The sequence below is a fragment of the Dermacentor silvarum genome, chromosome 6 (assembly GCF_013339745.2).
Source record: "Dermacentor silvarum isolate Dsil-2018 chromosome 6, BIME_Dsil_1.4, whole genome shotgun sequence".
NCBI classification, from domain to species: Eukaryota; Metazoa; Arthropoda; class Arachnida; order Ixodida; family Ixodidae; genus Dermacentor; species Dermacentor silvarum.
Window position 1 is genome coordinate 129842086 of NC_051159.1, and position 72089 is coordinate 129914174.

At 45.5% G+C, this 72089-nt stretch overlaps 1 protein-coding gene across 1 annotated transcript; it reads left to right on the forward strand.

Annotated features, from left to right (window-relative positions):
- The first annotated feature begins 21882 nt into the window (after positions 1-21882).
- On the forward strand, positions 21883-59933 carry LOC119455991 (uncharacterized). The gene is made up of 8 exons (XM_049669118.1): positions 21883-22094; positions 37117-37325; positions 51417-51563; positions 53091-53309; positions 53789-53990; positions 55207-55340; positions 56224-56509; positions 57689-59933. The coding sequence occupies exons 1-8, from the start codon at positions 22010-22012 to the stop codon at positions 57778-57780; spliced, it is 1374 nt and encodes a 457-aa protein (XP_049525075.1). The 5' UTR covers positions 21883-22009; the 3' UTR covers positions 57781-59933.
- The last annotated feature ends 12156 nt before the right edge of the window (positions 59934-72089 follow it).

Here is a 72089-nt window from a genome sequence, read left to right on the forward strand (position 1 = left end):
ATTTAAATACCTGAGCAATAGCAAATAACTTCTTCAGGTAGACGCAGTGAGGGGTCCACGAGAGCTTATACGGTCGATGATGACACCCAGAAAGCGATGCGTCTTAACATAGGACACAGCTTGACCATTGATTGAAACTGGATACAGTGACATTTGTTTGCGCGTAAAGCCAACCAATGCGCATTTTTCTGTAGACACACTGAGGCCTTGTTCTCGTAGATAAGACGCCGTCATGGTTGCCGCCCACTGAAGCCTGGCCCGCACCTGAGGCCGAGTTACTGCAGAGGCCCATATGCAAATGTCGTCGGCGTATATAGAGACATGAACTGTCCGCGGTAAATACTCCACAAGTCCTACCAAGACGAGGTTGAACAATATAGGGCTCAGCACTCCACCCTGCGGCACACCACGGCAGATGTAATGTTACGAAGTAGGGCCGTCTTCAGTCTGTAAGAAAAAGCACCTCTCGGTCAAATAGTTCCGAATCCATTGATACATCCGGCCACCAACTCCCACAGCCTCAAGTGAGTTCAGTATGGCCTCATGGGCGACGTTGTCGTATGCTCCTTTGACATCGAGAAAAAGTGCAACTGGTAGGCGCTTGAGGAGTTTCTGCTCTTGGACCCAGGTAACGAGGTCAATAACATTGTCGATGGACGAGCGACCTCGACGAAAGCCAGCTATAGCATCCGGATAGATGTTGAATCGCTCGAGGTACCATTCCAAGCGAGCAAGAATCATTCTTTCCATCACTTTGCCGACGCAGCTCGAAAGCGCAATCGGACGATATGATGATAAATCAAGCGGAGACTTTCCAGGTTTCAGAATGGGGATCAAGCGGCTCGATTTCCATTGTTTAAGAACAACACCGTTTCGCCAAGACTCATTGTAGTAGTTGAGCAGCTCACTACGTGCGTCATGTCCGAGGTGGCATAGGGCAGCGTACGTGATGCCATCTGGTCCTGGTGATGAAGAACGCCTGCAGGTCGCTAACGCAGCGTCGAGCTCTTCAGGTGAAAATGGCACGTTCATTTCTGGTACACGTGCCTCAGGGACGCCATTCAGAGCCGCGTCAGTAGGGATGATCACGGATCCAGCAACCCGCACACAGAACTCTTCAGCCACTTCAAACTGCGAGCGGTGTTGGTAGAGGGCCAGAGCAGCAAAGGGCTTCCTTTGATGCGGGCATGAGCGAAGACCCCTAACCGTTCTCCATATGTGTGAGAGCGGTCTTCGGGGATCAAGCGTCTGACAGAAAGATTTCCATCGCTTGTCCTCCAGTTTATCCATACGACGCTGAACTTTCTTTTGTATGCGTCGTGAAGCCCTCAGGTCTAGAACGGATTTCATGCACCGATACCTTCTTTCCGCCTGTCGGCGTTCCGCACGCAGACTCTCCAGTTCTGTGTCGAAGTGTGTTCGCCTTGCTGACCTTGTGAGCGAGCACATGAATGCTTTCATTGAGACCGCGATTTCGTCTTCTATATTGTGTGAAAGGCCTTCCCGACATGCGTCATCCATATGCTCCTTAAACCTTGACCACTCAACTGTACGCAAGACTGTAGAGGAGCATTGCCCAACTCCACTAATCTTGATGTATGTTGGAATATGGTCGCTTCCATGTGTCTCTATGTCAGTAAACCATTGGACGCTCGAGGCGAAGCGTCGTGACACCAAAGTCAAGTCTAAACAGCTACGGTCTAAACAGGTCGTGTCTCGCAGAAATGTAGGGCTGCCATCATTCACACAGCACATATTATGGTCGGCAGTATAAGGAGGCAAGACTCCTGCCTCTGGAATCAATTTTAGTGCTTCCCCATAGCTGGTGATGCGCGTTAAAGTCACCTGTGATAACCCAGGGGCCATTGGTCATCTGCAATATTCTCTTGAGCCTTTTGCCATCAAAGTGACCCGCTGGGTATATGTAGGCTCCAATAAGTGTAAATGACACAGTCTTCTTTTTTACATGCAGGCAGACATATTGGTTGCCGTCATGTGGCTCTACCACGTGAGCGACATACGTAAGATCCGTGCGGATGTAGACGACTACTTTGCTGCATGCTCCGCATGTGGACGAGGCGAAAGGTTCGTAACCAGGCAGTCTGAGTGGAATCGATGTATTGGTTCGCATATGACCAGTATGGGGAAGCTATTTGTAAAAACAAATTGGCGAAAGTCTTCTATGCGGGTCCTGAGACCTCTGGCATTCCACTGGAAGATCGACGCACCTTTAACTTCAGTGCGGAAGGCGACTATTGGTCGAGCCAATTGTGATTAGACGATGCTAGCAAGCACTGGATTTAGTGCATCCAGTATTTGCAGAGCACTTCGAGCTGCAGGTGTTTGTAGCTTGTTCAGGATCATGCGGATTGTATTAATTAGCGACTGCAGCATTACAGTCACTTGCCTGTACTGGTCGGACAAATCACTGACAGTAGACGCCGAGGGTTGTCCTTCAGAAGTTTGCCGCGATCCTGTTGGTGCTTGCTGTCGTTTTGGTAGGGCCGGCCAAGATTCGGCAGATGTCGTCTTCTCAGTGGCCTTGTACTTCGTGGTCCTTTCTGCATTGTATGGTCTGGGCAGCAGAGGAGGAGGTGATGTCATAGGAAGTGGCAAGCGCGTCGTAGAGGCAACAGCCTTTCTTGAAGAACGTCGGCGACGGGAACGTCGCCTCCTGATCTTAGCGGCGGCTTCTCGATGAGTTGAATGATCTCTCACCATTTCTTTCAAGATGGTCATTTCCTTTTTAATATGTGGGCAATTCTTCGATTAAGCCTCATGTGACCCGCCGCAGTTCGAACACTTCATTACAGTGACGCCACATTTATCTGCATCGTGGGGCTCCGCGCAGCGGGGGCATGTTACCTGGTTTTCACACGCTGCTCACGTGCCCCAGTTTCATGCATTTGCGGCATTGAAGAGGCTTCGGTATGAAAGGCCGCACAGCATGTCTAAAGTGTCCCACCTTAACATGCGAGGGTAGATGGTTACCCTTGAATGCAACCTTCACCCAGCGTGAACTGCCTATCCGAATAACATCAACAATGACCTCGTCATTAGCTGGCTTGACAAGAATTGACAAATCGTGGTTAAGGATGGCCACGCCGACGTCGTAGATAACGCCAATGACTATATCAGATCCCAGAGGGATGTAGGAGCGCACCTGAATGCCATCAAGGTCGGTTACGCTGCGCATAATCGTCAAAGCACCCGCGTGTTGGACATCGACCGCTAGTAGATTTTTTCGGGTGTTCACCACTTCATGTGGTCTACCACTTCAACGACTTTTCGTGTACCACTTCAACGACTTTTCTACCACTTTTCGTGTGGTCTACCACTTCAACAGAAACTGAGCGGCGAATGCACAGCGCACACAAAGGTCCGAGCCGTGTGGCTAGGCGATGGCAAGGCGATGGCCCGGCGGCATCGGGTTGAGGTCAAACACCCCTTTCCAAGCGTTGAGGTCCCATAATGGCCGAGCACCAGGCCGGGAGCGCGCTTGTACCTATTTTACCGGTAGGTACCCGGCGGCACCACTTGCCTCCCACAGCCGCGGCGAATGCTCGTCTACAAGGCCGTCTGTGGTTGGACAAGAGGCGCCCATAGACAAGAGCTGAAATCTCTATTGGGCCCTCTTTCGAGATGTGGACCCCCACGACAGCCGAGCACCAGGCCAGGGGACATCTCTACCCATTAGAAAAAGATCACAGCATATCCACGGGGTGAATGATGATGAGTGGGAGAAGCTCCGGAGGGAATCATAGGATCTCCCGCTTAAGGGGACGCTAGCACAAACGCGTTAGAAACGTGCAGTACTCTCTAGTAAGGGGGAGCGTCCACAGCGTCTTACGCAGCCATTTACACATGCCGGAACGTGCACCGCGTTTGCCGACGCCATCACATGACTGCTGAGAGAGTATACCCCCCGTATTCATAAACGCTCCTCGACTTGAACTTGACTTGCCACCGCCTTGGGCAGCGCGTTCGAAACGCGTTGAAGGTAAGGCGGTGAGGCCACAGCGTCTTACACCAGCTTCTTACACGGGCGGTAACGCGCTAGCACAAACGCGTTAGAAACGCGCTAGAAACGCGGCCTTTCGTTAATGTTGGGTATTTATTGCCATCGTGGTGCGTGTGTCTATGTGCGCTTCGTGGCGTAGTGGTTAGCGCCGCGCGTTCGGAAGCGAGGGGTCCCTGGTTCGATTCCGCGCTACGGACACAACTTTCGGAATTTTTTTTTCATAAAACGCCGGAAGCGTTCTCCGGAAGCCGGAAGCTGGCTTCCGGAACCGGAAGCGGAAGTCGGCTTCCGGTTATACTATACGTATATATGTATATATGGGTATACATACATAAACGGACACACAACGCCATCTATTGAGCAATTCATAAAACTAGACGTGGCTACCTACTACGACGGGGACGAACGGGTGCCGCTATAAGGAGCTTCGCCCCTAAAACCGGTGGGTTCCCGGCGGCACCGGGATTTGAAGCCGGTACCTCCCGCATACGAGGCGGATGCTCTACCGCTAGGCCATCGCTCCGTGATATCGATCCGTGATAGCGCGCATCCCCCGCGCTCTTTCACTCGCGCATACGGCTCGCGGCGACGGTTTTATCTAGGGTGCCTCGATGCCCAGCGCCGCTTTCAGGGTGGGGACACCCACACTTTTCGGCGCCATCTTGGTTCTTTCCAATATGGAGGCGCTGGGCGCTGGAAGTTGTTGGCAGAGTAGAAGCTGCCCACCCCCCCTCCCTCCCGCGCTGCCTTCCCGCTTTCCGCTTTTCGTGTGGGAGATTGAGTGGCCAGTTCCCCTTGCGCCCGGTCGCAAGATACGCATTTGGTGCCGCAGCACTAAATGCGACAAAACCTTTGCGCGTGACGGAAGTGGCGTTTGCTTTCCTCCGTGCGTTCGCTATCCGTCATAGCGCGCATCCCCCGCGCTCTTTCACTCGCGCATACGGCGCGCGGAGACGGTTTTATCTAGGGTGCCTCGATGCCCAGCGCCGCTTTCAGGGTGGGGACACCCACACTTTTCGGCGACATCTTGGTTCTTTCCAATACGGAGGCGCTGGGCGTGTGGCGGCTACAGATTAACCATTGGACAGAAAGAAAGGGCGGCGGGCCTGCTAAGGGCGATACCGACGTGATTTAAATGCAGAATTTATGCTTTACCATCTGATAAACAGTTTGCTTGCATAAAGTGCTACTTTCAAAAGAAGTCCGACACTTCTCGCGTGTATCACAACCTGAAGGTAGCACGATTCGTTTGCGAGGTTACCCCCTTTTTTATTTACTCATTTCACTGGTAAACGACCCACAAATATTACTGGAATTGTACACTTGATGAAATGTCAAGTTTGAAGCTCTTGTAATAGTAATCTTGCTTCTTAGGGTTTTCCCGTCATATTTATGAAACTGGGAGAAAAATTAGGAGACGTCGCGTGAGTAGGCCTGTAGCAGTTCAGGTGCCTGCTGAAGAAGAAAAATGCATTGAGAACAGTTTTCAACACAACCACAATTTATTTACAAAAGTAAGCACTAATTATTCCACTTTATAAGCTCTCAGCGAGGTTATCTGGTTAAAATGTGGTTGTCCTACTGCACGCTCGTACCTGCTACAGTCTTGCAAGCATAACACTCAGCTGCCTTTTCAGGAGTTTTAAGCCATCGCAAATAGATGCGGAGATGTGTGGACACAAATCGCTCAAGAAGTTTTCCAATCACATCTTTGTGCTGATAACATGGGTTTTCTGGCAGGGTTACATTCTTTCCAATAATTTCCTTCAGTGCTTTCAATGGTGTTTCTCAGACGGCTCAGTTCTTGAGCTTCAGCAAAAGACTTGAGAACACTCTCACATTAAAAAACAATGTCCAGAATTTGTCTGCTTGCATAAATTAAAATATGCCGCCTTGGACATATTCATTTAGTTGAGCAAGGTGGTGTTCCTGTCCAGGTTCTTCAGCCGCTAGCATGTACATGCACACAGAGCAGTGTTCCCCAGTGCGGATAATCGGCTTTAAGAAAAAGCCTGCCAAGTGGGCGAGCACATCTTCCGCAAGAGAAAAAACTTCCACTAAGTCGATAATGAAGTCACTTCTCTCATCACTCTCTTCCGACAGAGTGATGCTTTGTGCTTGTTTAATTTTTGCTGAGAAAAAATCGACCAGGTAGGTACTGGCATCGATCGCGTATCCAGGAAACGAGTTTACAAGTGCCCCAATACTTCTAGCTACAAAAAAAGGTCAATTCACAAACGTCTAGAATAAACCTACGCCGTTGCAACAAGTCAAACACGGCCATCACAGCATACTGCAGCCTTATGATCACTAGAAAAGGCACGCCAACTTATACAAGCAACTTCTCTGTGAAAATGAAAAGGATTACAAAGGGACATTATCCTTAACAAAATCATGATCCTCACTCGCATATCTTCGTTGTGTCCGTCGGTACCCATCTGTCACGTTTTACTTGCGCTGCCCTTTTCTTTCTTGTTCAACGTCGCGGGGGTAATAAAATACCCGCGGCTCTTTTGCGGTCGATCCAGTGCACAGAGCGACAAAGCAGCCCGTCATGTTTCGTTAACAAGCACGAACATCACAAGGGACTACACACAACACGAGCTCGCACCACAACGCCACAAAGAAAGCAAATGGAGCGGGCGTCCGTTCAGCTCGACAGCCGGCGCGAAAGAACCAACATGGCGCCGAAAAGCCAGAGCGGCGGCGCGGGGCGGTTCAAAGGCTGTCCCCACCCTGTAAAGCGGCGCCGGGATCGAGGCGCCCTAGTTTTATCGCCCTTGGACTTTATACGGAACCTCACAGCGACGACGACGCCGACGGCAGAAATCTGCTTGAAGTGTCCATATAATTGCTATCGCAATAAAATAAAATAAAGATACCGCGTCACTCACCTTTCTATGGTTGCTCTGGCGCGCAGCGCAGTGCTTTTGCGACAAAAAGAACAGGAATTAAAAGAAAAAAGAAAGAGACAGAAAAGGACAGAGCATACAACAAGTGATGAGAGAATAGAGTCAGTACGAAATGCGAAAACGGGCTCCGTATACTCGCAAAAAGCTGTTATGCTAGAACTGTTTTTTTTTAAAGAGAAAATTCGAGCCAATCATGGTGCTAGAAATATCGTTAGCGAAGGAAGCCGGCCAATGACAAATGACAAAGAACACTTATGCGACAAGTTTTGTGAATTCGATCCCGGATGCATAGAGCATCAAGCGAGATCCTGTCGCAAACGTAGATAAACTTTTGTAGCAGAAAGTGTGGAATTTGCGCGTCGTTCAATACGCCTGGCGACTTCGTTCACGCGGTAGACACTAGTGAAATGCTTGCCAAACGCTGCGCAATTGTCATACTATCGTAGCATCTCGGCTAAGGCTCGCTTTCTTCATTCGCGGAAAGATTGCGATGAACCGCGTACTTTTAACAGCGGAGCCGTGCCCGGCGTGGATCCGAAAATGCCCAGCGAAGTGGAGAGGAGGAATGCTAGGCGAGACGAAAAGGGAAGCAGCAGATATGCAACGTGTGGCGAGGGAGAGTGGAGAGGAGAACGATAGAGCGGAGCAAGTGCGTGGGCGTGGCGTAGAGGAGAGAGGAGGACAAAGCGAGACCGAGTGGGGGAACAGCTGTGCAAGTGGATGAAGCATCGCCGAGAGAGCGAGAGAATAAACTTTATGCAAAAGAGCATGCGAGCTCAAAAGCTGCAGAAGATAGCGCCAACCTTTCCTTTCTCAAACGAACCACTTAGTAGTAGGTAGCTCCTTCGCTCTGCAGTGGGTGGTCTCCTCAGTCCAGGAGTCCAGCGGCCTTAGCTACACTTCTCGCTTGGTTGACCAGGTTGAGCTGGTCCGTCGAGTCGGAGCTGGACAGCGCTGCCTCCCATTGCCATGTGGTGGGGTGTGTTATGGGTGTGCGCTGAGGTGTGTTTGCGCAAGCCCATACCATGTGGTAAAGCTTTGCGCATTGATCGCAGTGTGTACATTTACCACGCCATACAGCGCAGGGTGTATGGCGTGGTAAAGATTAGAAGATCCAGACTATAGAGCGATGACTGCCGAAGCTAAGAGGCAGAAGAGGATTGACGATCTCGAGACGCGGGCTAGGTGAGTTGCTGCGGAACGGCAATATGACGGTACCCATCGCGAAGAGAGATGAGAAGCGGCTCGACTGCGAAGGGCTTCCATCCTGGCTTGCGCGTCATGGAGAACTTCAAAGTGCGAAAGCTGAAGGAACAGCGAGCGTCATACCCACTACGCTATACACCCACGCTTGCAGATTTCCGCTGTTTCATCAGCTTTCACATGGTGGCAGCAATAGCTCGGTAGGTGGCGGGTCCTTAATTAGACCCACACCGATGGTGCCCCAGGTTGGTTCACCGCTCGGAAAGCAAGCGTCAGTGCTGGAACAGCCCAATGCAGGAAAAGCACAAGCGTCGAACTGCCTTAAAATTTTATTTGATGAAAAATGCTTAAGGAAGAAATACGCGCTTGCACGTATGCTTTCTCTATTTAAATCAGAATTGTGGAGCCTTTGGGTCGTGCTATATAGAAAAGTTATCAAAAAACAACTTACGCATTTCCGATAAAGACGTTTTTTTTCCTTTTTAGAAAACTTTTTTCTCGGCTTGGAGGAGCAAAGCAAGGCTGGGCGCTCTGTTTGCGAGCAGAAAGTGATGTTTCTAAATGCGGCTAGTGCATTTCGATAGGAGCGAACTGCCAAAACCCTTGCGTGCTCAAGTTCTTTCGTTGCGAGAACCCTAGGGCGGTTGGTAGAGAACTCCAGTGTCTGTGCTACTAAACGCGACATTAGGAATTTTTAGAATAGGGGCCTCAGAGAAATCTGTCGCCATCGTGCATGCGTCAGACGCAGAAGGCGTTCGGAGTTTGCGTAGGGCATGCTATTTCTCACATATAGCGCGCCGCCTCAAACTTGCCCCCAAAACTTCTGGCCCCTGACTGCTTCTCAAGCTTCCCGGCAACTGCAGCTTACGCAACCGTAATCTTCACCGGAAAACGCTGGCGGCGATTGCTATGCACGAAGGCGAGCTTTCTGGTTCTTCTTTTTTCTTTCCCGCGTTCGGGCGGCGCCGCCGCTGCCGTGGAGGCGAGCGCCATCCGGTGGTGCTGCAAGGAACCGTGTGGCGGACGTGGCGTGCGCCGCTCTGTGACTGGTAGAAATGCGCCGCGCTCTGATTGGTAGGCAGGGGACGTATTGCGAAACGTTCCACTTCGGCGATAGTTTGCCTTTCGCCTTCAGGCGCGCGCTGAATTGGCTGGTTGAGCAAAATTGAATGACGTCGGGCTTAACCAGCCAATCAGCTCATCCAATTTTGCTAAAACATCCAATCAGCTAGCGCGCGCCTGAAGGCGAAATTGTCGCCTAGGCGAACTATCGCCGAAGTGGAACGTTTCAGAATACGTCCCAGTTTTCACTCGCGTAAACGCATGGTCGACGCCTGGGACGCCGTGCTTTCTACGTAACGGGGCCCTTAAAATTGTCGCTTTAAAGCTTATGAGCTGCGGTGGTAAACATGAGCCAGCAACGCAGCCTGCGTGGGAGTCCTGAAACGGCTGTATGACTTGGGCGTCTGTGATGAATCATCATTGAGAACAGCCAGCAAACACCCTTACAACGACGTGTGTGAGAACTCGCTTATGTCTGTATGAGTTGCTCAGATTGGTATACATCCGCGAAGGTTTTATTGCGATAGCAATATAGGTGGACTTTACCAACTTTGGAAGATATCAAGTTCCTCGATCTGAGAAAAGATATGCGCTGATCCCTGAGCCAGTGCAGTCTAACACAGCGTCTCAAAGCGCTAGCTGTCACAAGAGAAGAATGCGAGAAACTTGCACGTAATGCACGCGGCAGACGTTTCAAAGAGGTAATTTGGCATGAAGGAAGCATGCGTGCGATAGCGGCCTAATGATTTGAGCGTTGAGCTGCTAGCTGTGCTAGAAGACAAGAGGTTCGATCTTACCATCGGTCAGGCATTTAATTATAGTGATATAGGCGGACTTCACCCATTTTGGAGGTATCTAACCTAAAACTCGACATTGTGTTGAGCGTGTCACAGTGTGCACGAAATCTTACATTTTTAAAAGGAGATACGAGGTTTAGAAAAGTCACTCTGGTAAATTAAAATGTGCAAGGTGGTCTGTGACGCACGTGCGCGCAGCTGTCGTGACGTCACAATGATAACATTCTAGAAGTATGCTATCGCATTCTTAGAGAGTTAGTGGTTTTTTTACTTTGACGGAGACGGTCGTGGCCGTCACTTTAGACCTTGCATTACTGTACTGTATAGTTAACATGCATAGTTATTTGCAGAGTGTGCGCATATAAAAAAGCGATGCTTTTTCTAGTTAATGATGATTTAATCTGACGTGCCGCTTTTTTTTATAATCGGCTTTCTGGTGACTAGCATTGCTAGGCTGAAAGGGAAAAAAAAGTAAAGGAGAAGCACAAATCTGTCACATGGTCATGCGCTCAATTTAATTGCATATTTGCGTCTTGTGACATATCTTGTCTTTATCATTCTGTCCCTTACCAAGAAATACTGGACTATGCATGCAACTAAAAGAACCATGCTTAGCTGGGATGATATAATCCAGCCTGGGGACTATCTTATGTGGTTAGTGAGGTTATGTGAGGTCTATCTTATGTGAGAAGGGGTTACGTGAGGACTATTTTTGTCCGATTCTATTGACGCCTTATCATCTGTCCCGCTCAGTGGCTAGCCTCGGCGACAGGTCAGGCGCGGCTTCGTTCTAACCAATGAAGAAGACAACAACAACAACAACAACAACAACAACAACAACAACAACAACAACAACAACAACAACAACAACAACAACAACAACAACAACAACAACAACAACAACAACAACAACAACAACAACAACAACAACAACAACAACAACAACAACAACAACAACAACAACAACAACAACAAAAGAGGAACACGGAACACGGGAAGACTCGTTCTGTCATCTGGGCTCTAAATTCGCCGAACAAGGAACTCGCATGGTATTCTGCATGCTACTGCAGTCTCATGTCGTGTCTATAAGTCATGAACGCCGACCGCTGTTAGCAGAAAATTTCAAGGAACCGTACGTGTATTGTAGCTTTAAGAAAGCCAGGTGACATTAGAAGCTTCCCCTTGTAAAGTATTTCAACTGCAACATTCACTGCGATCACTATGTATACCTCGATCACTATGTATTGATGCCTTCAGGTAGCATATGTGGGTTTATTGACCAGTTGCCTTCACACAAAAAGATCACGTACTCGTGACGCCTGCGACAGAAATGATGTTCCACATCCGCTGCCTAGGTTTGTGAGTGGTGGCGCTGGATAATCCTCCCAGGGTTAGTTCTAGTTGTAAAACATAAATATCCCAGAAAGTGGATGGAAAAACGGCGCCGCGGTAGTTCAAAGGTAAGAGCATCGCACGCGTAATTCGAGGACATGGGATCGTTCCCCACCTGCGGTCAATTGTTCTTTCATCCATTTTCATTTCCATTAATTTATCATTTCGTTAATTCCATTAGTAAGTACAAGTAATTTCCCCTATGTTGTCCTCGGTGTCATTGTTTGTTGGCTTCTTATGATCGGTTATGTGAAGAAACTTGTACGGGCTGTATTGGAGTGGCAGATGTTCGATTTCTGATTTAGAACATCAACATTTATTATTTTGAATGAGAAGCACTTATCTGGAAACGAGCAAAGGGATCCTTCAGCTGTTGCAATTTGTTTACATTTTATTTGTTTGTCCATTAAATCTGTTCACACATGCCACCGAAGAAAGGCGCTGGTCTGTTACCAAGGAAATATTCCTCTTCGTTTGCTATCTGCATATTCCTAAGGGGCCTTGACATATTTACTTGGCGGTTTCATAGATGGACGGAGGGGAGAAAGATAAAGAAATTGAGATTTGTGCGGTTTTCTTACTCAAACTTATGGCAACTGTCTGTAATTCTGGCCGCGAAGAATAGCTATATAGACCACCCGCATAAGACGTTGAACGTGGCTTGGAGCGCAATTATATATGCCGAAAAAGATCCTCCTCTTCCGTGTCATCTCCGTTGCGCGACTTCTTTCTAGTGCATTTCGCAGCCCATCTTTGACCTCCCACGCTCTGGGCTCAGTGCTCCGTTCGTGCTGTTCACAGCTGAATTTGACTCCCCGAGTCATACGTTACATACCACGGTGGAGAGAACAGTCACGGTGAAGAGTAAACACAAAGCCACGAGAAATTCCCATCTCTGTTCCCGCGACGAGAAATGTCGGATCCAGTGAACCACACTATACAGAAGCGCTCTCATTTGGAAACCGTCGCATCGGCGTAGAGGAGTTTTTTTTTTTATTTTTAGTTCAGCAAGTAACTCGCGTTATTTACTCCCGCTGCCTTTCAGCATGCTTCCGCTCTCGCATGCCTCTTAGCGTTCTGACGAAAAGAAAAGAAAAGTGTAAGTTTCGGAGTTATTCGTGTCATCTGAGGCCGAGTTCAAAGAGAAACGGTCCTCTTAGTTTGCGCAGGTTTTGAATGGGTCTGTCCCGCAGCGGCGCCGCGAGGAATCCCAACTGCCTCTAACAAAATGACAGAAAGGGTAATGAGCGCGAGTTTGCAAAGCCAAGTGAAGCGTTGATGCCGCGGCGTATAGGGAAACACGGGCCCGCGATTTTCGAGAAAACAAACAAGCAAACAAATCACCAAACAAGAAATACACGGGTCTCGACACTTCAAAGAGCCCGCTCACATTTCTCTTGTCCGCATAGCTGAAACGGAGCATGCCCGAAGTATGTTTTGTCTAAACTTCGCACTCACCGAAATATATATATATATATATATATATATATATATATATATATATATATATATATATATATATATATATATATATAGTTATGTTTTAGATGCATTAATCTCGTATTCTTAACTGCCGATCTGGACCCCGAGCGTCTTATCCTGATCACGCGTTTCTTGTGTCAAAAAATAAAAAGTAAAAAAGGGGAGTTTTGATAGTGGATAAATTATGCATGATTTGTGTCAGTGCGCACTTGAATTCCCACAGTCAGGCCACTTGTCTCGGCGAGTGAACTTATCACTTTGTGTCGTGCAATCAAACAAAAGAAGGATCACAAAGCAAAGAATACTGAATAATACATTGATAAAGGTAAAGACAGCGTTGTTACTTTGTGTTGGCTCTGATGTGATTGTGCATTCCTTTTAGCTGTGGGGCAAAGGGGATGTGTGCGGGTATCAGCACACGCGCCGTTTCCACGCCCGGAAAATTATATGGCGCATGCATTCTTCGCTGCAGAAGTGATTAATCTGAAACTGAACGTAGCCGTGGATAGATAGCTAAGGGGGAGCAATTGCGCTATGTTAACGAAGACATTATAAGCCGGCAAATTAATTTCTCGAAAATTTTCACCCATACCCTTTACAAGAACTTGCGTTTAACGAGGGAAATATTGTGCGCGAAGAAGAGTTCGTTAATTTATACGAAATACATTTGTAGCTCCTCTTTGCTTTTGTTCATTTCTTTGTGAAGTATATTCGAACTTGTTCGAACTTCGTCAATGCTAAAGAGAGATAATATATTTTAAATTATGGCTGTGGGCCTATTTGGAGAAGGGGTGAAAGGGGAAGGGAGCTAAGCACGGCTCATTATGGAAGCTTCGCACGCGAAGCTCCATAGTGAGTTAAGTGTCTCTTTGACGTTAGCCCATGGTTTGGCATAGTGCTCAAGCTATGTCACCTCATTTGGCCGGCACATATTTTCGAATGTCTCGAGTCCTTCGCATTCCTACACGAGCTGATGATCACTTGAAGTTACGTCCCTCAAGCATGCATAGCATTTAACTTACGGAAGTGGTTGGGGTCATTGCGACGCCATCGCGACTGCCATAAGGCAATGTTAAACTGCCCTGCGCACTCATTAAAGAAGGATGTCTAACATTTCGTAATAACTTTCCAGACGAAATCATTTGCATCGAGATAGTGCAGAAACGAAACAGCCATGAGGTATCTCATCTTGCATACCTTGCATTAACCCCTCCATTCTTTTTTCTTATTATTTTTACGTACGCTACGCTTGCTGTGGATATGTTGCTTCTTCGCTCGAATCAGAGAAAGCGCTCCTATTTTATAACAGACTGTAAGAGAATGCGTTCTCACTTTACGGTGTAAATTGTATACGCATTGTGCCTGGATATTTGCTTCTTGAAAATTTCAGTTGACTATTGCACAAACTCGTTCGTACTTGCATTTACCTTTTATAATTTTTTTTCTTGCTACCTCACGTATGACTAAACAATTAGTAGCTGGCATCACCCGTGATGACGAAGTGTACTACACACACATCTAATATTAGAACAGCCATGGCCGCGACTTCTTTTACTGAGGCCAATGACGCTTTAAGCAGAGATAATAATTAAAAGAAAGCGTATGACAGTAGAGCATACTTAGGCAGTATGTCAAGTTCATGTCCACATCTCTGCGAATGCGTAGTTTGGCGTAATCAGATCTAAATAATGTGGCGTGATATAAAGTTCACAGCTCGTACGTGCCGCATACCGGAAGTCAAGATGCGTCGAGTTTCTTGGGCGGCCGCGAATGACGCCCTTCTCGTGAACTGTCGAGCGGCCCAAGAGAAACAAGCCCCTGCCGAGTTCACGGCCCGACCGGGATGATCTACGCGACCCCCTGGAGGCTAAATCGCATTCGTAGCCTGCGGACGATGACCCGCTGCATAGCAACCATCAGGGATGGGTGCAAGAACGGGGCCGACAGCTGCGCTCGCTTGAATATTTGCATTCCCCCTCCCTATTTTTTTATCTCTCCATGATGTCGCGCTTCGATTCCCCATCCCGGCAATTGTATACTTTAGTGGATGGGCGGAATGCGCCAACAAAACACCACTCAAGGGGCTTGAGGAGTGCGGACGATGTAGTACCTTAAAGGTATAAACATACGATAAAAAAAGCGCTAAGCGCACGTTACCAGTCCAACAATGACAAAAAAACTTATGAACTATGTCTAGGCAGATGTGTTTAGAAAAAAAAAATTTCTAGAAATCGTGACGTGTAGTATTTCGCAATTCACGGCAGCGCAAAACTGCGTGCTCAGTAAAAAAAAACACACACACACAAAAAGGAAGTACTACTCCTCAGACTTTCTTCTTGGAGTCCCCCTCGTCAGTTGCACTGCACGCGGCCTTCTCCGCCTCGTGCAGGCCTTTGTCATATGCCCCATTACCTACATTGCTGTGTACCTCAACTGGTACCGGGCTGAGCAAAACAAGCTCGACACCCTCATACGAGGGGTCTACAAGCGAGCACTTGGCCTCCCGCATTACACCAGCACTGAGCTCTTCAACCAACGAGGAGCTCACAACACCCTTGCCGAACTCATTGAAGCACAACAACGCTCTCAGCTTGAACCGCTCACCCTTACTGAAACGGGACGTTTTATTCTAACCATGCTTGGCTTCACTTACCATCAGCAACAGGGCCCCAAACAATCGATCCCGACTGACATACGTAGCTGGATCCATACAGACCCTATCCCTAGAAACATGCACCCTGAATACAACAGGGCCCGGCGCCAAGCTCGGGCCGGAGCTATCATAAAAGCCCTTGCTCATGTACCTGGTGTCACATTTGTTGATGCAGCCCAATATTCCCATGGCATATGATTTGTGGCCGTCGCCACACGCGATGGAGTCCTACACCACGCCTCCAGCGTCACTACCCCCACTGCCGAAACGGCTGAAGAAGTGGCCATCGCCCTGGCCACTCTAGATCCCACCTGTCACACCATCGTGTGTGACTATCGCTCAGCCGTCACTAACTTCAGCAAAGGCCGTATTTCTCCTCAAGCTGTTCGTATCCTCCGCCAGGCACCACACTCTAAAAACAGCATGATCTCCTTGACATGGATCCCGGCTTATGCCGGCCCTGTCCACTCACACCTCCCCAACCTCAACGAGGTTAGCCACTCCATTGCCCGATGCCTAGTCAACCGCGCCGGAGACACGGGAGATGAGTTCGACACCAGGGAAAATATGATCACTTATAACGATCTCGTTAAGGCATTTTACGTCAGTCGCCTAGCTCCCCCCCCCCCCCCCCCTCACCCCAAGTTCAGCCGGGCGCAGGCTACCACCCTGCGTCTGCTACAAACAAATACGTACCCTTCACCCGCCCGCCTCCACCTTATATCCCCTGAAGTTTACAATTCCCCCAACTGCCGGTGCTGTGGCACTCACCCGGCTACGCTTCCGCATATGCTGTGGGAGTGCCCAGCACAGTACACACACATTAACACCATGACCCTCTCGTCGAAGTTGCGTGAGGCTCTGCGGAGCTCCGCCCTCGTCGATTACACCTGGGCGAACCAGCACGCCCGTGAGGCGGCGGCGAGGCAAGCCCTCGACGTCCCCTCATGGGAGGCTTAGGCCAGGCCATCATAAAGTGCTGGTTCTACAATAAAAGTTTATTCCTCCTCCTCCTCCTCAGACGAATAGCAACGCAAGTACACCATGCAGCGCCCTTTCACTTGCAATGCGCTGTAGCTTCACAAGATAGCAAAATATCAGCACGGAAGCTTCCTGCTTCCGTGCTGATATTTTGCTATCTTCCGTGGTGTTAATGTGTGAGCGACAGTGAAATGAACAGAAGTGATTACATAGAGGGGGGGAACGGTGAGATTTAACGTACGTAAAGCACGCGTCACAGAGCTGCACAGATGCGCAGTGTATAAGCGCTGAACAGATAAGCATATCTGCAGGATATACAACAGAAGTAAACACGACAATAAGTACACGTAGTACATGTCCATTTTATGTATAACACGTGGCTTTGCTTCCGATAGAAACCTCAGTATTTGGCTACCAGAACCAGGTGGGCTGATAATAATGACGATGTTTTACTATTATTATTATTTGGCTTGTACACATTTAACACAAGGACACGAAGGAAATAGGGAGGGAGCAAACTGACAACTGCCACCGAGAGGGGCACAACGCCTGCCTACTCTTTCAGGAGGAGGGAATAGAGGAAATGAAAACATGAGGAAAGAAAAGAGGGAATGAAGAAATGACGGAGACACAGACAGAACAAATAAAATACAAATAATGTCTATAAACGGGAGGCCAAGTCAGTGTCCTTCAGAAAAGTTAGCAGGGCTCGATGGGCCTGGTCACGTCGGGAAGCGCACCCCCTTGGAAATAGGCAATCGTCAAGGGTCGCACATTGCAGTCCATTAAGTCCATATTCCTTAATTAGCAATGCGCGCTGCGCAATGAATGCGGGACACTCTAAAACGAGATGTTCAAGTGTCTCACAGGAGCCACAAAACGTACACGACGGGCTGTCCACACGTCCTTGTCGGTATAGGCGTTCGCGCACCAACACAGACCCAACCCTTAACTTATATAACAGCGCTCTAGCACGACGGGGCAAGCCTCGACCACGAACACGGGGAGGGAACGTGCGTCCGTGAATACTTTAGTATAACCTCCAAATTTTTCAAATAGGTGTGACTGGGCCAATTGAAATAGTGCCGAAACAGGCTGGGTAGACTTTTTGTGTATTTCTGGAATTGACAGATAAATGGGGAAGGAACATTTATTTGTTGCACTTCTTCGGAGTTGTGAATGAAGTGTTGTCTCCTGAACTGCCAGTAATGTCCACAAACAATGCCGCCATTTTCCCCATCCGAGAGAACGAGCGCTGAATCAGCCGATTAATCAGTGCTTGGCCGTCTGATGCTCGGTGCAAACGCTCGATATGGTGTAGCGCTCTCTGGTCTGCTTGCAAGCTCAGGGGCAACTGGTGCGCTTCTGTGAGTAGATGGAACAGATTGCGCCTCGAGAGGTAAGCCAAGCATGACTCGGAGGGCAACTATGGTCCCGTTCCAATTGAGACATCACATTTGACGGCACTTTCAAGACTGGCAGGGCATACATCACGGCAGAGAGGACAGATGCCTTGGATGATACGCAATTGCGGCTGACTTATAGCTGGTGAAATCTGCAGACCAACTTCCTCCAAGTACTCTGAAGTCGCATTCAGAGCTCTCTGCAAGATTCCACGAAGACGTGGACCGTGGTGCGAAGGACCGCTGATCCTACAGTGCAATGTCATCAGCATAGATTACTATGCATATTGGAAAGTCAGGTTCCTGCAATCGGCTTGGAAGTCCAGCAAGTACGCTGTTGAAGAGAAGCGGCGACAAGACGCTGCCTTGCGGTACACCGCACTTAACAGGGCGAGAATCACTTGTTGCTCCTCCAACACGCACTTTGATGTGGCGCTCAGATAGAAAGTTATGCACGAAATGAAGCAGTCGACCCGAAATTCCCGCATTCATAAGGGCGATAATAATCGCCTTATGGGGAACCGAATCGAAAGCTTGCTGTATGTCCAGGAAGAGAATGTATGCTAAGTGCTTGTTTTCTCGAGCAGACTCTAGATGATACGAGGTCTGTTATGCTATCGAGGGCTGAACGGTGACGACGAAAGCCGCTCATGACATCAGGAAAGAAATTCAGCTCATGTAGCCTGCCATCTAGACGAGACAGTACCATTCGTTCCATCAGCTTCATAAAATTAAAAGTTGGCGATATTGGCCGGTAAGACTTTAGGTGTTTTGCAGGGCGGCCGGGCTTTAAGACTGGTATCACCACAGATTATTTCCAATCATTGGGGATCAGAGACGTTCGCCACACTTCGTTATATGCGTCCGAAGACATTTTGATGAAAGGCCTCATCGATGTTTCGTAACGCCTGGTACGTAACACCTGTCTTCACCAGGGGCAGTGCGACGTTTGAAGAGGCTGAGCGCGTGATGCAGCTCCTCGAGAGTAAAGTCTGCTTCATCCATCTGGCAGGCTGGACCACAGCAGAACGTTGTGATGTTCTGACTTGTCAGAGGATTAAGGTCATTGTTTGCGTTGTCACTTAACATAGGAGGTACGAAAAGGTCGGCAAATGCGTCCGCAAGAATTTTCGGAGTCCGGCCAGTCGTTATATGCACAAAGCAGCAGTTGTATTCTTGCAGATCTCAGGAGTGCGGAGAGCCTTCAGTATTCGCCAAACACTTCCAAAACCATTTGCCGTACGCAGCAAACTACACAGTGCTGCCAAGCTCTTTCGACGAAGTTGTTTTGTGTGCTGCCGTATGGCTGCGTCTAGGCGGTTATACAACGTCCAATCGGAGCTTCTTTTAGAGCGTTGCGCTCTCCTGTAAGCGCGGCGTCGACAGGCGCGTAGCACCAAGAGCTTAAGATCAGGGTTCGGTTTATCTATGCCCCGCCGTCGTCGTACGGTAGCTTGTTGAAAACACTCGCTCACCAGTTTAAACAAATTGTCGTGTGATGGGGCCTCTGAAATCAGCTGACGGAACTTGTTCCAGTTTGTCACTGTGTAGGGGGCAGTCTGGCGGCTAGGAGTATGTTCGGGAATCAACCAAATTGGTAGGGTATCTGAGCCCCATGGGTCAGATTCACATGACTAGGCCAGATACACATCTCTTGATATCGTAAGGTCGATGGTGGACTGTTCCTTCTCTCTGCCCACAAATGTAGGTGACAGTGATATGTCACCGTGAATATGTCATATGTGAATTTTGCGAATTTTGTGAGCCGTCATTGAGTGTTTAACAATAAGCTCAAGATCATGTTTAACAATAAGCTCGTTGATCTCTATCCCACGCTGGTCTTGTGGACGAGAACACCAGCGAGGACGGTGAGCATTGAAGTCTCCGCACCGCACAAACGATGGGCCACACCGAGAGACTAAGAACTCCAATAAGGTGGTGTCTGAAGATCGTGTCGGTCGATAATATATGCTTGCCACAGTCGTCGTCTTATCTCTGAGACTCACAGTAACGGCTGTACATTCAAAATCGGCATCGCAGATATCGTTTGTGTCAATAACTGCGAAATGTAGATCAGCTCGGACGTATAGCGATGCTTTTGAAGTATTTCGCGGATGCGTGGCGTCCGTGCACTGGAAGGACCCGCATTGCAGGCGCAGAAGAAAATAGGTTTGGGCATGTTTGTAATTCATCGTTATACAGAATACATAGCGCAGTAAAAACGATGTACAGGTCGAGACAGGACAAGTACTGACTTTCATCTAAGGTTTTATTGCGGATCCTGAGCATATATATATATATATATATATATATATATATATATGAAGATGTAACTGAAGATATGAAGATGTAACTACGTGTAATAAAGTGACAAGTTGCTGCCACGTCCGGTATTTTCACGCAAACTCAGTGATTTCGAAACACACCTCAAGGTTCCTTCGATCGTCTGGGACGCCGCAGAGGTCTAGATCAATTTAGTGTCAAATTTCTGAAAAAAATATGAGTAACCCACTTTTTTATCGTTACACATGCACCGTAGTTCATACTCCGAATGAATATTTTGCGTAATCACTCCGAGTGAATGTCGAAAAAAATGTTGAAGGCAATGTGCAATGAATTGTACAAGGAGTCTTAGGAGGATATACCTGACTCACCTGCGATTGATAAGTACTGTATTTTTGGCTGACTGAAAGCACGAATACCGATTCTAGTCCTAAGTTCTCAAGCAACCGCCGGGCAGAAATCGAATCCGCAAGTATCTGCTACGGATGCTGCGCGAAGTATGCAGGCGGTTTTCCGCGGTATCACTGATCGCACAATTCTTTAAATCGGAAACTTCCACTAAGCACCCAAAGTGCAGACTTTTTAATTCATTTACTAACTATTGGGTCGGTGTTGTGCCACGAAATTTTTCGCTACCATTAGTAACTGCGGCCCGCATTCACAAAAAGCTCCTATGTTAGAACTATTCGGGAGAGAAACTTCTAGCAAATCCGGATGCTGGACATAATATTAGCGGACGCGTCTGGCTAATTCCAAAGAGTATATATACGCAAAAAAAGAAAGGTTTGAGAATTAGGCCCTGCGTCTGTTAAAGGTCAAGTCACAGCTGTGCGTATGTTTTTTCTCTGGACTGAATTTTTTTTATTTAGTGTGCTATTCGTGGTTTTGGACTTAAAGAATTGTGTCTTAAGATGGTCTTCCACACACACACACACACACACACACACACACACACACACACACACACACCACACACACACACACACACACACACACACACACACACACACACACACACGCACACGCACACGCACACACACACACACACACGCACACACACACACACACACACACACACACACACACACACACACACACACACACTCACTCACTCACTCACTCACTCACTCACTCACTCACTCACTCACTCACTCACTTCTCACTCACTCACTCACTCACTCACTCACTCACTCACTCACTCACTCACTCACTCTAATGTATTCTGGATTAGAGTATATCAGTCATAGCTATCTCGTGTCCTGGGGCCGAAATCGCACGCTTTTCCTTCGTACGTGCTCTTTGCCATTGGCTAGTCGCCTTCTCTAATGATATTTCCGGTATCAGGATTGGCTGAAAAGGAGTGCTCTTACGAACAATCCTGCCTTTACGTGAATACGGGCCCTGGTCAGAGAAACCCCACTATGGCATAACAAACCATAGTTCTGAGGCAAACGTTTCTTTCCCTGGAGCATCGCGAACCAATATTTCAGCAGTAAATGGGCTCCGAGACTGTCGTTCGGCGCGAGGTTGCGACCTCGCCCAGCGGCGGTTCAAAACTCTCGGAGATCGTGCTACTTGAACGGAGCGTAGTACCCATGGCCGCCGTAGGGGTCGCGACGGGAGGCTCTCGGAGCCCGCGGCCGGCTGCGCCGGCGGCACTCTCCGAAGAACCATCGGAGTAGCTGCGGGGTTTGGCGCGTAGCACGCTTTCTCGAGCCCGGAGTCGCGGCGTCGTGCTTGCGCGTGTCGCACACTCGAGGATAAGCAAGGCGGCGTCACGTGTTCACGCGGTGTCGTGGTGCCCGTTCGTGTTCCGAGCGATGTGCGATCGCCTCCGATCCGGCACGGTTGCAGCGCAGCTGCGCTGGACAGCGCTAGTCCTCTGTCACGTCATCGGACTGGCCGGTGAGTGTGCGGCGAGTGCAACTTTCGCGCGGTGTCAGAATAGAACACGTGGTGCATGCCTATGTGTTTACTGGCACATACTTCCATTTTTATACATAAAACAGTGCGAAATACTGGCGAAAAAAGAAAAAGAAGGCGGAAGGGAGGGAGGGACAGATGGACAGACAGGCAGACAGACAGACTGACAGGCAGACTAATCTTCCTCGCTTTCTCGTTGTTTCAAGTATATATAAAATCGAAGACGAATCCAGTGGCCCACATCGAAATGTTATGGCAAATGCTTGCGAGATGGCCAGAACGTTGTTTCTGGCACCGAGCTGAGTTTATATTTATTTTAATTATAACCAAATTGGCAAATATCTTCGTTGTTTAGAAATGTTTGTCGGTGTGTGACCACATTCACATTAAAAAAGAACGCTTGCAGGGAGTGTGCGCTCCAGAACCTGAATATTTGTTGCGTAACCTTAAATTGGCCAATAGTTTTAAGTTGTAATAGGCGTAGTAAAAGTGGGAAAAGCCAGAGCAGTCGCACTATTATACAGCCCTTGGCTTCTAACTAGGGCAGATTTGTGAAACCATTTAGTTATGTGCTCCTATGGAAGCTAGTAAATACTATATTCAGTCGCTCAAATTAATGAATGAATAATTCAATAATCAATACATATTTATTATGAAAATAACAGTAGGAAGACGTAGGACGTAGATGGACGGTATATCAGCATCAGTTGAAATTCTACTAAAGAGGACGAAAAACAATTTGAACACACTACGTGCCCATAACGAAATTTTCTTCGCGTCTGGGTCTTGTTTCACTCGAGAAGCAGTCAGCTGCACTTATGACGTGCTGCTGAATGTCCGAGCGCAAATGTGAAGAAGAAGAAAAAAAAATGGAAGGCGATAATTGTGTCTTCAGGGACGGCAATCAAAGTTGTTTTGTTAGCAAGAACTGTTTGCCATTAGTTGGGCGCCCTCGCTGATAGTACATGTACGTTTGTTATCACGATTGATAGTCGCCTGTTTTTACGCACAAAATTTGGTAAACGAAGTGATTCGTGAACACAGGCTGTGTTTTGTTATAGGCTAACAATTTGCTTCAGTGTTGCTGAATAAATGAGCATGTCTCGCTAATACCTGAAGTTAGATGTAGCGGCGTGTAAGCGTGGGAAAATATGGCCGCCGGTGATGTGCAAGCATCCTGGGACGACATGAGTGACGACACGGGGCTAAATTCCCAAAGTTCTTTCGTTTGCAAGTGATCTTTGACGTTGACCAGACACCCCGCTACTAATATGTCCAGCATTAGAGTTGACTAGAATTTTGTGAATACGTGCCATTGGTAAGGATTTACGAATTTGCGTACTTCACAAAAGTCTGACGCAAAGTTTTACGCTGTAACTATTCATAAGAGCATATTCCAGCTAATCGTGATGCTGGACATACTGTTAGTGAAGGCAGCTCAGCGAATGGCAAACAGCGTTAACGAAGGAAAACCTTTATGAACTCAGCCCGATGTTTTCTGACGGCAAAATAAAATGCAGAATTACCGGAGCTGCCGCGGACCGGAAGGTTGTTCGAAAACTACTATAGATCTCCGTTGCCACCAGATAAGTGCGCAAGCAGCATCTTGCAATGTTCCTTCTTTACATCACGTGCAGACAGAGCGCTCGCCAATAATTACTCACGAATAATTTCGTATAGCTTCACGGGTTATCGAATGTACGAAAACATTTATTCGCCCCAAAACGAACGAAAACGAGACTAATGCTTGGTTTCACTTCATTATTCCGCACGCGTGTCAGACACGCCATCGTTTGGTAAAGTTTTCGTTTGTGCTTTGTTCCTATGAGTTTCTTCTTTTTCTTTTTTAGCGAACTGAGTCTATTCAGTGTTTTGAATGTACACTGATAGAAAGAAAATAGGAAAGGCGGAATCTTTGGAAAAAATAAATAAATAAATACCGTCGTTGAAATCTTGTTTTAGCTTTCTTACATTACTCGGGTGCAAAAGAAGTGGCCCACCGAAGGAGAACAAACGTCAACGAGGCCCGCATTTGCGAAAAATGTTCTTACGCTGAAACTATTCGTACGAGCAGGTGCCAGAATATTGTTGTGTTGCACGTAATATTAGCGAACGCGTAAGGCGGTAACGGCGAACGACCGAAAATATTTGCGAATAATATATGCCATACACGGCGATTGGCTGCCATATCTGTAGCGCAAGAATTTTGCGAATACAGGCCCAGTTTCACATCACAATGAGTTGTTCTCGTTCCTTGTATGTTGCTGCCTTGATGATAATGTGCTACCAACGGTCAAATTTTCATACATGTTTGCTTTTTAAGCGTAGCTCTCATGACTGACTTCGCGAATTTCAGCGAGAGTTGAATTAGCAACCACACTTCCCACTCTCGACGTGACGAACAAACTTCGAAATGTTGGTCGAAAAGAGAAAGACAAAAGCATGGATGTCGCTCGAGTGCGGCGGACAGCGAGGGAGCCGGACTATATAGCGGTAAGGGGGGGATTACTGCAGAGCATCGTGTAAAGAGGATTGTCCCTTCATGACTAAGCTGCTTTACTTCAAAGCAGTGAACAGCGCCAAAGTCCCGCGGTCAGGTCCGCTGAGAAATGTACGCGTACATGTTCGTCTTGTTCCCGCGTTACTCTAAGCACGCACTATGCCGTATCCTCACCATCGGAGCGAAACGGCGGAGCTCAAACTGCAGACAAAAACTCAATAGACATGCGCGCGCTAAAACAAAAGAAAAAAAATGTCTGTAAGGCAGCCTGGAAGCCGGCATGTGTGTTAAACTCAGTCAAGTGAATAAATTTAGTGGCACGAAGGAAATTTTTCTCCATTCGTTTAATGTTCCTGTGTACGTCGGTACACGGCGGTACACGGTTCGCTAGGTGTGAACCTAGCGAACGGGCACGGATATTTTGTTTTTATTGCAATAGCGATTATATGAACGGATTCAGAACAGGGCAAGCCGCTTCGTCTCAAAGGACTACAGATGCCAGTCCAGTGTAACACAAATAAAACTTAAACTTTCATTACAATCCTTGAACACTCGCCGAGACACTGCCCTGATACCACTGTTTCACAAGTTCATTCACTCCACTCGAGCACCGGCATGCTTTAAACGACCCTGCTCCACGTCACACAGTCTTCACAATCATTTCATCCAAGCCCGCATTTACGGTTCTACGGACGCATTCTAAAAATCTGCTCTTCCTCGCGCCGTCAGATTTTGGAATTCTCCTCCCGGATAGTATCACGTACCTGTCCAACTATGATTCATTCCGTGACGCCTTGACCGACTGTATGACTAATAAAATGTAAGGTTTTACGGTTGTCGCACCACGCATTCTCGTATTTGCTCTGTTTTGCACCTCAATGTCGAGTTAGTGCGGTTATGCTGTGTTTACCGTGATCTCGTTACGTCGCGTTAGTACCTGTGTTGTGGTTCCGTGTGTGCTACTGATTTATGTATGTCATAAATTCTATGTATTTTCTACGTACTGCCCCCTTACTCAATGCCTCAATTGCGGGCTATAAGGTATTTTTAAATAAATAATAAATAAATAAATAAATAAATAAATAAATAAATAAATAAATAAATAAATAAATAAATAAATAAATAAATAAATAAATAAATAAATAAATAAATAAATATGAACAGTCCATGTGCATTTCTACCGTCATCGTCGCTGTCGCTGTGATGTTGAGTATAATGTCCAAGGGCGATAACATCGTCGCCGCGCACAGTATGTGCGAGTGAAAGCATGCGAGGGTGAGCGGACGACGGTGGTTCGATAACGTGCGCATAAGAAAGGAAAGCGAGGAGGAAGCGCGGCGTCTTAATTCCGTCGCGCGCAAGGTACCGGTGGGGAGTTCTACTCCGGCGGCGGTGGCGTATGGCGCGGCCGCACTGGCCCTATCTTGCAAGCGATCTACGATGGGGACAGAGTTCGCCGAGTGCTGAAAGCTTAGTTCGCATTGAAGGGAGAGGCAGCACGAAAGTCAGTTCACTCGCCGCTGTCGCCGCGCTTGCTCACTCCAGCGTTTTGACAGCGAGTGTGCGCTGTCAAAACGCTGTCCTTACTTCGTATAGCTGTCGACTAATGTTCGCCTTTCGGGCGAAACTGCGACTTCTTCATATGCTCCACACTACATCTCCCTCTGTGTATTGTGGGACTGTGAGCACAGTTTCGGCCGCCGTCGAGTGTACAGGAGTATTCAAAGTCAAGCGGCAAGGCAGGAGTCTCTTAACTCACGGATTCGATTCCCAGCTGTGGGCTATATACCCGGGACAATACAATTAATCTTTAATGTTGTGTGATGTCTATGATTTGAAGCCGGGTATTCTACCTCTACTCCACGCCACACTCCACAGGGACAAGCCTTCGTCCTGCAGTGGACATAAAATAGGCTGATGATGATGATGATGTCTATGATGTTGCATGACTGTACTATGTTCACAGCCAAAATGCATTAGTGTCCTGTGTTAAACTCATGCAAGTGTTTTACGACTTGTCCTCGGCTCCTCCGGCTTTCCTATTGTGTTCTTACATAAGTTTACTCTGGTATTCCATTGTTACTAACGTACTTACTTCCCCCCTTTCTGTTTCAGCATATATCCTCCCCCTCTTCGTTTGCACGACTGACGTTTTCCTCTCACTGCCGAGAACTGAAGCAAACAAACAAACACAAGGAGTGACGTAAATAAGAAAAAAAATGTGAACAGGAAAAAAAAGAAAAGAAAACCCAAACAAATGTCAGAGCTCTAAACTGGCCAAACGTTCCGAGCTACACGTCGCGACCCCGCCAGCGGGCCTTTAACACAACCCCGCACAAGCGTCGAATCGTTTATGCGGAAGGATGCGGTCTTCTACTATTTTTGGTTTGCCGAAACATCGCTATATAGCGCGTCACGAGTGTATACGACGGGTGCTCGCTTTGCAGTCTGAATCTTCGTTACCTCGTTATGTCCGGGGGCGCTCTTTCCTATAGCTTCCTCCGCCCGAAAGAGACGTCGTGTCGCCCGTGTCGCCTTGTTATGACGACTCGCGAGTAGCGAGCGAGGGGGCCCGTGACCCACGGCGATGCAGTGATTGCGTTCGTTGTTTGGAGCCGCTCTTGCCGCTACGTGCGCAACTATCGCGCGCGACACGAAGCCGCCGAACCAAGCAGAGCTCCGCAGAAAATACGTGCGCCCCTCGGGCTCTGCCTAAGTCAGCAGGTTCTTACTCTTTGCTTCATGTACGAGCGATACCAAATGCCACCAACCAAAAAAAAAAAAAAAAAAAAAAACACGTGAATCAACAGATTTCAGTAATGTAGCCGCAGGCCCTCTTTTGCCGTCCTCTCGTAACGACTGCCTCGAAATGGAAGGCTTCGTTATGTGTTTGTTATAAATATGCACGATGTATGGGCATTGAACACGCGCCTGAAAAGCATAAGCAGACTTCGGCGACATCTCGGGCTCTGTACTTATTTACGGCGACAACAGCAACCTCTTGCAGCGGACACCGCCACCTTGTTGTTGTTGTTGTTGTTGTTGTTGTTGTTGTTGTTGTTGTTGTTGTTGTTGTTGTGTTGTTGTTGTTGTTGTTGTTGTTGTTGTTGTTGTTGTTGTTGTTGTTGTTGTTGTTGTTGTTGTTGCACATATTTATAGTGTGGAACAGACCATGAATCATGTGGTTAAAATAAATTGACAATAATCATGAGGGGAATTAATTAGGAAGTTGCCAGAGATAAAAATTCTGGGGTTCGGAAAAGAAAAGTAGAAATCGAGATGAAATGAACAGATAACGCTGAATTGACGAAAAAGAAATGATCTTTCACGAATAATAAAAAAAAAACACAAGCAATCTATTAGGACAATCGATTATATTCCATATTATCGAGAACAGCTTCTTCCTTGCCATGCAAGCGACGTCGTCTTCGTCCGCAGCTGTTTTCCTTGCAATAGCCTTATTACAATTTTGTTTGGTTTCTTTGCCTTAAGCTCGCACCTTGGGTCTTGAATACTTACGCATTTTTTTTTTATTTATTTCAGTACCCTGTTAGACACAGCACACAAGCTGCAGCAGACTTCGAAGGGCATGACACCGACAAATTAGGCAGTAAATTGTTTTTGAGATAATTTACTTTTGTAGCAACTTAGATATTGGCAATTTTGCCTGCTATAGGAACTCGTCGAAATAAACGACTCGAAGGAAGCACCCTTCTGGTGTCCGTTAACCATCGGAAGATTTTCAGGAATGTATCTCGGAGATTTACAAGCGAGACGTCCGCGAACGGAATTTTTCGTAAACTTTGACGCAAGATTCGTAAAATCTTAGAACAAGCCCAAATTCGTGAACCTTACGAAACATTCGGGAGAGTTGGCAGGTATGCTTAAGACGCACAGATAACCTCAAATATTAAAAACATGGAAAATAACTTTTGAAAGCTGTTGAAGTGTATCGATAAAGGTGTCTCGACAGAGCTTCTCCGAGTTTCTTGTACTCGACAGATCCTTTGATGGAGCCTCTAATGGACCGTTGCGGACAACGAGAGCACTATATATTATTAAAATTCACGCAAATTATTGTACACCGTACTTGCAGCGTGTTATACGGAGTCCACTCGCACACGACACTGCAATTTCATTCGATTCATTTTTCGCGCCAGTTGCTGCGTTTCGTCATTTCGTATATTCAATTTCCGTAACGCGCCGAACTGACAAGTCAAATTTCTGTACATACACACGCTCCCTCGCTGCTCCCATAAATGCGCAAATTAATTTTTCATTCTCTACCCGTTCTTTCTCGCAAAAACATAGCGTAATCTTTGTATAGCATAAGAAAGAAGATACACGGAGGCAAAAAAGCACGACAGCGTGTCGCGCATTGCGATTCGTAAAAGTGGGGCGCGCGCTCTCACACACATTACGAGATGAGAGGATCCACCGCGCTACTCCGAGTCCTCGTTTGGCGTGAACAGGAAGCGCCAAATGAAAAAAAAAAAAATAATGAAGAGTTAGCTTATGTCAATAAAACACATTGCCCGCTTTTGCAAATACACCCGCTCCTCCCTTTCGGGCGTCGAATTCGCATGAACGTGCGCAGGTTTGGTGTTTGCTGCTTGCCGCAGCTGGGTTGAGCGGTGTGTAGCAACGCCGTGTTTGGAATAATGCCGGATATGTATTTTTTTTCTTCGAGTTGCTGCGTCACTTGCTCGCTGTCACTGCGGGCTATCACATTGTCGACCTGGTCGCCTTTCCTCCGAAAAACAACACTCCCCTAGATAAATTCTCAAATAGCCTTTCCTGTATATCTAATACTCTTGCCTGATAAAAAAAAACTGAAAATTATTACTACCACTGCTTAACGGGAGAGCGATGGCCAGTTTTAATTTTTTTATCAAACTTATTTTTGCAAAGTAGGCCGTCAGAGCATAAACGAAAATAAAACGTGCGCGTTGCATGTAAAAAAAAAAATGAGCCAGTGTTTTCTTTTTTTTTGGTTTTTGTTTTCGTCCACAAACTCTGAACGATTGAGTAGATCCCATTAGCTGTCGCCGCCACAACCGAACCGACAATGACGTGAACCGTCCCAGGCACCCAAGTTTAAGGGCTTCAATGCGTCGCTTATTCATCCTCACACACGCAACCAGGAGGATAGATATTACAGCCTTCCGGCTTACTCGAGACAACGGCACTCGCAAAATTAATGGTGATGTCACCACGTCTCTACGAATGCAGTCCGCAGGCTATAAGGAAGAAATACTAGTTAGTCGGGACGGAAAAGAACACAGACAGGGTGAGAAATATCAAAACAAAATGTTCGTGCGCGCGCGCGCGCGCGCGCGCGCGCGTGTGTGTGTGTGTGTGTGTGTGTGTGTGTGTGTGTGTGTGTGTGTGTGTGTGTGTGTGTGTGTGTGTGTGTGTGTGCGCGCGCTGTTGTCAATAAAGAGGGGCAAGAAGCCCCAGACAGCTCTTCAATAATTCATGAGTGTCGCACCGCCATTGTGGGAGCTGGAGATCTTTTCAGTCGAGCATCTTTGGCATCTCGTTCTCACGCCCAGCACAAAACTTATCACAAAACGTTATAACGTTACAACTGTCCGTTAGAGCAAGCGCTAGCCAATCGTAATGTTCGACATATCATTAGTGTATAGGTGGCCTGCCAACGGCCAAGCACTTACGAAAGAAAGCCTTTATGAATTTGGCCCTTAATTGGAATCCCAAATCGTAGGTCCTGAAACAGCGTGGAGTCATCATCATCACTACAACTTTCTTGCACTTCATTTACACCTAAAGTTTTGCCAGCCCGCTCATGCACAAATGATTTTATGCTGTTCTGCGGGCCGCCATTACTTAGTTGTTGATCACACGTGAACGAATATCTGTATTTGTTTATATGCGAAGTAACGTGCCCAACTATCTTCCGCGCTAAATTTGAATCATACGCAATATAACGGGGCGGCATGTATGCTCTGTCTTTATTGTATTCGGCGTATTTTCCAGACTGAAGTAACATGCCCAACTATCTTTCCCGCTAATGTTGAATCATATGCGCTATATCACGGTAGCATGAGGGCTCTGTTATGTTTTTGTTCATTTTTTTTTGCTTTTTTTTGCAGCGTATTTTCCAGACTGTCTGTAAAAGTCCGTCGACCATGACTTTGTTAAAAGCATATCCGTGGCTCTGATTTTAAGCAAAATGAATTTCATGGTGCGCTTCGTCAGTCGGGCGCGCTTGTATTCTGCCGGATGGGAGAAAAGCTTATTAGTAAAATTCATCTAAGCAGCGCAGCTTTCAGAAGTGCACTGATATTTGCGTTGCTTTTCTTTTGCAGCCTTTGCTTTCCACTTTCGTTCCATGTCGGAGATGCTTTTTGCTGTGGTTTCGTAGGCGACATTGGCTGGCTCAAACGTCTGATAACGTAAATTTGCACTGTCCATGTCAATTCGATATTCTTATCGCCCCGCATGAGGAATTCTTGCATTGTAGGTATCTCATTAGTAGTGACCTCTTTTGCTTTTTTCATTTCGAGAGGCAACTTCGCACACTTGTCGTGTTTGCCTTTCTTCTTTGAAACGAATATATGCGATACGACCAGATAATTGGTTGCCCTCATGTTACAGGCTCTCAAATGAGGATGTTCTTATTATTTTATCATTTATGGGAACAAGTGGTCGAATACGCGATTAATGAAATTTTTCTTTCTCCGCCTGCGCTGGCAGCTAGAAAAGTGAAATCGGGCGCCTAGTTGTCAGTTAACTTCGGCATTTTATGTTTTTTTTTCACAACTCGTCATTTTACTTTGTGAATATTCGTTATGTTTAACTATCACTTTGTCGTTTAAAAACACGCAATACTCGTTTATCTATGAAAGTGTTGACTTCCACTTCTTCAGCTTGTTTGTTTATTATTTTTTTTCTTATTCCTACGCTTCGATAGTGCGTGTGATCAAAAGAGCCTTCATAACATCGTACTGACAGAGCGAGTTCGAGAAAAACACAGGCCCTAAAGAGTGGTCTACGCTGGGAGGGAAGGAACGGGTAAGGAAAGATGTAAATGCCAAGACAGGAGAAGGAAGGAGAGATTAAGTGTAACGTCTCAGGGCGTCAGAGACAAACGAGGTCTCTGGGTTTGGATCACAACACAAAAATAAAGAACAACGGGTCATACTTGTCGGTCTCGACAACGAAAACTCTCGCCCTGTGAGTGTAAACACCGCTGTCTTCATCATCGCCTCCATTTCGCCCTCATTTCTTGTAGACACTTCAGCCCTCGTCCTCCGTGCCGCCACGGGCTAGCCGTCGTACCGATCGTCTAAGTATCCGGGGTCCCTGCAATCCATCACCGCGAACGTGAAGGAGGGGGGGGGGGGGGGGGGGGGGATGTTCCCACCCGAAAGCACGAGGTGAAGGATGTGTCGGCATCGCTGGCGTTGTCGCTTTATTTGTCATTCGGAGGTTCCGAAGCGGTACCTTTCAGTGCTAACGCGAGCTTGGTCCTTGCAACAATGTAACAACGTACCGCCATTTTCCCCAGCACGCGCTTTTGTGTGCGCATCACCATGGGATTACATATACCATAGAGTTTCCTACAAGTGTTAACTAGAGCGACGTTTGGTGCTATATGGTCGTTCAGCTACCATGTGAACGATGGGTATGGTACATGGATTTGTCTAATCTTAGTGCCTGTAGCTTCAGACGTTCATGTGGTGTTATTTATTGCGCTTTAGATAAAAAGAAAGTTAAACTGAATTTTTTTAGAATCCCGTCGTCGTGTAGATCAACCTGAGTACCTGTATCTACAGTCAAACGCCTGTACAAAGAATTGCTTGGGGCCTCCAAAATTCTTTGTTATAAAGGTCACTTCGTTGTAGAGGTCGCGCACTGTACCTCTGACACTAGAGCAGGCTAATCAACAACAACAACAACAACAACAACAACAACAACAACAACAACAACAACAACAACAACAACAACAACAACAACAACAACAACAACAACAACAACAACAACAACAACAACAACAACAACAACAACAACAACAACAACAACAACAACAACAACAACAACAACAACAACAACAACAACAACAACAACAACCTTTATTTAGCATGAATACAAGAGAGACCCAATGAAATAAGTCACAGTTTCTTTTTGTGCGCAGTTTCTTGACAGAATTTGCGACTTCAGCTAACCTTATTGCACCGGATTCATGGCATGCTCCGCAGCGAAACACAGGAGCGACCCAAAGTTAAGCTCCAGATTGTCGAATGCCGCTAACATCTCTCTTGCAGTAGAAATCCTTGCTTAGTTTACCCTATCTTTATCACTGTTGCTTTCGTTGATATTCGCTTAGTTTTCACCGTAGCCGGCGTTGAAGACACCGTATAGGTCGTAACTTTGCGACGACATCGTCACGTCGTCATCAAGTGCGACGTATTCGTCAGCAGTCACACCCGCAGATGTGCTACAACAAGCAGCGTACGAGTTGAGCGACTCGTGCAGCATTGCTGCAGGGCATGGGAACACTCAAGTGCGTCGCTCGAGTTGCTATTAGCGCGAGCGCAGAGCGCACCTAGGTGAAGTTTGCGGAAGGTAGTGCCGGTGGCACTGCTACGTGGCGTTCGCTGTAAAGCATCAAATCAGCGGTCGGGGACGCCTATATTTCTTTGTTGGACAGCAAAATTTGTTGTAGAGGTCTTCGTTGTAGAGGCGTTCACATTACATTTGAAAGGTATGAATTCAGCCAAGAGTTAATCAATACGTCGCTGTATAGGGGATTTCGCTGTAGAGGCGTTCGTTGTAGAGGCGTTCGACTGCACTGTTTCACAATAAAATAGGAATAAAAAAGGGCAATTGTATCCATTCTGTCACCAAACGAAACACGCTCCCACCACTTTAAAAAAAACTTCTGGACTTTAACTGCTACGTGCTAGTGCACGTTCCGAAGGACCTCAATAAAGTTCTTCCATTTCCATATAACGACATGTTGGGCCGATGATATCCTTAAAAACTCATTCTTTCTGCGAACAGTCCGAGAATGGAACAGGTTCACAGCCGACGTTGTGGGAAACTCGTCCTCTGCTTCTTTCGTAACAGCACTGAAGGCGCACCTGTCTACAGAATAATTTGTTAGTAAGGATGAGTCTCTTTTCTAGCCTCGTGTGTGTATGTTGTCCTCTATATTTTTTGCAGTTCGATGTGTATCCGTATACCTTGCATCGGTGCTTCTTTACATCAAATTAGCCCATGTATATTTTGTGCGCTAGTGCCGTTAGGTACAAAACATGTATTGTATCTATGACTATGCATTGAATAATCTTGTATCCCCACTCTAGCAGTATTGTTCAAATAAATAAGAAGTATTTCTAAATTTTTAAACAAAGCATATCTTTCTAGTTTCCACACGCATTCATAATCACCACTAATTGTTGCACTTATAATGTAATATTTTGTAAGGAATGATCAATATGAAAAGTCACAAAGCCGTATTAAGCCAGTAGGACGAAGATTAGGCGAATCCATGCTCCACCAATCACTGACGTGCTGGCTAAACCGTCTTAGTTGCCACTACGGTACACACTATCGCCAGAGTTCCCTGCAGTAATTTTTGTATCAAACTGTATGCTATATGCGATAGCGTTCATTCGCAACCTCGGGCGGGTCTCGCGGGCACCGATAACTCGCTAGAAGGACAGTGTAAGCAGGCAAATGAAATCAGAAGGAAGTATCACCAAAAAAGGGGATGAGTTCTACGAATGCTTGGTTTCGAGGCGATCTCTTAATCGATAAAAAGGAAAGAAAAGAAGAAAAGAACGTCAGGCCGCAGACGAGAAAATAAGCATAGATGACTAAAGACAACTAGTGAAGGGAATGTAATCTACCAACCTGTAAAAAATCACGCAGAGTTTCACAAGAAGTCATTTCAGACAAGTGATGCATTGAATGATGTATTGGCATACTACCCTTTGTACACCATTCCGTGTCCATAGGGTTGGACTAAGGATCCAATTAAGTCGGACCCTCGACTTCACTGAAAATAAAAGAAAGACAGAGAGAAAGAGAAAAGAATAAGACTTACTTGGGGATTGTCACTATAGATGCTCAAATTGATGACACTTCTAGAAGTACCATTTTCGCATTTTTCCCACGTGTGAAAAAATGCAGCCGACTTGAGAGACCTTGCTGAATTACAGCGCAGTTTCCAGCGCGGGTTTTTCTTTAGAGTTGCATTATTAACTTCCCAGTTGTAGGTAATTAAACCACACATTTCAAAACGCTGCTCGCATATTACTCGCCCGTTTGCAACGTTGCCTGCACATAGCACTTTCGAGCAGGAATTTTTAAGAAAGGCATACACTTTTAACTTCGCATTCACAACAGCCGTCGTTGTTCCCTCTCGGTCACAAAATTTGATCTTGGTGACTTGTAGTTCTTTCCGGACAGCGGGCTGATTTCTGCGCCGCAATTGAGCCACACACTTCGAACTTTGTATACACATCATGCACTCGTAACCTGCCCCCTATTTTCACGAAATATAAACACGGTGGATCGTTAAGTTCACCGAGGACACCGCGGCTGCCTCGTATAACCCATGAATATAGGGCTTCCCAGATAACGTTAGCCAAGCTGTTCAACGGAAAATAAGATTGAAAAAAAAAAAAGCACGGTGCAAGGTACAATCTTAAAACCTACGGCGTTGGGCCGATAGACCTCCGCTGATCGAACACTGTACGTCTTATCATTGTATCTTGCACCGCGTTTTCTAAATATGTTTTTTATAGTTTCGCTAACGTTAGCTGGAACACACGGTATAAGGAAAAGTCGAGGTTTGAGTAATTATTTGCGCCAGTCATAACTAATCCAGAAATGTTACAATTTGGACACACATTACGCACAACGTACCCCCAATTTGTGGCATGTTGAGTCCTATCTAGACAATCCTGCTGTACACCTATACTACCGCTACAGGTGTACTGGTTAACGGCTCTGTTTTCTACAAATTACGCAGTGAAACAACAACCGCTACCTAAATATCACTGCGACAAATACATATACTCCATCAAGCGTATTCTTCCGTTAATAAAACGAATAGCATTGTAGAAGCGTTCGGCTCTTCGCTAGCATTGACAATAATCGTCGATGGTTCCTGCACAATTTTTTTTTCTCCATGGCGTTGCCTCATTTTGGTTAACATCGATGACATAGCACTCATCAATGATTCTATTGGTATGACTGGTCGATATTCTGGCGTGATCCTTACGCCAGTCAATTCTGAGGTACAATGTGCGGACTTGCCTCCTTCTGTAGTCAACCTGCATCGCTGTCTCTTGTTCGAATAAACACAAGCGCAGCGGCTTAAGTGTGCCGGTCGTGAGTTATTCGGTAAGTATATATAGCGTGTAAAAAATTGCTGGCACTCCCGTAATCTAAAGTAGATGTAAACATGGAATGGCTACCGGTAAAGCAGACTGGTGCCATGACGCAGGCCTGAAAGGTTACTGAGCCGAAGTTAACCTGTTTTTATTTTTTATTTATACAATAATGCAGACCTTTCACAGGTCCAAGCAGGGTGTGTACATAAGCATTTGAATAAACACAAGAAAAAGAAAAAGAGCACATGTCAATCAGTAGTAGGTACAATTGGGGATGGCATCAAGTTCCAGTCATTAATAGTTCGTGTAAACATGAACATGAACCTTGTTGCAAGTCTCGTCTCGGCCAAACAACCATCCGGGGGGCGCCGGCGCTGCCGGCCTGGTCACGCAGCGTTGCGCCATATGTCGAAGGAGGCGGAGCAAAACCCGCGCCGCGGAACTCACGGACCGCTGGCGTTGAAAAGAGCAAAACCGAGCGCGAAAAGATGACAATCTGACCGATCTCAGCGCGAAAAGATGACAATCAAGTGTATGGTGCACTGTGCCTGCCGTTTGAACGTCGCTATTGGAAATGACAAATTAAACTTCAGGATACTAGAATTTACAACTTGAGTGACATTGTGAGCATTGTGCATGATCAAAGCATACATCAAAACTTGAGTGACATTGTGAACAAACATTAGGAAGAAATGGGAAGCAATATGTTTTTGCAACTTGTTTGGACAGTAACTAGCGTATGTAATGCAGTCCTGTACAAGGGCTTTGAGGCCAGAGGCCGCATTTTCTTAAGTTTTGACTGGTTGCCCCGATGATCTCGCTTCCTCTCGCAACGATGCCCGTATGTTCACGCAGGTTATCGTTTCGTTCTCGCTCCCATTCTCGTCTTGAGTGCCCGGATAACGGCTCCGGATTTTTGCTCAAAGTCACTTGAAGGTCGCCACCAACGGGCTCTAAAAGCATTTCATGCTTAAAACAAAAACTAATGTAGACACGGGCATGGTGTATCTGTGCTTCTATTTTTGTCCATGTTTTTTTTTTTTTGCCGAACATACTCTGAATTTTGAAGCAACCTTTGAGCAGTCGCCCATATGTGTGATGTTTGTCCCTTTCTCCTCTTGTTCTCTCTTCGCAGGGTTGAGCGAGGCTCTGCGATTAGTGCGGCTCGATATGCCGGGTGTCGTGATTCGAGGTGAACCTCTCTGGCTGAACTGCTCCTTCGACCTCGAATCCGACGAGCTGTACTCCGTGAAATGGTACAAGAACAACAGGGAATTCTTTCGGTACCTACCCAACGAAAGCCCGCCTGGACAAGCGTACAAAATGTCGGGCGTCTACGTGGACGTGAGTTGGGCTCGCTCTGTTAACGGGAAAACTTGCACCAACGTAAATGCATAGCACGTGGCTCTACGGGAACCCGTGCGGCTTCTCCCAGGAGCAAATTATCGCAGCAGAAAAGAAAGATAATTGTAAATATACATCTAAGCGGAACCTTGGTGCCACCGTTTGCCAGCGGTAGCTCTTTCCCGCTCGGCTTTTACAAAGAAATTGATCTCACAGATCGGTTCTCAGCTGAGCTATAGCTAGCTCATACTTTCCTGAAATTCAGCGGACACATTTTGTGACAACATGAAAAGAAAGGTGTGTCCAACATGATTGCTCATGTATCGCAATGTATCGTCCTTCTTCGCTCCGTGTTGTCCAACTAATTGCCTGCTGAATTCCGGGCAATAAAAAAAAAGTATCGTAGAATACGCGCATGTTCATATTTTACCACTACGACCCCGACTTTTCTCCATCCACAGTTCTAGTCTCGCTGAATCTAACCCGTCTCTCTCAGCGTCGAGTAACGAGTTGTTAAGGACATTACGCTGCATCGTGAGTTGTTCCTCCCGCCTGTTAAACACATTCTTAACGTTCGCCGAGGAATCGTCAACTCGAAATTACCACGAATGTAACATTATATTTTTATTTGCGCTGACCAGCATCTTTAAGTTCACTTTCTTTCCCCTGGAAAATTGGGCTCCGGAATTCTTTAAGCGGCGGTACTCGTTGCCTGCCGCCCGATAAATTTGGATCCACGCATAGTGACATATAAACGTCTTTGAAAGTGTTTTACCGCCTCTTCTTCTGCTTGTTTCACTTTTGCTTTTGCGTGTTGTTGTTTTTGTTGTTTTTGCAAGATCACTCCCACTCCTGAAATAGTCCTGCATGAGCTGTAGTATAGTATGTATAAATAAATAAATAAATAAATAAATAAATAAATAAATAAATAAATAAATAAATAAATAAATAAATAAATAAATAAATAAATAAATAAATAAATAAATAAATAAATAAATAAATAAATAAATAACGCAAAATTTGTTTGTATCTATGACTTGTAGCTATGATTTGTCGCTTTGATTACATTATGGTTATAGCAACTTCATGCGCAGCTGGAATCCAGGTGGCAAATGTTTTCCCTTTTTAGCGGTGGCACCGTTATTCTACTTCGATGGCTCGTTATGCTTTTTTTTTCATACTGGCTTTAAACAACACATGCATGTGATAGTTGTGTTTAATGCACCCTTCTACGTCACTAGAGCCTATTAGCATAGTTTACAGGAAAGGCACGTACGTTCGTCTCTATCAGAATTGCATTAGAGTTTTGTTACCTTCGAATTTGATTAGGTAAAGGCGTTCGATGCAGTTTATATTCCAGATATTAGTTATAATAGCATGGGCGTAGTCTAGGAGCAGACAAAAAAAATTCCTGAGTACGTTAGAAAATATCCACAGAGGTCTTACATCTACCATAGTTCACAAAACATAATGATAACATACTGATTAAAAAGGCTGCCAGGCTATGCACTGCATGCTTGCAAAAATCGGACGACTTCATTTCAGAGGATTAAATGTGAAGACCAATTGGGGGATATCTCAGCAACTTGTGGTTTGCTGACGACATTATCGCGTTAAGCATAGGTGTAAACGACTGACAAACGGTGATCGAGGACTTGAACAGACGAAGTCTAAGCGAGTGTCGGTTTGAGGATTGTTGTGCAGAACAGCGAGGTAACGTTGAATACATAGGCTGGCAAGGGAATAATAGTTCGTGTGAAGCTGTGCAAGACTACGTTTATATAGGCCCAGTAGTTGCAAGGGAGCCGGATCACGAGTAGAAGTTTCCAGACGCACAAAAATAGGTTTGAGCGCATATTGCAGGTTATCTGAAGTCATGAACGGCAGCTTACCGATAAAATCGGAAAGAAAAAGCTTACAATCAGAGAGCAGATATAGAAAGAGATGCATTACCTTTTGAAACGACAGAGAGGTTGACCTGAGGTTGACCCCTCTATTCCGATACTGTGCACCGGGACACCAAAAATGGACAAGAAAGTATGTTATGAGGGGAGACGATGTGGACCAAGGACGTAAATGGGAATAGTCTCTCACATGAACCTCATAGCAGCGGTAGAATAAAGGAGCTTCATGACGATAGCCTGTTTTCTTTTTGTTTAACTTTTTTTATGCGAAATACTTACTCAGGCAGTTCTCGTAGGCGTTTGTTTGTAGACAATCAGTCATCGTACCAGTATTAACCTATGAGGCTGAAACATGGAATATATCAAGAAACATGAAACGGAACTACGGAGCAGGCGCGAGCGATGGGTGATGTTATGAGACAGGGCAAATCGATTCCGTGCGTGTGAATGCAATGAGGACTCCGCATTCTCATTTCCCGTATTGTAGCAAGGCCAGCCGCAGTCACGACTAGACCCGCAGTGCTTGTCGAGCGAGGAGGGCACTTTACACATGATAAGTATTTGTCCTTGAGCCAGCTGCAAAGAGAAATCCAGATTATGCGAAGGAAAGTAGGGCAACGGAAAGGAACAGTAACCTCTGAAACTTTTCTCCCCCTTGCACGAGGCATTCGTATACTTCTGGCTCGGAGCCAAGAGCCGAGCCGCTGAGGCGTTGTTTTTGGGGAAGACGAGGCCGACCCATGACGCGTCGTCTCCGTGTACAGAGTGTCTATTGTGCCGTTGCCACTGTGTCAGTCATTTATTGATGCCCCGTGATGCGTCGAAGAGATCGAGGTGCGCCACAGATTCTTTACTATTTATGGCTCTCTTTGCTGAAACCTGCCCTATAGAAAAATATGGCTAAATAAAAGTACCAGTCAGAGACGTTACTAGGTGTCACTGCAGGGTGGAATTGTCGAAATTGTTGACAAATGTAAGCAAATAATAAAAGATTATTTCGGATCAACTTTCTCCCCCGTCAAAAGGCCACATTTACGCAGGCATATCGGCGTCCCTCCGCTCGTTATAAATGACATTTTATTTTAACTTTCTAAGTCATATAGAAGGTGGAAGGCTGTATCAGATGACTGCTTGGGCCGTTAGAGCATGTTGCCTGACTATTATTCGTGCCGCGGTGTAAATGTGCACCATCGCCATATCAACGGGCATAACAGTGTGGGTCGCCCATAGCCGAACCTCAGCAATCGCGTCTGAAAATATCTACATATGCTTTCGCACAGACATGAGGGGGGGGGGGGGGGGGGGGGGGGGGGGGCTTGCCCCGTCGTGCTAGAGCACTGCTATATAAGTTAAGGGTTGGGTCTGTGTTGGTGCGCGAACGCCTATACCGACAAGGACGTGTGGACAGCCCGTCGTGTACGTTTTGTGGCTCCTGTGAGACACTTGAACATCTCGTTTTAGAGTGTCCCGCATTCGTTGCGCAGCGCGCATTTCTAACTAAGGAATATGGACTTATTGTGCTGCAATGTGCGACCCTTGACGATTGCCTATTTCCAAGGGGGTGCGCTTCCCGACGTGACCAGGCCCATCGAGCCCTGCTAACTTTTATGAAGGACACTGACTTGGCCTCCCATTTATAGACATTATTTGTATTTTATTTTGTTCTGTCTGTGTCTCCGTCATTTCTTCATTCCCTCTTTTCTTTCCTCATGTTTTCATTTCCTCTATTATTCCCTCCTCCTGAAAGAGTAGGCAGGCGTTGTGCCCCTCTCGGTCGCAGTTGTCAGCTTGCTCCCTCCCTATTTCCTTCGTGTCCTTGTGTTATATGTGTGCAAGTGAAATAATAATAATAATAATAATAATAATAATAATAATAATAATAATAATAATAATAATAATAATAATAATAATAATAATAATAATAATAACAATAATAATAATAATAATAATAATAATAATAATAATAATAATAATAATAATAATAATAATAATTCAGTGCAGTGAACCCCTTATAAAGATGATAACAACACAGTATAGCCAGTCACGGTATAGACAGCCGGTGTAATCACAAAGCCTATTGCGTGATCCGAAGATCATAAATAAAGTATATCTTCGTCTCGTGAGCTATAATGAGGTGCATTGTCCGGACGCTTGTCGAATGCAAAAGATTTCAAGGTAATGAAAGAAGCAATGGCTAAAGCGCTTTTTTTCTATTGTGATTGCACATTTCGTGTTGAGCTTTGAGTGTTCAGTGACAACACTGAATAGTGTAAGGCCGACGGAACGTCCACGGACGTCAGACGTTAAGTGATAGTGTGCTACCCTCGGGTACATTAACCTATTTTACTTAAGTGTTTTCTCTGCCACGTCCCACCAGCCCCAGATATCGAATGCATCTGCGAGTGCCGCTACATCAGATACGTATTTTCTCATCTGTACTTCACAGACTGTAAGGGAGCATAATACACTTCAAAGAAGGAACAGGATTTTCGAACTAAGCTATGTTTCGTATTGTTGAAAAATTTGTCACTCACTCACTCACTCACTCACTCACTCACTCACTCACTCACTCACTCACTCACTCACTCACTCACTCACTCACTCACTCACTCAAACAAACAAACAAACAAACAAACAAACAAACAAACAAACAAACAAACAAACAAACAAACAAACAAACAAACAATCAATCAATCAATCAATCAATCAATCAATCAATCAATCAATCAATGAAACGTTGTTAGGCTTTGAGATGGCTAAATTCATCACGCAAATGTAGAGACGAAGGCCACATAGTCATGATCTATGATCTGATTTCAGATCGCAGTATCTATAAATAAAAAAAAAAATTGCGGGGATTCTTGACGGAACAAACAAAAAACTAAATAATGTGAACAGCAGAGCAGCATAGAATAACTAAAATGTAAAGACAGGATATAAATCAACGAAGACATCAACAGATATATGTGAGTTCAAATCTCAGCAATGTCAAAACGCTAATGCCCCCTCTTTTTCTGTTGGCTTCACCGTAAGCAATGTGTTATGACGGCGAAGAAACCTTTCAAGGCACTAGAGCTGCGTATTAACACAGTCTCCGGCGATAGTGGTGACGAAACTCATTAACACAGTAAAGCGCCGAGCTTGGACCCTTCCCGTCTTCATAGGAGTGACCTAACATCATCCACAAAATTGGTCAAGTAAGCGCACGATGCAGCGCTCTAGGGCTACTTAAGCTGGCTGTCTGACAACGCCTCCTGGCCCAAGTGTGGCGACAATGATCGGCACTAAATCGCAGGTTACGAAATAATATATATTAATTCAACCACGCCGAAGCATCTTGGTACGAAACAATACCTAGCGTGTGGTCGCGCACTGGAGCGTCACATGCAATGCCCAAGCTCACTTTAGCATATCAACATTTAGCTAGGATATCACCAACTCACGTACGCTGCCTAAAATCCAAGCTACTCTTTTTCTTCCCGTCAAATATAGTTTTTATTTCCGTCACCAGTTGTACTAACCTTAATTTTGTATCCAGCCTACTCGTTGCCCTTCGTGGCTGACGAAAGGAAATACTGGCCGAATTATTTGGTCCTACATTTTGCTTGTTTTAATTAGGGATTTCGACGCGTTGTTATTATAAAGTCTCAATATTTATTTGAGAATCAGCTCAAATCTGTTGCACATTGGCAAGTGGGGAATCCGTCCTCTGTCTTACTTTCTTCCTCTAGATTCCTTTTCTTTAAATGTAATGCTTGGATTGCTAATTATTAGGTGGTTGTTCCCTCCTAGAGTATGCGCCACATCTCGTGCGCACGTGCTGACATATATCGATCTAGCACGCCTTCGGCAGCAGTGCAAGAAAACTAGAGACACTGTTCGTCAGTCGGCGTGCTCTCCACATAACCGCATCTCTCTTTTCATGTCGCCTGGCTAGGTTTTCCGTTTCTTATCTGCGGCCCTCCATCCTGGACATCGCTGTTTCCGTTCGGCCTCGCATCGTCACCTACCACGATGGCTCACCGAGCCATTTCTTTCTTTTTGCAGCGTGCCACCTCATATAACGCCCTGAACTGCAAAAGTTTAAAGGAAAAGAAACATTGCCTGGATAAGAACGTAGTGCCGCGTTGCGCTTTTTGGAGCAACTTCCGCCCTAGCCCCGCTGCTCTTCCATTGTCTCGCCAATGTCCTCACTTTCTGTCATCTCCTCTCACGTTTATAGCTTCGTTTAGTTATGATTTTCTTCAGTCGGTAAGGCTGTATTCGAAGCGCGGTTCTTGAAGACGTGACAGAAAAAAAGGTAATTTCGTTTTCGCTGCGTCCCTGCTGTCCAAAAAAGAAAAAAAAAAAGCCCGTGACGGGCGAATTTTCACAACAGAATGGCTCGTGGGAAAAATCGAATAACTCGAGAAACGCGAGGAGCCCAGCCAAAAAAAAAGATGTCGTCCTGGTTCAGGAGACGCGAAGATTAGACCGAGCCATCAGCCTCACTGAAATGAAGCGGGGAAATACGATTGCGCCTGAAACGCGAGGGAAATGGTACATCGTGGGCGTGTTTCTGTTTGCGCTTACACACAGTATGTATAAAGAACATAGATACAGCGAGAGAGAGAGAGAGAGAGAAAAAAGCTATAAGGGAAAGGTAGGGAGGTTAACCAGGCTGAGCCCGGTAGTCTACCCGGCACTGGGGAAAGGAGATTGAAAGAGGAGAAGGAATAGAGAAGTTCACACTCTCACAGTCATTTACACAGTCACACACAGTTCACACATCACAGTCATTTACACAGTCAAGCGTTCACAGCTGAGTTTCGTAACAGGCGGTCATACAGAGCAGTGTACCTCAAAAAACGCAGCAACGTCTTTGTAGCCCTGCACATAGCAGACGCACGAGGCCACGGCCACGAGCCACGAGCCTCCGTAAAATGTATGTCGTCTAAGTGCCCCAAAGTCATCCGAATGGCACTCCTCTCATATTCGTATCTGGGGCAGTCACATAAGAGATGTCTGGTGGTTTCTTCAACACCACATGTGCTGCAGTTGGCACTGTCGGCCATTCCAATTAGGAATGAATAGGAGTTTGTAAAAGAAACCCCTATTCGCAGGCGGCACAGTAATGTTTCTTCTCGTCGGTTAAAACCCGGTAAAAGTTGTAATTGCATCTGTGGGTCCATGGAATTTAGGCGCCGGTTGATAAACTCTGGTGCATTCCATTTTCTTAGAGTTGTAATATGGGCAATACTGCTGAGGTACCGCGCTGCATCCGTTCTTGAAAATGATATTGAGCATCTTTCACATTCTTCATGTGCCTCACGGGCAGCTTTGTCGGCACATTCGTTGCCAGTGATGTTGCAGTGTCCAGGTAGCCATTGAAATATAATGTCGTGGCCTCTGTTCACCGCTTGATGGTAGCGCAATCGTATCTCTGCTACCAATAAATTCGTAAATGAGTCAGGGGCATTGTTTATATGCTTACGTTCCGATCATAGGCTCGACTGCAAAGTTTATTTGGAAGAGAAGTAAAACGAGAAAGGAAGGAAGGGGTTCGAGGGCACGTCCTGACGTAGCAATGTGTGGAGATGCGAGGAATCGTTAATTGCCACATTGTTGTGCGTTTGTGTAAAGAGGGCGGATGCACTGTCACCTTTTGCCTCGGCCTCTTTTTAGACAATGTCTCAGGTGGAAAAAAAAGAAAAAAAATGCATGGATGCACATCAGAAACGGCACGCTGCTGCATCTTTCCTACGTCCATTGGTATGGTCACATGGTATACTGGTATGAAGTTTCGGTACATCCCGCCATGTATTTTACAGTGCTGCCTACTGTTCAAATGAACGCATGGGTGTAGAGCATGTGCAATTTTGCTTACTCTGACAAGTGTGGAAGCGCCCGGCTTTATAGCAGACGACTCATTGTGGTTGACAGCGCTAGCGTCTTTCTACGCACACATTTAGAACAACGGCATAACTTCAGCCGGAACAAGTCCCAGCAAAGCGAGCGGCACACAATGACGTGTTCCCTTTAACAATATGCCACATTATACTATTCGTAGTGGTAGAATTATAGTGTTTGTGCGTACGTACGTAATTTTGTGCGTACGTACACTTTATCTGAAACCATGAGCGAGCACAGTGTTAGCTACACGTGCATGCGTGACCACATTTACAGAAGCTCAGCCGGTGGTAATGTGCAATGGCCAGCTGACGGACAGGTCAGTTATTCCCAACAGCCAGCATCGTTCCGAGGCTAGCACTAAGCAGAAATGCTTGAAGAGTGCGGGGCATCAGGAAAACGATTGTTGCAAGAAATTTCGAACGCCCAAGATCGCGTCTTACTTTTTTTCACTGCACGCTGAGATTGTCAGTAGACTTGAGGAACTGAAGATACTAGAAGAAGACGGGGAGAGGAAGAGGGGGTGCCTCAGTCAGATGCCATAACTTTGGTTGAGGCGACTCGCCTTTGCCTTGACCAAATTCTCTGAAATATGAACGTAATGGGATAAAGAGGACATTTCCAAAGTACAGCCGAATGTAGTCAGATCTCCGACAACAGCTTTGTGGTAGTTGTATCCTAAAGTAAATGTTGCTTAATACTGAATACGTCGTACTTGGACGACGTATACGTACTTGGACGACGTCGTACTTGGACGTCGTATGGTTCGTTTCCTTAGCCGTCTACCACTACGTTACTGCAGCGTTCATCCGATGTGATTCTTTCAGGCGAACTCTGGGACATGCCGTTGAACAAGCATCTAAGAGAAACAAGACACTGATGAGAGCACCGTGCTCTTGTGAGCGGACAACGCGATATCCCAGATCTTTCCCAGATCTTTTTTTTTATTATTTTTCGCCACAAGCGCAGAGGTTCTCTTACTACTTATTTCAGTGCTTTCGTATTTCCACCTCTGTACGCCAGTTTGCGAGTTTTTATTCCGCAACCCGGAACACCATTGAGGCATCGTGTTTCAACTATGACTCCGAGGCGATGAGTGAAAAAGCAATTTTCGCTCTCCAGGCCAGAAAATGCCTCTTCTCAGTTCTCGATGAAAGGATTCTTCCGGTACTTTTTTTTTTTCGTAAGATTATTATTTCCTTTCATTGCGACTGAAAAGGCCAGACTCCTGACGTAGAACACAATGTTACAAGGTGATATTTTTGTGTGTCGCACATTTGCGCAGTTTGCGCCACCAGTTTTAAATCGATTCTTTATTCTCACTGCTACTAGAACAGCGCGAATTTGTCTGGTACGTCATACTATATTTTGAGTCATTTCTTGTGACAGGTGTTTGCAATGTGGCATGTCTCTTCTCTGGACATACTACAGCTGTATATAATGTGTTGTTTCTATGTTTTTACTCGTAGTTAATCAGCAAGGCTAACACCTCCGACATATCGTTAAAGCTTGTATCTCTCTCTCTCTCTCTCTAATAATCACATGATCTAGACCCGATTTTTATTAGACAATTACCGTTCTACCCGAAGCAGTTATCATAATGGGCTCTTTCCTTTTTTTGCCATATGTTCGTGGCAAACGCTGAAGTTAGGACTGCAATCTGCAATGCGGCTGAAGTGTAATCTCGACTGCAGCAGTGCAGAAGTAGATATAAATGCAGAAGCTATAACACCTTGCGTAGCTTACGTTACCTCCTTTGAAAAAAATGTGGGGTTGACGCTTCGACTGCGTGTGCTGCCCCAACAGCACTGGTGGACACCTGCAGTTGTGCGATTTTGAAAACTAAATATAATTTGCATAGGGGCTAGCGCATAGCCATTTAAAGCTACGGCACTAGGAGAACCACGCCAACGAAAAGTGAAAAGGAAAAAGGAAATAAGGAAAGCCAGAACTAATTTTTCATTGCTGACTTCGTACCGAGAGGAAAAGTTTTCGAACTGATTCACCTTTCCTTCAATTCACTGCACGAATCACGGCGCTCTTCCCTTTCGGGCGTTACCCAAGCCGAGCCGTGTCAGTGGGGAAAATCCCCGGCACATTTTGAAACGTCTGCTTACCTTACCTTCACAACCCGCGACGACTAGCAGGGGCCAGCAACGCAGCATCTCTCACCGCGCTCGCTAGTAGATGGTCCGTGGGGATCCGCATCTCCCAGTGGCGCGCGCTTTGCGTTCCGGCGCTCAGATCCGTTCGCGTTTCCGCCCTTTGTTCCCCGTGGCAGCACACGGAGTCGGAACACTCGCTCGCGCATTTGGGCGCCCGCCGCTTTCTCCCTGCGCAGGACGATCAAAGGAAGCGAATGGGCCGGACTCGTTCGCATTGTTCGCCGCGCAGGAAGCGAAAAAGCGTAAATCTCGAGCACGCGCTCATTGCACGGCTCCGCCTTTGTTGTATACACGGAACATGGCCGTATACTATATGGCAACGTGAAAGGGCCTGAGTGAGGCACCTTTATTATCACTATTACATAGCTGGCCGCGGAATCCCCGCGTTTAGAAATACGTGTTTATCGTTCGTCTTTCCTGAAAGCCTGCTTTGTTTGTCTATTTTTCTCAAAGTTCGAAGCATGGGGCACGCCTTTTTTGTAACGTTTGCTCTTTAATACGTTAGCTTGAAGGGATGTATTGAGTTCTGTGTTAATTTCCAAGTGCACCAGCGCTATACCGTTTGCTTTGTATTTAAGACTGCCTTCCTTATGTACAACTATAAAGAGACTGCCGGAGAAACATCCGAAGCACGCACGTGACGTCTCTAGATGCACCGTTGCACTTTCTTTTCAGCGGTGCTTGCGTAAATGCTGGTGAAGGAAAAGGACTGTGGGCTGACACATTTGAAACAGCAGTTCTTTCTTTCTTTCTTTCTTTCTTTCTTTCTTTCTTTCTTTCTTTCTTTCTTTCTTTCTTTCTTTCTTTCTTTCTTTCTTTCTTTCTTTCTTTCTTTCTTTCTTTCTTTCTATTCATTTATTTCTTTTCTTTGCAAGTCTGTATGAAAAATCCACGCTCAGTAAAGGAAATCATCTTGTGGACGACGATTCCGGAATACGAAAATACGAAGCAGTGGCGATGGTTGTTTCGGCTGCGTGAAGGACACCGCTGTGCATACAAAACTATGTTGAGTGCAAAATATCACGTGGAAGGAGCGGAGATAGCACTCCCGCACCCGCAAATATGCAAAACAGAAGTAGACATCTGCATTCGCATAGTCCCATGGGCGAACGCTGCGCATAACATGTGGGAGTACAAATACAAAGGCGAAGAAAAATCAGGAATTCAGCTCATGGATCTTGGTTTAGAGAGCGAAGGATGCAAACGCGATACCGCAGTCATGTTCGCGGCTGCACAAGATACTCAGCCAGCTTTCATAGATCATAGAATGCTTTCGTTGAGTGCAAGTATTTCAAGATGCGCGTGAAAGTGCTGTAATCTGCCGACGTAACACGTGATACGTATATTAGACGCTGTGTAAAGGGCGAAGTAGGATGAGGTTGGAGTGAAAGAAATATACGAGACGTTGCATTGAAGTGTGAGTGAAACAGTGTTGCCGATTTGTTTTTAGCTCAGTCTTTCCACGGCAGTCAACTTATAACATAATAGAAGACAAGAGTGGTAATGTCTGGAGTGCTCCGCTCCTGCATTTGCAGCGGATTCCCGCCATCTACTTTGGACGTGGGCTGGGAAAAAGTCAGTCCCCGAAAGTGCACTTAGGGGTGTGAAGTCAATAAGTGACCAAACTGAGTACTATTGACGATGGCTTTGCAAAATAAATTTGATTAGTCGCTTTTGCAGTATCTGCATCAAAAGAGCCTCCATGCTTAAATGTAATTTTATATTCAGACATTATGCGCCACGTGGCAACCAAGGCGATTAAACAAAGAGACAAGAATGGGAAGCTCTGCTCTAGAACTCAACGCCCTATGCTTCCAATCTAATAACAAGAAGACTGGCAGATAATATTGCCCCATATTCGTCCAATGTTGTTAAGAGAAAGCTTTAGCCCGGACGCAATTCCAATTTTCCAATACATGTATGCGTGATACGAAACATTGTTCATTAGGCAAGTGCTTAAGCAATTTTAGTCGTATATTTTGTATATTGTGTTTAAAATAAACCTGAATTAAAAAAAAAGAAACAGTTCTTCAAATACGCTGCAGACACGCAAAGTATTGCCAACCACTCGCTCGTTGTATTTTTTTTCTCCTGGTTTCCTACGTGTGAAGCTCGTCGTTTAAACCTTCCGTGCTTTCTCTTCTCCTTCCTTTTATAAACATGGCATTCAGCTCTGCATTCTTTTGGATGCAGAAAAGCTTTTCTGGCTTTGTTCTCGAATTACTCTTACATGTCCTAAATATGCCCATCACGTACTGAGGTTCTAAGTTTACGTACTTTGTTTCCAAAGTGAAACAGTCATAGGCTTGGTTGCCATATAATTTTCCCATGGAAAGAATAGTAAGTCAATAATATCCAGCGCTTTCATTGTCTGTGAGGTTGCAGCGGGATTTGAAGGCTATCGCCTAACACTTCGCCGAAGTGACAGCGCACGCGAACTATGGTTTTTTCATGATGGCCTAGCCACATTTATTTATTTATTTATTTATTTATTTATTTATTTATTTATTTATTTATTTATTTATTTATTTATTTATTTATTTATTTATTTATTTATTTATTTATTTATTTATTTATTTATTTATTTATTTATTTATTTATTTATTTATTTATTTATCCCCTTCAGTCACGGAGTACACATTTGTGTACGCGACTTATTTTCGCAATTTCTCTGCAGTGGTGTCAAGGAATAGATCGCGAACATTAAGCTTATAATAACTTGGAAATTCCGCTTACCTAATGCACCTCCATTTTATTTCTGAGTGCAATGTGTCACTATAGACGACCGCTTTGGTGAAGGCACTACCGTGTTTGACGGGCTGTTCGACGTGAAGCGGTTTGGTAGCAGCTGTGAAATAACTTTTTTTCCTTTCTAGTAATGCTTGCAGCGAATAATTAAATTGTGGATGTAATTCGAGCGGTTTACTAAATTTATTTTATGAAGAAACGTAGTATGACTGACTGATCACTAAGCAGATATTCGATAACTCTATAATTATAATGAGTCATCATAATATGCACAAGGAGTCCTTCCACTACCTAGATTTGCTTTCAATGGAGCATGCAGTACCTTGGCATAAATATTTGTAAATTTCATACATTTATCGAAAGTCTATCATAATTCGTGACTGAAGGGGTTATTTATTTATTTATTTATTTATTTATTTATTTATTTATTTATTTATTTATTTATTTATTTATTTATTTATTTATTTATTTATTTATTTATTACAGCGAAGCTGCATATGGCTACGCCGGCAAATTTTCTGCGTCCGTGCGTGTACACCGTCGCGTCGACAAAGCAAAACTTTCAGCTCCAGAGCGAGTGTAATTTTGAGTTTCCGCGTAACAGAATTTATGTTTTCTCGTATGTTGAAATTACAAACCGATGCTATCATGTCTGCAGGTTGTGTGTAAGTCGCTCTTTACAAATTTCGTGACGCACTTTACTTTGAGAAATTGAATTAGTTCAATAACGCACTTGAGCCAGGCGGAGGGTATACTAGAATGAGGATATATATGCTGCACTAAGGCAAACCCGCATGCGCGCGTGAGGAACGTGTGCCCACGATGTATCATCTGTACTTGATGAGTGGGCGCTCTGTCCGTTGCATTGGTCGCGCAGTGTGTGTTACGACCGTAACCGATATCAGGGCAAGACTGTTAAAAGATTACAGTGACGTTCATTCACTTCGTGAACGCCGGTTGCGCACAAGCATATGGACGCCGCGAACGTGAACCGCGGCGTCGAAGCACCAACTTTCCGGAAAGGTTGCGACGAGGTCGTGGACGCTACGTTGATTTCGACGGTGCGACGCCTTGTGATGGTGGCGCATGTGTAACGTCGGCAACAGTTTCGCTGTACATCCACTTTCACGGGGTAGAATGGAGGCGAGAATTTTTTACTTGTTCATTTATTTATTTGCCACATTGTACGTTATCTAAATAGTTTCCCGCGTTCTAGTCTGTCACTTCTCCCCCCTCAACCCCAGCCCAACTGCTGACTGCCTGCCGTTCAGGTGTCAGCAGATGTAGCTCGACAGTTGGAGTGCAGTAAGCAGTAAGTTTCTTACTTTCTTCGCTTTTCATTTTCGCTTATTCATTACTGCTGCTACTTTCGGACACGCGCGCAGGTCAGCCGGAGCTCGGTGGGCAGCCTCTACATGACGGAGACGGACCTGAAGACAGAGGGCCACTACGCGTGCGAGGTGTCGGCCGACGCGCCTTCCTTCCAGACCGTCCGTTCGGAGAGGGAGCTCAAGGTCTACGGTGAGCGTCCAGCAATGCATTATTACGAGATCACACGGCAAAAAAGAAGTGAAACTTGGTGAAGCTCGTATGCAATAATTTTAAGGACAAAGAGCGAAAAGACGTAGACGGATAGCAGGCAGGCAAACTACGATACTTACGAGCAGCGTCGGTGTTTTGTGGATAGTTTGAATAAACGGGCTTTATAAGCGTCCAATTAAAATGGGGACGGATGGTGTCACCAAACAGATTACTACTACCATTCTGCTGCGCTTGTTCTCAGTCGGGTTATAGCTTAGAGTAGTTCGAGTTAAAAAAATATCGTTTCCTAAAGTATTGCCCAAAGTTTGCAAAGTTGAAAAAGCTTATATCGCCGCCCAAAAAGATGTGTTCTCTATCTACGTATTCCTTACCTTTACGCCAGCAATCCTCCAGCGATCTTTTCATTTCGTTAGCCTCAGGACCCGTTCACTTTTCTCCTACAATATCGTTGCAGCCTAAGGCTTCTGGCAGGATAACTACGTCTTCATTTACTTCGGCACGGATACTGCGGCATGTTAACAAAAAATTATCAGTAGTGTCGGCGCTATCTGCATGGTTCTATGCTCAAATGGTCGTCATCGGCAAATTTTCTACTGCCACGACTCCGCGTCCTACGGCGCCGTGATCGGGATTCTAACACTGTAGTGCACTATAACCCTTGAAGTGCCACACAACTTTTCTTTTTTTTTTTTTTTCCTAGGACGACTAGAGGAGTGAGCGAGGTCGCCAGTGGGAGAACGTGTTGTGTGCTCGATTATTCTAGGAACTCAACACATCCATGGTTCACTCGTATAATTATTGAGCTGCGAGATCAGGAAATGAATTAGTGGACACAGCATGCGGGCATTCTGCGAAGTGTCATGTCGCAAGTACGCGGTGACACTACCGGTGTTTTCTTCATGACGCGCATGCGTAAACGAGCTTGCGGACGCAATTATTCCAGGAACGCTAACCTTCGGAGGGCGTTTGTTTTGTTAAAAGATAAAATTAAACTCCAGTTTGCAAAAGTGTTGTGTTGGTTATTATCGGTCCAAGTGGCAGATTATGAAAATTAAGTTGAGAGTCAATGTATTCGCAACTGCTTCTTACACCCTACAGACGTCACTTCTCGTAGCAAAGTGCCTTGTGCTCGCGTAGAACCATGCAAACCTTGTCTATGTGCACACTTTGTCTGCACTCCTAAAGTTTAGTAACGGTTGCCTTAGGCTAGCCTGTAACGTCAAAGTAGTGATATCCTCAACAATTCAGGCGAGCCGCTTTCCACACCAGGAAATTGTCCTCAACAATAATAATACGTTCTTCTGCTATCTGTGGTTCATAGGAAAAGTGTTATTAATTAGTTATTTCTGCTGGCCAGATGACACAGCAAAATTTGTACCACAGTTTGCTTTCATGCAGTTAAGCGAAAATAGAAAACAAATGTCTATCACATTTTTTGTGTAATATATTTCGCTCGGGAAGAGACGCTCAGGAGGAGCAATTATCGGCCAAGTCTGCCAGGCTAACCTTGCCTGTAGCAACATCATCACTACCACCACCTGAGTGTATTTATTGCTTTCTTGCTTTTTCGCTTCTTTTTTTATCTGCCTCTCCTTCATTGTAGTGCTGCCCAAAAAGGTCCCGAGATTCGCGGTACTAAGCCCCACTATAGGATCGGAGACGTGGTGAACGTCACCTGCTACGCAAGCGCGACAAAACCACCAGCTGTCCTGATGTGGTACATCAACGGCGAGCAGGTGAGGGTCGTTTATTCTGCGAGGTGCATAGCCACGTAAGTACCACTGAGAAATCGAGGAATATGCTGTAATTCAACTCAGATAGCAACAGTCATATTCGCACAGTCACTAACACAACGCCTTCGTTAACATGGCAGGAAATGACTAAAACTTTGGCTGTACCGTTTGCCTTGGCTTATTAAAAGTGGTTAATTTGTGCGCGCAAGCGTATACGCTTACATGTTACGGTAATCTGTATAAAGACTAACAATTTAATACGTTTGTGTGATAACTCATGTTTAGCAGTTCAAGCGCAGTGGTTCTACAAGTGCGGTGGTTTTAATGTCTTGGTTATTCTCCGTCGACTACGAAATTTGCACGAGCTATAACTTACAATTTATAGCCGAGCAAAATAGCGAAAACGTATAACTTCAATCACCGTGATAGGAGAGCTTCGCCCTAATTTACTTCGTTTAATTTCCGTATTTCGGTCTGTACAGATTCCTCCCGAATACGAGAGGATGTACCCAATCTTCCGTGACCAGGACCACTTGTACCACTCGTCCTTAGGCCTGACCTTCACGGCCGAGCCCCAACACTTCACCTACGGCACCATGAAGCTCAAGTGCACCGCTACAGTGTCCGGCGCGTACTCGCTGTCCAACGAGGAGATTGTGGCAGCGGTAGACGCCAAGCGCACCGGTATGAGTTTGGACGACTGCTGATCGTAGCAACCTGTTTCAGCGGTCAGGCAACCCGTGACAATTTAATTGACTTTCTACTAGTCTGCAGGCAGAGTACGTAGAAACTAGACCCGGATGGCGCGGTGAAAGCAAGCAAGCAATCAGGCAGCCAGGCAAACAAACGAACAAACGATTGAACAAAAACAAACAAACAAAAACACCAACATTGTGTATTTCTTATCTCTTCTTACTACTACAAGCGTTTGACTTAAAATCCGAGATTGTCATCTTTTTTTCCAGGTTTCTGAACGAGATTGTGTCGTTCAAAGATTCTTCAGCCTTTTCATTAAAATCTATGTAATGTCGTTCTTGGTTTCGATTGGGAGTAGCATGTGTTAATCGAGAAGTACGTGGGATAATAACTAACATCTATCGCAGACTTGCGATGCAAACAGCGTGAAAGACCCCATGGGACGGGCTGCAAAGCTCTCACATCAATAAATACTATTTCACAACAAGTCACTGATTATCTGTTGGTACAAATGTAAAAGTTCGAGTTCCACGAAATCTTTCTTTCCGTTTCTTTTCTGTACGTACTGCCAAGGGTAGTCAAGCAGTAGTAGTGCGTGCGATTGTGTGCAAGATGCGTGCGGCACGTCGGAGATTAGTCTTAGCTTCAGTTAAAGCAACGGTCCTCCGCTCAAAGCTCTTCCTCCGCTCAACCGAGCTTGAGCACAGCGCCACCACTCGACCGAGAAAAACGCAACGCTTCTGAAGAATTGTCGTGGAGCGTCAATGAAGAGCGATGACCACTTTTGTCGAAAGGCGGCGCTGCCATCCAGTTCCTCGACTCGAGGTGGAAAGCTGAGGGAGGAACGTTCTCAAATACGGCGGACAGTTTAGCATCTGTATTCCCCATACTGTATGCTTGTCTTTTTTTGCTGAACCGTCAGAGCGAAAAAATTGTTCTCCGCCATAGAATCACTTCGGCGACTGCTATGCTCCGAAGGACATGCGATTTTCTCGCTGAGTAAATAAATACTTTAAGTGCAAAGTCACCATTAGCGACTAGGAAATGCCAGTCGGTCACTCTAGGAAAATATCCATAAATAGATTAAGTAAAGCAGCACTTTGCGACCTACGTAACAGTGGATTTCCTTCTTTATGCGGAAGTTGTAGGCACGCCACTTACGCACGCTGTTTACCAGAATCTGTTGCTAAAATTTTTCCCCCAGGCTCAGAAGACGACAAGCCTTCCATTACTGGCGCCCAAGCGAGCTACCATGTCGGTGACTTGGTCAACGTCACCTGCAGCTACTCACGCTACGGACGCCCCGTCGACCTACAGTGGCACCTCAACGACCAAGAGGCACGTTGCTCTAGCTTGGTTTATTCGTTTCACGTTAGCCTAGCTAAGAGAGAGAGAGAGAAAAAAAAGGAAAGGCAGGACAATAAAGAAAGTTCTATACTTACTTTTCCGCAAAGGTCATTTAGCTTTCATTTACACTGCAAAAATATAGTTGCTGTTAGTCTATAGGCGTTCGGTTGAAGAGATACTGGACGGCACAAGAAAACCGGCTCTAAGAAGACATCACATAGGCGCTGCAAGACATGCTATTCAAGTATCAGTTACGTTGAGGTAGGGTAGCTTAGAAAAACAGGGACGTGAGCAAAAATGATGATGATGATGATGAACATATTTATTGAGGGATGACTCTAAGGCATATTATGTGGAATCGGAAGGGGAGAGGGGAGGAGGGGCGGGGGGAGGAGCGCATCCCTTGAGCTGACCCTTGAAATTTTCAAAAGGGGCTTGTACGTATATACCAACCCCAAGACTTCATTACGTTATCATCCCAGCGTTTAGTCCTCGTCTATTGAAAAAAAAAGAATAATAAAAGTAATGCTATGGCGTTATACTGAAACAGGTTTTGCTTATTCGTTATGCAAATGATTCACACCGAACAATTTATGAGAAAGACGGATACTGTAATAGATAGCACACCTGAAAAATGCCTAGCTGTTTTTAAAAAAAATCTCTTATCTCGAGGCCCAAAAAGACATCCCAATATACAACCACTGCGTGGCTCTGATGATCCTGCGCATCGTCGCTCTGGTCGACTTTGTCGCTGGAAGGGAACCAGAGTCGCTTGGTTGAGCCAATCGATTCAGCGACATTCTTCGAATCGTTAGGCCCTGTCACGTGTCACGTTAGGCCCTGTCACGCAAGACCGATAACTGGGGCAGCGCAGGTGTCGAACCGGTACCTGGTCCACTACCCACTCCGGCGGTTAGAGTCCGGCGGCCAAGTGACGTCGCTGGGCCTGCGGTTCACGGTGCGGCCTGGACACTTCGTACGCGACGAGATGCGCATCAAATGCACGGCCACGCTCCAGAATGCCGGCAGAGGACCACCGCCGGTGTCGTCATCGTCCGCCTCGCCGAGGGACAGCTCCCACTCGGAGAAGGAGTTTATGCTTGGCTCCAGCAGCCACCGCTCGTCGGGACTCCATGTCTCGGAGCACTACGGTGCAGCAGGTGTGTTTTACAGCGGAGATGTTAGAAAATTCCATCGTACGGAGCTTCGCCGAGCTGGGGGAGAGAGAGCTGAGAGAGAGGGAAAGCAGAGTATAAAAATAGCATCGCGCAGCATATAGTGGAGAAGAGGAGTGAGGCCGTTGGTAGTGGGAAGCGTACAGAGCTGCTGCCGACGCCGACCGCGTTTCCCCGCGTTCGCGCCGAACGCGCCCGGTTTCCGTGACTGCAGCCGATGCCTCTGGCGGCGGCTCGGCAGGTTTCGACCAGAGAACTGGACACTCGTCGCTTCCGAAAGACTGAAGCGAGAGTTCGCTAATCCTAGAGAGAGAGAGAGAGAGAGAGAAAAGGTAAAGGAAAGACAGGGAGGTTAACCAGAGGTTATCTCCGGTTGGCTACCCTGTACCGGGGGAGGGTTTAATGGACGCGAAGGGAGAGAGAGAGAAAAAATACGTAAAAATAAAAAAGAACGAAAGAAAAGAAAATCACACACACGCACAAAACAGAACTGTTTCTGTGGGCACTGTCACGCAGTCTGCGAAGGCATTCTCGTGTTGCATAGTGTCAACGTTCCATCCTTCGTCACTGGCATGTCAAAAAATTATCCGTGGCTCTGCTATCGCAAATACCAGAGACCAGTGGAGATGGGGGAAGCCCAGCAAAAGTTAGACTAAGTGTGTGGTTTGCGACTACTTTACCGGGCTTATCCCCAGCTCCGCTGGTCTCTGGTGTTTGCGACAGCAGAGCCACGCATAATTTTTTTGTGAATGCTTGCCATCAGGCTACAGCATTGTGCGCTTGCTTGTATTGGTCCAGATTAACTGATAGTTAAAAATAAACGTTAATGAGTATTTTAAAAACAAGGCAGAAGATCAAGGGTATCTGGTGACTTCGTTGAGTGGGCTTCGACGAGATTTGCCAGCGACCAGGCTCTGGACTGGGGGCCTCTGAAAATCCAGCCACTTTATTAAATAAAGCGCTCTCTCTCACTCATCTCCTTTTTCTATTATCTGCTCTCCCGCATTTTTCCTATGTCGGCCACTCTTCCAGTTAACCACGCTTCCTTTCTCCGTTCACAATTTCTCTCTCCATTTCTCAGTTTATACTGGTTTTCTTTCCGCTATCTAATGTAGTTGCAGTCTTCACAAAACATTGCTGATGTTTTGGACGATCCCTTTTCAGCACTGGACAGCAATGGATCATCTAGACGGATGTCCATGGCATGGATCATCCAAAGCTGTGCGGTCACGTTGCTGGGGATGTTCGCACGATGAGCACAAACACGAAGCGTCGACTTTGCGACCCTATACGCTGCTATCGAGGCGTTATCTGGCTTTCCATCAACATCGATTGCGGCATGCGCAAGAATAGGACTCGCCATCCCTGCCATGCGAAAATGGACGTCCAGCGAAGCTGGTGCAAAACCACCACTACAACTGCTGATGTAATGCTTTATTGAGGGTTCGGATGCTTGTTTTGAGCTTGTTCTTTATTGAAACGTATGCTGTTTTGTGTGTGTTGTATGTAATTTCATTGAATGTATGCACTGTTCGCTTCACTTTGCTAAGCGCTTGTATCCTCAGCCTTACGGGGGTATGAGCCACTGCATGTTTTGCTTGCTTACACGAGTATGAGCCGTTGCTTATGGGGGTATGTGCCATTGCTGATGATGATAGATGCTTGTTTTGAGCTTGTTATTTATTGAAACGTACGCTGTTCTGTACGTGATGTGTGTTATTCTAATGAATGTATGCAGTGTTCGCTTCAATTTGTTGAGTGCTTGTAGCCTCTGCATTACGAGGGGGGATGAGCCATTGCATTTTTGCTTGCTTAGGGTAGCATAATCCATTGCGGATGATGATAATTTTTGTTCGCGGACAAAACACGTAAAATTCCGACCACCGAGACGCTAACAACTTCGCTGTGCAATTCACCTACCACGCATGATAACAGTTTCCCACGTTGATTTGGCGTGTGACTGAACCGGAACAATGTTGTGTATATAATTCAGTGCCTTTCTACCTCTTCGCGAAGATGGTTGACAAACAAAGCAAATTTTGTCCCCGATATGTCGTTGATCTTAATGTATCGTTCGCGAGCTGCCATGGTCGCAGATGTAGTCTTTTACATAAGAGTTGCATATGTATAGCAATACTATTTCCATATTTAATAATCAAACAAAAAGTCCCATTAGTAACTTAAGAGCCTTTTAGTGCGCTTTGCATTCATATAACAAGTTTACAAATGAAAATGAAAGTGCTCAATTAAGTTCTTGCTTATTAAGAGCACGGAGTTATTCAATACTGCGACAGCGTCTAAACATGAAGTGTGAAGGCGTAGCGAAGTTCCTCCACACTTTCACGCACATAGAAAACTTCATAAAAGTTACGACTGTTCATTCTACTAATTACTTATTTTCAATCCCTAAGGCTGTCAGTGGAAAGCACTGTTCCAGTCAGCTATTCTTCCTTTAAAAGCTACATCTGTTCGTCTACAGCCAACTTTTAACCACTACAACCGAATGTTCTACGCTATGTCGTTTCAGGTGAGAGTTTTCTAATAAATCTTGACATTTTAACACCTCAAGTAAGGCGAAAATGCAGATATATTAATTGCTCTAGATTGAGATACTGTATCAGTCTGTGTTGGTTTCAAGTGCTCTCAGCCACAGAAACCGACCTTGTAACATGTGGTTGATATAAGCGAAAATAACCCATATTGCTGGCACTATTATCTATAACATGATGAATGCTTACGTAGAGGGCCCACAATTACATTGTATTCACTTTGTAGAGTCGTAGTTGTATGGTTTCTTACACTTGCCGCTCTATCTGTATATATGTGCATAAAGGTTGAAATACAATTGTGCTGATTAGCAGCAGTTACCAACATACACGAGCGCCATTTATTATTACACCTTGCTGTTTACGTTTAGTATACGCACCTATGTAAAAACCAAAGTAGAGCTGGAGTGCTAAATTAGTTGATGTGTGATGTGTGATTTCACGCGAAGATGAAACTTTATTACTGCAATGAATATTATTGTTTTTCTAGGAACTTGGATACTTTGCGAGTATTTGCATTCTTTCGCGCAGAGTACCTCTCCTGCCATCATACGTTTCTGAATGTTTTTTATAAAGGGAACATTTTTTGACCAAGCGGAATTTCTGTTCTTTCGGTAAATTTGTTAACATCCCAATGACATAATCACTGCGTGTTGGCATACTTGTCCGATCAATCCTTTGATATCTGATAAACATACCACTGCGTCACATCTGTATCAAAGCTTCACCGTCATATGTAAATAAAAGAAAAATATTGCTTTTCTGGTGCTCATTGGTGGCCTCAATTGAATTCTGAAGGTTTGCTTGAGATGTGTACAAAGTGCAACCATGGAAGAATTCACAAAAGATGAAAGCAACAGGATTTCTTTCGCCTGTCTATTTCATAAAGTGGTGCTGTAAAAGATGGACCGGTAACAACTTGAACAATTTGCGATTCTAATAAGGAAGAACAAGAGACGCGCTTTTATATGCATTGTGAAAGAATTGTATAATGTTTTCTTCACCATTTGTTGCTTTCGGCAAAGCCATCGTACAAGTTTGTAATGCTGTAACTTCCAGTAAACGTCTACCTAATCCAAGCAACGTTGTTATCTGTTGCGAGGTCGCCTTCCGTCGAAATCTGAAATGAAACATTCGATAAGTGTCTGACTTTCACAGAACATTGTTTCGAAAGATGCTTAATTTGTTTACCTATTGTCAGTAGATACCCTGCCGAGCAAAGACTCTAGAGGCAATTAATCAGCCTGAAGTTTCTGCAACTTTAACGCACATCTACGGTGAACAACGAATTTCACATCGATCATGCACTGTTTCAAGGCATACTAAAGAGACATTGTGCACAGTTGGCAGCATACACCTACAGTTATAGTGGGTTTAGAGGTGAGAAAGCAAATACATTAAGTCCGTGCCACAATATTTCCTTTAGAAGAATGCCAAGCTGACTTCCCAGTGATACAGAAATGATAGCCAGCGCATTGTTAAAGTGGTGATTGCTGGGTAGCTAGTGCTTTCGTGGGCCTCAATATTTTAGGAAGCGGGCACTGTGCTGGAAGCTGGCATGGCGGTGTAGTATTTGTGCGCATGCGCAAGTGTGTGCGCGTGTGTGTGTAGTAAAAGGAAGTGTGCGGGCACGTGTGCGTCAGTGGGTGAAACTGACCCAGACTTTGGTCCTGAAACAATTAGCTCCTTCTCTCTCTCTCTCTGACATCTCATCGCATGGCAAAGGCGTGCACAAAACGTCCAAACGAACCACAAATGCGTGAACGGTTAGCGCGCCTAATGGGCTCAAATACGCCAAGGAGAACTAGAGCGCCATCTTGACAGCTGCTAATTATTCCTGGGCGACGAGCCACTAAAACTACTGAAATGAGTTGAGGGCCTGCGCAACGTCGACACTTAAGAAGTAAGAACGACAGTGAGGTGCATGGAGTGGACGTACTCGCGATGCTGAGTAAATACGGTTCTGCCTGTTCCTGTGGATACGGCAGACGGGGCGGACTAGGAACGCAGAGAGTGGGGCTTTTTTTGAAGCTTCATAAATACCTGTGCACTGTAGTTTGCGGCTATCTTGCAGCTTCGCGAATGTCACAATTAGGAATATGTCCAATGCAGAGTTAAAATCATCGTAATTTCAGCATGCATTGTTGTTCACCACCTCATCTGAGGGATGAACAAAAGAGTGCGACTCGGAATGAATTACGCTTGAGTGCTTTCAAAAGTATACAAAATCTGTGCATTATACCAGTAGAAAGCTATGGAGCTGAGACTTGCTAGATCAGCAAGTGTCAGCTTGAGCTTGAGTAACTTGAGAAGCAAGCTTGAGAAGTAACTAAGGGCAGCGCCACTAGCGGTATAAATGAAAATGGCTGGCGTAGCATTAAGAGACGAGAAAATGGCGGTGTGGGCTAGAGAGCCGATGGGTATGGCTAGCCACCGGATATAGCTGATATCCTAGTTCAAATGTTGATTGAGAAATAGGTTGTACAAGTTACGTAGCGTATGTAGCAGGTAAACGGTGGTCTTTTAGTCAGAATGGGTGCCAAAGAAAGCGCAAGGCAGTTGGGGATGGCACAGCATTAGATGGTGTATTGAGATGAGGAAATCCCAAACATTTAAGGGACATCGGTGGGAGAAGCCTCTAATTTGCCTTGCAGTGGAAGTAGAATTGGCTGATAATGATGGCTATCACTGCGCCAGCAATGAAAGTGCCAGACATTTCGGGCTTCCTCATTGTGCAAGTACCCTATTTCTCTCTCAATGTATAATTAGCCACACATACAATTTTTCCGTAACGTGCACATTACTGAAATTTATTTGGAGAAAGAGAGAGAGAGATATATGTATTTATTATGAAAGAAGAGCTTAAAGGTCGGTCCGAACCAAAGTTCTGACATATAAAAAAAAGCAGAACGTACGAGATTTTCTTAAGTCATTCACAGTCTGTGGCAGCGATGCTTAAAATCATTCGCCACATTCCATGAATCCCTCGTTTTCGTAATGAGGGATTGTGAAAGCAGTTTGTGAACTGCATTGTGAAGAAGAACTGTAGACACTTCTCCACAACGAAGTTCGTGAGCGGCAGTGGTTCGAGAACGCATTCGCTGAATAATGGCGACAGCGCGCATAGCATATACTATAGCGAATGTGGCAGGTCGATGCTAAAGAGTTCTCCCCCCCCCCCCCCCCCAAAAAAAAAAAAAGTACGTGAATTTGCACGTTTCATCTTATTTGCGCTAAAGAAACTGTTCATTTGGGTCTGATCTTAGCCTCGCTGGCTATGCTAATTGGTAAGCTTCAATGTCTGAGCATCTTATAAGCTTGACGCTTGATACGATACACATGTGACCTACTCGCTCATTTCCTTAATATCACGCCGGTGTTTCGACAAGACTTGGGTTTTTGTCGTTTCTTCATAACCAAGATTTACTTAAATTAAGTCTACCTCGGCAGCCATTGCGATTGGTCTCCGCAGACAATAGGCCCAAGCAAAAAAAAAAAAAATTGCCACTAAGCAGCGCCAGGACACGACAAGAATACCAATGAAAACACGATTGCTGAGGGTAGCAAGTATAGTTCGCGTGGAGCCTAGCTCAGCACATGTGCGTCCTGAAGTAAAAGTAAAATGTTCACGTGGTTTCTCTTGCGAGCTTAATTAGTACAGCGAACCAAGCAACGGCGGCCGCTCTGTCTTTTTTTTTTCTCTTCTTTTTTTTTCAACGTACACAACGCAGTTTCCTATGGTTGCCAGGCTCCTCGCATGGTCCATTAGTAGGGTCACCACGGAATTAAACATTACTGCGACTACAAAATGTGAGGGCGACAAATGCAGCTACTGCTCATGACATTGCTGCCGTCTTGTGTCGGATGAGCTCCTAGAGCAAATGAAGCCCTTTGTCCTACACAAACACTTCGGCTCTAGGGCAGTTTTCGAGGGCCACGGGGGCGCCGTTGCAATCTCTGCGCAGCAAAGCTGGCTTGGTGTACACTGGAGAAAAGTGCGTGACAGTGTGGCCACTTTTCTAGGCAAGAAAATGGCAATTAATAAAAGTGCGAAGTAAAATAAAGAAATAAAGAAGAAAAGAAAGGAGTTATTTAATGAATCTTGAGGGACGTTGGCCTGGTGGCCATGCCTATACAGCATAATACTCCAGATGGGAATGAAGAGAAATGAAATGATACGCAGAAAAATACATTGAACAAGCCTTGTAATGCATGAAGAAGAAAAAAGGTGGTCTTTTTTAAGCAGAATGGGTGCCAAGAAGACAAAGCGCAGTTGCGGATGGCAGCGCTACAGTATGCACGCAGGTTTCGAGGAGCATGGAAACGAATCGGCTGCAGAAAAAAAGTTCTCCACTTCGTGTTGCTCGAACCGTGCGGTACTGCAGAAGCTGCAGCAGTCGTCAGTCAAACACGTATTTTATAAATGCGTTTGTACAAAAAGAGGGCTTGTGAGTAGCCTGTGATCGCGTGCTGACCAGTCACGACAGTCGACCATGCGCCTGACTACGCGCGTCAATCGCTAATTGGCCTTTACTTACGTGCAGCTACGTCACCGACTTAGCACCTGGCTTGCTTGCTTAAGTTGATTTACACAGTGTGTAGACTACCTGCAGACAAGGTGAGTGCATACTCCACCTCACTAGATAATTTACCTTGTGTTTATGGGCATATTGAAGATGATAAGTGTTTTAATATTGAAGGCTTAAGTTCGATGACTACTCTAGACACCGTGGGGACAATAGAAACTCTGTAGAAAGTAGTCTGCACTCTGCCCTTGAACTTTACTTTTATGCAGGAGGCCTATGGGCTATTTACATAAGGCAAGATTAATTTTTGTAAGTGTCAGTTTTTCCAAATTCTAACTTTCCAGAATGCTGAACGGTTTTAGGGAGGCGTGGTGTGGCCATACGTTGCGTTTTCGTGGCGTTACGATAAGGCGGGGCTATAAATCACGAGATATTGCTTCCTCAATGTATTTGCCCTTACTGATTATATTATGCCGAGTAGCAAATCAGCGATGGGGTGCCGAAATTAGCACATAAAGTCACTGATGCTGTGATGCTAAGCCGATAATTTATTCGTTTGTTTCCCCTCAGGGCGAATTCTCTTCTGTAGTCGGCAAAACTTCCGGTGCTTAATGATCAAGGTTAGCCTACAACAACGCACTATCGTTAAACAAAGGTCAGTATGCAAGAGTGCTTCGTCGTCATTTTTTCTTTCTCTTTTTTTTTTTCGCGTATTTTGGGTCGAATCTTTCCCAGCGGCAAAAGTACACTGTGCATATGGAAAGGTAAAGAAATAAAATAAAATTAGGCGAATGCAAATTATTGCCCGCTGCTCAGCGTTGCAGCATCATTAAGTGTTCGTTTATTTTCCCCTTTTTTTGCATTTAAGAATTATTTGAACACGCACATTAGCAAAAAAAAATGAAGATGCCTAAATAATTTTGGTGGGCTTGCAGTAAACATTACAAAGTTGGTGCACATTGCGGCAATCTGTGACGTATCACAATAACAAAAATAATCTCAAAACGAAGCACATGGCAGGTCCTAAAGAAGCGTGTGTCTCTGAGACATCTGAACATCGATCGCTCTCACTCCTCCTAAAAAACATATTTTAACTGTTGTTTCATAATTAAAAACTCGGACCTTGCATTTACTGCAGACTTTTGGGTTTCCTTAGTTGTTTCCTAGCATTCATTAAACAAAAGCAACATAACTAAGAGGGCGTTTTGGAACAAATCTCTGTAAACAAAGAGTCCCATTTTCAAGAAGTTCGTATGTTTGATATCTTTGGTTGCTTCTCCAAGGCAACGTTTTACCATAAATTCTCATTACTTCCTCGTGTTGATTCGGCCTTTGCCACGCCGAAGGAAATGTTGCAGAAAATGCGACCCCAATAGAAAGCCGAGCAATTCATCGCGCAGTCGCCGACGCCAGCTCCATTAATTTTCCTGAGAAGCGGCTGCGTTCGGCTCTTTGCCGACCGAGAGAAAGTGCCACCGCGATCGATGTCCTTGGTCTTTAAAACCACGCCTATTTCTTGCACCAGCGAATGCCTTCAGCAACCTTGACCCTCTAAACTGCAGAATGAACTCTCCTACCTCAACGCTGAGAGTCCGAGTAGCTTGTGCTGCTAGAAATTGTAGCACATGTCTTGTTATACGTATACTATGTGTTTTAGCAAAAACTTCAAGTACGAGTTGCAGTTGCTTACAAATGAGCAGTAGGGTTTAAGAAGTTATTTTTCCCTGTACACATTAATCGGGCCGGCAGACCGAAATTTTCGCGCTAATCACCAAATAATGCTTTAATAAACTAACATATGCGCATTAGGTTCTTTTTTTTTCTTTATTACATTGGGGCGAAAGCTGCAGAAACAGAAGGTGGTCAGCATCCAAATCGTGCCAGCTTAGGAATCCGGACACTGGCACATGTTTAGAGGTACCTGTATTCGTCTGCAACTGCTCGTTAGTCTTCGATCATGTATATGATTCGTACAGCTGCGTGTGCCAGACAGTTTCAAATTAGGTGTGAAGCTGTTGGGTGGAACGGCTTTTGACAGGTCGGCTAATTGCTGATAATTTAGTTATGATAAGCAATCGATCAAACTAAAGGCACCCGGTGCTTTAGAAATTTTCTGCGCTTGGCATGATCGAGTAAATGTTCGAACACTTTGTTTCTTCTAAACGTTGGTTGGGAGGTTAACCAGATGAGAGTTTCCTGTTTACTACCCTGCACTGGGGTAGGGGATTTAGGGGCCCGAAAGAGGGCAAAGAGAGCGAGAGAGAAAAATGTGGTTGATCCCTCTTATATAGGAATCGTTATAGAACACGAAAGTGAAACGTGTCTTCACAGAAGTAGTGTAATGTTTATTGCACATTGATATATAATGTCTATTGGTGTTTTGTGGCTAAAGCGCCCTTAGGCGTTGATGCACCCACGCTGACGCCTGGTGGCACGTCTCCTCCATCACGACTACCAACGTCGATGACCATGAGCAACCGCCGTGCATATGGAAGCTGCACTACGCTGCACACGCTAGCACAACGCGAAAGACGAAGCACGTAACTGACACACTAATACAACGCGCAAGACAAAGCACGTAACTGAATCGTCACCGAGTCAAATCAGCGCGTACAGAGCGTCGTAATTGCAGCCTCCGCGATCAACTTCAGAAACATTTTCGGAGCTAATTGCGGAGGCCACGCTCCGCTGTGCTGAGTACGGTGAACGCCACCTAGGTGGCGTTGGTAGTGCTTCTTGATGCCAGCGTCCCTTCGAATGCTGGCATCGAGGCGTCGTAGTGCTGAGACCACCGAAGCGTTCACTGTCGGTGCGCGTTAGTGTCATAATGCAGTACTTCTCTTTTCTGCTCGTAGGCGGTGGCACCGCCCCGAGCAAGAGCGCGGGTACACGGAGGAGTGTTAGATATATAAGGCGCGTCTGTGTAGCTCTCCGCAAATGCGTTTGTGGCGCAATGGGTTAAACGCTCGGCGATCTATTGTCGCGGACCGCGAGGTCGTGGGTTCGATTTCCAAATTTTGCATGTTTGTGGAACTTTTTCTTCTGGTTTCTTTCTTTGTATTATGTTCTATGACGTATTTCCGTGACGGAAATACGTCAGTGAAGTCTTGGTGGACCCCGGCATAAAACACTTTCGTGTTAAAAAAACAAGGTAGGGTGTTCTAATTAGAGACGTTCACACAGGCCGGTAGATACCAAGAAGCACAATAGCACTTGAACGGCCTTATAAGGCGACCTTAAGTCCCGTCGATGTTCTAAAATTATTTCTTCCGACAGAGTCTGGTCACCCAACTGGTCGAGAACGACTGAAAACTGTACACACTGTATTGTGGGCACTGTCATTGAACATCACCGATTGTTTCCACGTCACCGCAATGGTGACAGGCTGTGGTGACGGTCATCCCACGTGGAAGGCGTAGGCATTGGTAAAGGCGACGCCCAACCATATATACTCGTATAGCCTACACTAGGGGGTAGCGTATCTTCTGGGAAGTCTTGGTGGAAGTCGAAGGTTGAAGGTTAGATCCAGGGTGCATAATCGGGCATGCATGAAATGTGGTTCATTGAACTCCAATGTGGTGCATTGGCGTGCAAGTGTGTAGAGCATGCTTGCAGCATCTGACCTAGACAGATGGATTAATAGGCAGTGGTCTTCTAGATAAGCTAAACTAGCAGCTTGATCGGCACATTCACTGCCGTTAATACCACAGTGACTTGGTAGCCACTGATAAATGACTTCGTGTGCTTTGTCAGTCAGGTGTTGTATGCCCTCTGAATTACTCCGACGGCTCCGCCTTGCCGAACAGCTCTACCGTAGCTGTCGTCATTCCAGCAAACGCCTTGACTATCGACTTCAAAACGTCTCACTTGACAGCGTCGACGGCAGCAGAACTCGCAGCGCTTCGAGTCGCACTACACTTTATTAATGATGAACGAACACACAAATGGTCCATTTTCAGCCACTCGAAAACGGCACTGCAGTGTTTATTGTCAGCCTTACGGCGCCGCCCACATGTACATTTGGTGTTCAAAATTGTCGTTCGTAACTTCTCTTTGCCATTTGCCGGTCGCCTTCGCTAATCATACGTCCAGTATCATAATTGGCCGAAAGTGTATCGTAAGAACAAATCTAAAGTAAGAACTCTTTGTGAATGCGGGCCATGAAGTCGATCTGGCTATCGCTATTTCGACTAATATCAAGCCAAACACAAAACCTCCTCTTTGTACTCAACAAATCCTGCAACCGAATGCATAACGCTCTTCGTTCGTAAGAACTTCGTTAACTTCGTAAGTTTTCGTTAACAATGTATCCCGGTACCTGCTCTTAAGAACGGTTCGAGCTTAAGAACTATTTTACGAATTCGTGCCCTGAACTGTTCTTATAATATTACATAATATTAGCGCAAGAGTCCAGCCAACGACAAACAGCTATATACTACGAGTGATAATGTTTGAGAATTCTGCCCTTGATTCCCGAGTATGGAAGGGAGAGTATAGGCAAATCTTCGTACTAAATGTAAGGTGCTTGAGTGAATACGAATAAAATATTCGCTGCCTAGAATATTTCAGACACGAGTTGTTAGGCATTTCGGCGATTTCGGCGTACCAAAAAACATAGACAATGACGACGTTTCGATTCCCGGCCTCTTGGCAGCGAAAGGGAAAACAAGAAACACTTGGGGGATCTTGACTTGGCTTGGCTTGCAGCCAGCAACCACAAAAGCTGCAGAATAGGGAACAGTTAAATGATAACATTTTGTTCTTTCTCGTTGTTTTTACCGTCGGGTCGCATTCGTAACAGCTCTCCGCGACCTCTTCCTCAAGGGCAAAACACGCTCAAATGATGGCTTCTTCGTGGTTGCGACTACCCCGTAGTAGACGTATTTCTGCGGCTTCACTTTCTCGCGAAGTGATTCTACAGAGCTGCGTTTTAAAGTCAGCTTGGTTTATTCATCTCTTTGCCTGTTTATTTATCGTTTACTTACTTAGGTTTTAAAGTACGTGTACGCGGCAGCTAACACTCTGAACGCTGCTTGGCTCGTTCCGCGTTTTCAGTCGTCCTTGAAACTCTGGTTCACAGGCGCAGAATAACAATAAGGCTGGCTGGACCAAAGTAGCCTAAAATAAAATTGGGTGGGACACACAGGGGTTACGGTGCCATCCGCCTGCATTCTGGCGGATAGGCTGTTTCCAAGGTTATCATGAAAGAGAATGCGGACGCTTGCTCAGGTGATGCATTCATCTAAACAAATGCAGTTGGTTGTTTTTTGTGAGCAGTGATAGTTTTGCGATGAGCCCACGACAAGTTCTCGTTTTCCAGAGAAAATCATCTTACTTGTAATGCAAAGGGGAGGCCAGCACACAAAGAGAATGGCAAAGGACCGGCACTGATTAAAAGGTGACAAATTTATTAACAAGAACAACGAAAAACTTGGAGGACGCTTTTCGCCTTTAAAGAGTGGAACGCGATAGCATTCAAAGATCCCTGACGGCTTCTCATGCTTCCCGGCAACTGCGGCTTACGTAACCGTAATGTGTGTCGGGAAACGCTTGCGGCGAACGCTATGCACGACGGCGAGCTTTCTGGTAGAAACGCAGCCTATTGGCTGGGCCGATCCTGGAGGCAGTGCACAGCCGCGCCAAAAAGATTACATCATTTTCAGGTTTCTGTTATTGTTTCGCACTTTTAATATTTCAATCTGAGAAGATTTAACATAAGAGGCACGCGCTGTCGGTGTTTTGTCTCATGGCATTTGCTTGTGAGCTGTCATTCTCAAAATTCCGAGGAATAACTTTGTCAAGAATGTAAGACAAGGCGTGAGCAAATTTAGCGATAGAATGGTGTGGCAATATAACCCGCATATACCACATTTCCAATAGCAAGGCGTGGAATATGCATATGCCTACATATAATTTTCTCTAACGGACAAAGGCGCCGACGCCGACACCAGATTTTCTGCGACGTGGGGCCCTTAACGCTTTCGCGTTAATAAATGCAGCAGGTCCGCCTGAGCCCGCATATGCACACTCTTAATAAAACTGTCAGTTCTTAGACAGTGCCTGCGCTTTATCTTTCTCTCTCGTGGGCTTGTGTCCATATTGCGCTGCAAGCAATATCAGCGTCAACCAAATCGCCCAGCTGTCCTGGACAACCTTGCTGCACTTCAGAGAGAACCGAAGACAACCCGCACCAGTGATCTTCGCGAGTTCATTGATGCTGCTTTCGTTGAGACAAGTCCTTCTCAAGTCCACTCGATGCTCGGCATTTCCCTCCATGTAACTCCAGTGGTCATCTGAGCCAACATACGACGGAAGCGATATCTTCATCGAGCAGTTACGTGATCGGCAAGCTGATTGGAAGATACGCTTTGACGCCAGGTAAGTTGTCATGCTGTACGACTTTCCACCGGTGCATCAAGCCTTTGCGGTTAATTAATGTTTGACAAGCGTATACCATTTCTGTCCGATAATCACCGCAGAAGTCCACAATATCCACTTCCTTCAAATTTCAATAATTGATACCAAATTGTAGTTGTTTCTTTTTTCTTTTTTTCTTAATATTTGCAAGCTGTGCGTTGTTAGACGCGCCATTTTTTATGGGCCTGCAGTTGCACCTGTGATCCAGCTTCTCTATTGTTTCATTATGGTGTAACTACTTTGCAATCATCGCCCTTAACCGCCAAGGTAGCTTGGCAAACAATTTCCACCTGCGTACATAGAAACCACCAAGCATAAATGTTGCACTGAATGACTTTACCTCTACATGGCAAAGAAAATGGCGTAGCGCACGAGTCACGGGTGGCTAAACGAAAGAAATGTGTCGCGAGAAACCAGTTACATTGTACAACGCATCGCATCAATGATACGCCGGGAAGACGAGACGAAGATTAATTGACAGCCTTGGATTGCTTCTCTGTTAGTCGACGCATGAAGTTGTCACACAGAAGCGAACATGAATGAGAGAATACGCCAGATCGTTTCCTCGAAGGCTTCAGAGAAAGCCCGTGGAGCAAGTTTGTGCGCAAGAAGTATGCGTTGTGGAAATGTATATGTATATATATCATAAGAAGCCGACAAACAAATGACACCAAGGACAACATAGAGGAAATTACCTGTACTTTACTAATTGATTAAAGAAATTATAAATTAATGGAAATGAAAACGGATGAAAAAACAACTGCCGGGCAGGTGGGGAACGAACCCACGGCTTCGCATTACGCGTGCGATGCTTTTTCCCTTTCTTCTCGTTCGTATATATATATATATATATATATATATATATATATATATATATATATATATATAAACACAAGAATACCTCATCTCGCCTTCGATCCATCCATGTGCTGATGATTGATCAAACCCGGAGGGTGGCAGCTAACAAGCAAAACGCTGAGCTGGGGCCCAGAGGAACACACATTAGCACCTTTCAGCTATGGCATCAAATGAAATGAAACCCTATACACTCCCCTTGGCACAGCTGGTTCTTTGGTTCGTGGGTGACCTGAGTAGATTCGCGAGCTTGCTTCGTGATCTAATTGTCGCTCTCCAGTGATTAAGTTAACACCGCGAAGTGCACTTAGCTTGCGAGCATGTCAAATTATTTTCGGTGTTGTCAGCGTAATGGAGAGAAAAGCGAAGTAATGCGGCGAGTGCAGTACGATGTAGAAAGAGCTGCCGGTTTCCCACTGTCTTTCGTATTTCAGCTCATCAAGTAAACTACCAGTAAACGTCAAGTAAATGTAGCCTTCAAAAGAACGACTTTCGTTAGGACCCGCATTTCGCTAGTCTGAGAGCTAATCGATTAAACGTTTTGTCTAAGGACAAAGTTGGTGCGTCCAATAAACTTCGCGACTAAATCTGACTGACAGAAAAGAAGAAAAAAATATATGTTGGTAATGGCACACGTCACTCCAAATAATCTCGCAACGCAGGTTTGTCGAGGGAAAATTTTATTACATAGCAATCAAGCAGGCAAGAGCTTGATCGCCAGCATCTCCTTTCTTACAAAGAAAGGAGATGCTGGCGGCAATGACAAGCTTAAGATGTTAGCTTAACTGACTGCCGACAGCTGCTAATTGCGCGCTCCACGTCACAACTGCAAAGCTGCGATGGCGCCCAGAAACAAATGTCCATAGCAATAAATCATCGCCCTCATGTGATCATTATGATGATGATATATAAAGCTTCTAAGCAAATGCGCTAGAACCTGTAACTGTGCCACGACACCCACTTTTCTTTCTTATTTAGTAGACCAAACGCAAACGGCGAAGTAACCAAGGGTGCCTTAAATGTATACCTTAAAGTATACCTTAAATGTATTTCAAACAGTTTCTATTCCATTTCCTCTATTAGCCCTCCGTGATTGGTCAAACATTTTTGGTGCCACGCTCACTCCTTAAGACGATGTGTAGTCATAGATTATGCGTGATTAGGCCGAACCAAATAAAGGCATTTTTTTTTTCAATTCTACGCCTTTGTCATTATTAGCTT

Coding starts and splice junctions, on each gene's coding strand:
- LOC119455991 (XM_049669118.1), top strand. CDS start 22,010: ATGTGCGATCGCCTCCGATCCGGCACGGTTGCAGCGCAGCTGCGCTGG. Junction 22,095..37,116: donor TCACGTCATCGGACTGGCCG/GTGAGTGTGCGG, acceptor CTCTCTTCGCAG/GGTTGAGCGAGGCTCTGCGA. Junction 53,991..55,206: donor GGTAGACGCCAAGCGCACCG/GTATGAGTTTGG, acceptor TTTTTCCCCCAG/GCTCAGAAGACGACAAGCCT.